The 72,089-nt window shown below is 41.1% G+C and overlaps 5 protein-coding genes across 5 annotated transcripts; 4 read left to right on the top strand and 1 right to left on the bottom strand.

The window, feature by feature from the left end:
• Window positions 1-11,826: 11,826 nt before the first annotated feature.
• LOC308519551 (olfactory receptor 7D4-like) lies at window positions 11,827-12,765 on the top strand (the record flags this gene model as incomplete). The annotated part of the gene is made up of 1 exon (XM_081091573.1): window positions 11,827-12,765. The coding sequence occupies one exon, from the start codon at window positions 11,827-11,829 to the stop codon at window positions 12,763-12,765; it is 939 nt and encodes a 312-aa protein (XP_080947699.1).
• Window positions 12,766-22,405: 9,640 nt separating this feature from the next.
• LOC308519554 (olfactory receptor 7D4-like) lies at window positions 22,406-23,344 on the top strand (the record flags this gene model as incomplete). The annotated part of the gene is made up of 1 exon (XM_081091575.1): window positions 22,406-23,344. One exon carries the CDS (start codon window positions 22,406-22,408, stop codon window positions 23,342-23,344), a length of 939 nt encoding a protein of 312 aa, XP_080947701.1.
• Window positions 23,345-37,692: 14,348 nt separating this feature from the next.
• Window positions 37,693-38,635, top strand: LOC308520176 (olfactory receptor 7D4-like; the record flags this gene model as incomplete). The annotated part of the gene is given in 2 exon segments (XM_081092713.1): window positions 37,693-37,998; window positions 38,000-38,635. Coding segments are annotated over 2 exon segments (942 nt in total).
• Window positions 38,636-47,195: 8,560 nt separating this feature from the next.
• On the bottom strand, window positions 47,196-48,140 carry LOC308519547 (olfactory receptor 7E178-like; the record flags this gene model as incomplete). The annotated part of the gene is made up of 1 exon (XM_081091569.1): window positions 47,196-48,140. The coding sequence occupies one exon, from the start codon at window positions 48,138-48,140 to the stop codon at window positions 47,196-47,198; it is 945 nt and encodes a 314-aa protein (XP_080947695.1).
• A 15,206-nt stretch (window positions 48,141-63,346) lies between these two features.
• On the top strand, window positions 63,347-64,285 carry LOC308519558 (olfactory receptor 7D4-like; the record flags this gene model as incomplete). The annotated part of the gene is made up of 1 exon (XM_081091579.1): window positions 63,347-64,285. The coding sequence occupies one exon, from the start codon at window positions 63,347-63,349 to the stop codon at window positions 64,283-64,285; it is 939 nt and encodes a 312-aa protein (XP_080947705.1).
• Window positions 64,286-72,089: the final 7,804 nt, after the last annotated feature.

Genomic DNA, 72,089 nt, shown 5'->3' on the forward strand with positions numbered 1-72,089 from the left:
TCATTTGAATTTCTGTGGGGTCTGTTGTTATTTCGCCTCTGTCGTTTCTGATTTTGTTTATTTGGGTCCTCTCTCTTTGCTTCTTGGTGAGTCTGGCTAGAGGTTTGTCAATCTTGTTTATCCTTTCGAAGAACCAGCTCTTGGTTTCATTGATTTTCTGTATTATTTTTTTGGTCTCTATGTTATTTATTTCTGCTCTAATCTTTATTATCTCCTTCCTTCTGCTCACTCTGGGGTTTTCTTGTTGCTCTCTTTCTAATTCTTTGAGTTGTAGAGTTAGCTGATTTACTACCATTTTTTCTTGTTTTTTGAGATAGGCCTGTAGAGCTATAAACTTCCCTCTCAGGACTGCTTTCATTGTGTCCCATAGGTTTTGGATTGTTGTGTTTTCATTGTCATTAGTTTCCAGGATGTTTTGAATTTCTTCTTTGATTTCATTGGTAACCCAATCAATATTTAATAGCATGCTATTCAGCTTCCAGGTGTTTGAGTATTTTGGGTTGTTTTTATTGTAGTTTATTTCTAATATTATGCCATCGTGGTCTGCAAAGACGCTTTTTATGATTTCAATCTTCTTGAATTTGGGGATACTTTGCTTGTGACCCAATATATGGTCTATTTTTGAATATGTGTCATGAGCACTTGAGTAGAATGTATATTCCGTGGCACTGGGGTGAAGTGTTCTGAAGATGTCTATTAAGTCCATCTGATCTAGTGAGTCATTTAGTATTGCTGTATCTTTGCTGATTGTTTGTCTAGAGGACTTATCCAGTGATGACAGTGGTGTATTAAAGTCCCCTACTATGATTGTATTGTTGTCGATCTCTCCTTTGATATCTTCCAGAAGATTTTTTATGTATTTGGGTGCTCCTGCATTGGGTGCATATATGTTTATCAGGGTTATATCTTCTTGTTGTATTGATCCTTTTAGTATTATGAAGTGGCCTTCCGTATCTCTTGTTATGGCCTTCACTTTGAGGTCTATTTTGTCCGATATAAGTATTGCTACCCCAGCTTTCTTTTCTTTTCCATTAGCCTGAAAGATATTTTTCCATCCCTTCACTTTCAGTCTGTGTGAGTCCTTTCTAATGAGGTGGGTCTCTTGTAGACAGCAAATGTATGGGTCATGATTTTTTATCCATTCAGCCACTCGATATCTTTTGGTTGGAGCATTTAGCCCATTTACATTTAAAGTTATTATTGAAAGGTACTTGTTTGTAGCCATTTCTTTTTTGTGTGTGTGGCTGTTTTCTTTCTGGGATTTTTATTTCTTCTTTTCACACCAGTCCCTTTAGCATTTCTTGCATTGCTGGCTTGGTGGTGATAAACTCCCTTAGCCTTTTTTTGTCTGTGAAGCTTCTTATTTCCCCTTCAATTTTGAATGATAGCCTTGCTGGATAGAGTATTCTTGGATTCAGTCCTTTGCTTTGCATCACTTTGTAAATTTCCGTCCATTCTTTTCTGGCCTGATGTGTTTCTGTTGAGAAATCATTTGATAATCTAATGGGAGATCCCTTGTATGTAACTTTCCGTCTCTCTCTTGCAGCCTGTAAGATTCTCTCTTTGTCCTGAACGTTTGCCATGGTAATTATGATGTGTCTTGGTGTGGGTCTTTTCGGGTTCACCTTGTTTGGGACTCTCTGGGCTTGTGTGACTTTTTTCTTCCCCACCTCAGGGAAGTTTTCTGATATTATTTCTTCCAATAGGTTTTCTAATCCTTGTTCCTCTTTCTGTTGTTCTGGCACCCCTATTATTCATATATTGTTTCGTTTCATGTTGTCCCAAAGCTCCCTTAGGCTCTCCTCCTGTCTTTTAATTTTTTTCTCCAACTGAAGTACAGTTTGGGTGTGTTTTGCTTCCCTGTCTTCTAATTCACTAATTCGGTCTTCCGCTTCTCCTAGTCTACTGTTGATACTTTCAATGGTGTTCTTTATTGCAGCTATATCGCACTTCATTTCTTCTTGGGTCTTACTTAAGTTGTCGATTTTTTCATCTGTTTCTTCTTGCTTCTTGCAGAGGATGTCGATTTTTTCCTCCATCCGGTGTATGCACTCTAGGACCCTTATTCTGAATTCTTTTTCTGTCATGTTGTATGCCTCTGTATCACTTAGCTGCTTTTCTGGTGAGTCCTCCTTTTCTTTCCTTTGGGGATTTCTTTGTCTACCCATGTTTGATCTCACTGACTTATATAGATATTGAGTCGTTCAGTGGCTGCTCCCTAGGTGGCAGTGGCTCCTCGGGCTGTGGTTGCTCCTTGGGCGGTTGTGGTAGCAGCTGCTCCTCTGTTGTTAGCGGGTCTTCTGATGGGTGCTGTTCACAGCTGTTGTGGCTCTTCTGGCTGGTGGAGGGAGGCTTCACCCACAGCAGCTGTTCCTCAGACAGAGCGTGTGGAGATCAGGAGGCCACTGTTGCTTGGATCTGCTGCGTTGATTTAAAGGCACAAAATACAACACAACAAGGCACAACGTACCAGGCACTGAACACAAATGAATTACAGTATTAATAACCCCAAATAAAGATGGCCACCTGAGCTAAGAGAGTTGGGTGGTAAGGAAGAAAGAAGAGAAAAAGATAGAGAGAAAAACAGAAAAGAGAGGGGAAAAAAAGAAGAAAAAGAAAAAAAAAAGAAAAATAGAATAAAGTAGAAGAGGGGAGGAGACTATTCATATGAGGAGAAAACTCCGATAGAACCGCCACTAATCCCAACAAATTCCAGCAACGGATCCCTGGAGTGAATACAAACTACAAACAGCCAATAATATCAAGTGAGGCAAGGGAAAGCAGAAGCACAAAAATAACTGGCCGGGGGGGTGGGGGGGGGCAAGGAGGGGGAATGGGAGACAGAGAAAGAAAAAGAAAAAGCAGAACAACCTCACATACAATCCTTAAAGAAAAGAAAAGAAGAAAAAAACCCAATATACTCAACAATCGAGCAAGCAACAACAGAACAATAGAGAAAAGGAGAGAATAAAAAATTTGGATAGTGAAGAAAGATAAGGGAGAGGTGGATAAGGATTTAGAGCAGGTGATTGGAAAAGGGATATATAAGTAGGATGAAATTTAGACAGGGCGTATGAAGAATAGGGAAAATCTAAAGCAGGAATAGGGTAAGAGAAACAGGACAGCAAAAGGGGAAAGTGGGGAAGAGAGTTTTAGCATGGCAGCACAATTGAGGTAGAGGAAAATGAATGGAGAACCTTAGTCCCAAAATAAAATAAAGAGAAAATAAAATGACACTTTAAAAAAAAATGGTAAAATGGCAGCAGTAATAATACTGGTTAAAAATAAAAATGTAGCAATTAAAAGGGTAAAATCAGGTGATCAAAAAAGAAAATAAATGGTTTCTTAGTTAAAAGGTGAAACAATAATTAAAAAATATAATTAAAAAAAAATAAAAAAAAAATGGGCTGTAATGAAGGTGCTTCAGATCTTCTGCTCCTCTTTTTGGCACACCAGGTATTCAGGAGAATGTTGAATTTCCCTCTGATACACTGTTCCTCTGTGTTGTAAGCCACAGTCCTGATTTTAAGGCAGGCTACATGGCAGTGCGTCGGGATTGACCTCCGAGGGTATAGGACCTCTCTGACCAGGTGTTCTCTATTGTACCGGAAGCTGGTTTGGGAATGTCCTCCGCCCAGAGCTGGTTTTCCAGTAGTCACTCCCCGCTCTGTTTCCCAGGCTCCCCCAAAACAGCCTTCCCTTACAAGCTCTGTGACTGACCCCAACTGGGTAGTCCCTTGCACTGGGTTCAACAACCAAACGCACAGATTTAAGAGCCTGGGAAGTTGTGCGAACTCGCAAGGCTTCACCTTCCAAATCTGCGCGAAGTCTCTGCGCGCGCTCTGGCTCCCGGCACCGAGTAGCCGGCAAACTGGCGCAATCTGAGGCTGCCCGCCTGTGTCCCGTCCAACTGTGGGCTTATTTATAGCGTTCCCCTCTGCCAGCAGCCCTGGGGGTGCCCTTCCACACTCGTGGGTCACGCTGGCTCCAACGGCCGCGGTCTTTGTGGGGCGCAGAGCCCCCACCCCCCTGCGCGCGTTCCACTCTCCAACCTAAACTGCAAACCGCACCTTTGGGGAAAGTCTAACCTTTCTGTGGGGAGAAGCAGAGTTCCTCTGAGTTCACGTAGTCGCGCTGCTTGAGAGCCTTTATTGCTGGGATAGTAGCTGGTCTCTGGATGCCAGCGACAGTCACCCAAGATGGCACGGTCTCCGCGGCTGTGCCGGCGCACCTGGAGAGGTTTCAACCTCAGCCTCTAACCGTTCCCTTTATCTAGGATTTCTCTGTCTTTCCTGGCTGCAGACTGTCTCAGCTGAATCTCTTCTGCTTATTCAGGCTGTATGCTACCTGTTTCAGCTGCCTGCCCTTATCTGCTCCGGGACAAGGCACCAACACGTCTGTCTAAACCTCAGCCATTTTCTTCCTCCCCAGCTCTACAATCTTTAATGACCTTAAAAATACCCTTTGACCCTTTTAAAGTTAATTACCACGATCACATTCGCCTTAGGAAATCCGTGGCTACTTTCTGTCTTAACACATTTGTGTTTTCTACATATTTTATATAAATTGAATCATAAAAATATGTGGCCTTTTGTATCTGGCTTCTTCTATTTGGTGAATTCTTGGGGTCATTCATGTAGAAGTATGTGTCAATATTTTATTTCTTTTATTGCAGAATAGGCTTCTATTGTATGTTTATACCTCATTTTGCTTCTCCATTTATAGTTCATGAACATTTAGATATTCCCAGTTTGGAGATATTAGTAATGCTGCTGTGAACATTGAACATTTTCTTTTGTCTTGGGTAGATCTCTTGGAGTGCAATTACTGGGTCATATGGTAAATATATGTTTAACTTTTTATGACACTACCAGGTACCTTTATTTATTTATTTTTCTAAAAAAAAACTTTTTATTGATTTCTGAAAGAGAGGAAGAAAGAGGGATAGAGAGTTAGAAACATTAATGAGAGAGAAACATCAATCAGCTGCCTATCGGGGATGTACAGGAACCAAGGTACATGCCCTTGACTGGAATCGAACCTGGGACCTTTCAGTCTGCAGGCCGACACTCTATCCACTGAGCCAAACCGGTTTTGGCAATCATAGTACCTTTTAAAGTGGCTACACCAGTTTAAATTCTCATGATGAATTCATGAAGGTTTCATATTTTCCACATCTTCACAATACTTAGTATGCATGAAAAACTGCTAATAGGAGAATATGCTTGAGCATTGAATAAAAATGAGAAGTGTAACTTGCAGATATGTTTAGGTAACATTCAAGTTACATTCAACAGTATGACAATAAGGAGATATATGGAACTATCGCTGAGTTACTAGAAATAAGTTAGATCAGTGGTTCTCAACCTGTGGGTCGCGACCCCTTTGGGGGTAGAACGACCCTTTCACAGGGGTCGCCTAAGACCATCAGAAAACACATATATAATTACATATTCTTTTTCTGATTAATCACTATGCTTATTATGTTCAATTTGTAACAATGAAATTGTGGGTCACCACAACATGAGGAACTGTATTAAAGGGTTGCGGCATTAGGAAGGTTGAGAACCACTGGTTTAGATACATAGATGGACATCAGACCATTGAGGTCATTAGAGTTTTTTCATTTGTTTATACAACAAATGACATTATTGCTTCTTTCCCAACCCTAAGGTCTTCTTCTCCATGCAAAGATTCTCTTGACTAGAGGTTGCTGTTTTAGGTTCATTCTCTGTGAAACTGAGGAAAACCAGGGTTTTCCCCTCATGCCCGGGTTCTTATTCCGGCATCTAGAAGGGTTCAGGAATCTGGAGAAGGCCGCGCGTAAATGACATAGGAATCCGGGGACTAATAAAGAGTCCGGAGACGAAATATAATTTTGAAAGGCATTGAGGGTCAGAGGAGCTTAGCTAAAGGAGCAAAGATCCAAGCTTTTAAGTCTAAGGTCTTAGGTTCTCCCCATTCCCAAGACCCCATGCTTTTTATTAACACAACTTGTCCTGAGGCGAGTCAGAGATATACACTTCAAAGGGTACAGAAACATTGTCAGAAAGGGAGAATTAGCCTATGGCTGTTCAGGAGTTTGGCCAGTAGGAGGCAATAATATGTAGATTAAGATGCCTTGTACCTGTCTGGCAGCCACAATCAATAATCCCTTTTCAGAACTGGGGAAATGCCTTTAGCCATTCCCAACAGCTGACTACATGTGTCACTCAACCCTGTTGAGTCCCCAAGTCTCACCAACCTTTTGATGAAACTCTTGAAATTATGACATGCTGGAATTGGTTCCCGGCACCCTCACTCCATTTTTATCTGCATTTTCCATTTTTGGATCTTCTTGGTCATGGTAGATGAGTAGTTTTGATCCAGGAGTGGTTTTGCTTTTAGGAAAATGTAATGCACATTTGGGTGTCAGTTGTGACCTTAAGACCACCTACAGAAGCAGAAGCTATAGATTGTCCCACTGATCCTCCTCTTATTCGTTACCTCATTCACCTTCTCCCCTATAACAGACTAATAGAAATCACGGAAGAGGTTCTCCCAAAATTTATACCAAAAAAGAGTTGATTCAAGCAAAAACAAAAGAATCAAATATAAATAAATTGGAGCACATCCAACCCAAAATCTTCTGCATAGCAATGGACGCCTTCAACCAAATGAACAGGCAAACTTCAGAATAGGAGAAAATATTTGCAAATCATATATCTTATGAGAGGTTAATATCCAAACTATGTTAACAACTCACACAACTGGATAGCACAATCCTAAGGATCTAATTGAAAAATGGGAAGAGGATTTGAGTAGACATTTTTCTGAAGATGACATACAGATGAACAACAGGTACATGAAAATATGATCGGGTCAAGGTGGGGGCAGAGTAGGTGCAAGGTACACTCACCCCCTCCCAGCAACAAACTGGAATTACAACTAAAATATAAAACAATCAACCTGAATAACCAACTGAAGTGTAGCTGCTCAGAAGTCTGATAACCAAAGGTTTAGGGGAACAAGCTCCATCCTGACTGGGGAAAAAGAGTGGAGACAGGAAAATGGCTGTCCTCACACTCATGGGCAGAGGCTGAGATTCGGGAGCGAATTCTCAGCTGCAAAGGTTCCTGCTGAGGATCATGGGGATCTCAACCCCATGCCAGGCTCTGCAGCCCAGAGAGCCAGAGCCGGGAAGAGGTGCACACGAAACACCTGGCTGTGAAAATCAGCGCCCACATTTGGTTGGTCCTTTCAACAGAACCAAACTATTGAACAGCTCTGCTTCTCTTCTGAAAGCACCTCTTTGCCTGGGTGACACTGTGGACACCAAGTGACTCATGAGCCCTCAAAGGTTTTTCAAGGGAAGAACATCACAGATAGTTGGTTTCTGACTTTGGTTCCTGAAGCCATTCAACATTCCTTAGGAGACACCTTGTCACTTTTCAGTCAAATCAAAGGAAGAAGTGTTTCTCCTTGGAGGAAATAAATTTATCTCCCACCTTTGGTGCTTATGCAGACACAGCATCAGAGAAAAGTTTTTCCTTTTTTTTTTTTTTATCTTTGCGCCCCATGGGATCTGAATTGTTTGGAGAGTGCAGACAATAGAACAATTTACTTAATGAATAGCTAAGAGAATTCAACCCTTGAGGTGCTAAAAACTTTAAACATGTTCCCTTTTCCTCTTTCCTTAATTCCCTGATCACAGCCAAATAAAAACTCAATTGGGCTTCCCAGGGACAGACATTGGAGAACAGAAAGCTTCAGTGATATTCTTCAGAGAAGGTCATTGTATTCCAGAGAGCACTGGTGGGATGAGAAGGAAATGAGACAAAGTGGGTGCTGGGCTTTACCTCTGGAGTACTTAGACTGGGACAGTCCTGTATTATATAGTTTACGACAATGAAGTCCCTGTACTTTGAAGGTACTTCAGTTTCCCCTGAAACCTGTCTTGTACAGTCCTTGTTCTCATTTCTTTTCCCTGCTTTGGAGTCCAGGGCCTCTCCTCAGTAAAAATTATTTTCCGAAGATCTCCACCTCTTTTCTACCCTTCCCCATAACTGTAAGCTCTTCTTGATTTCCGTGTTCAACAATTTATTCATTAACTACTCACCAGAGATCGACTATGCCTGAGGTATTGTCTATTTTGTTATTAATATGATTGGGTGTCTTTATTGCATTCCCTGTCTATTTTGCAGCAGATTAGACTTACTGATAAAACTTAATAGTTCTATATCGTTGTTATTGTTGTATCCCCTCAGTGTCCATAATATTATCTACAAATTACATAATTATTTCTGTCATTCAGCTTTCAGGCTAATTTCCTTGCCTCAATTTTCCACTCTCCTTAAATGTTCAGCAAAATATCAAGTAATTGAATTTGGAATTGGCTGTATTGGTCTGTTTGTGAACATAACAAAAATATTTTAGTGAGTTGATGTATAATATCATGTTCTCTGCTGCTTTCAAACAAGTGTTCTTTATTGAATTAAGAAATTGCCATTGGTTTCTTCATTTAGCAAAAGGAAACCAACTATATGATGAGCTTGGAGATTTCTTTTTTGTGTTGTAGGTGATGCTTTTGGTCTCAATCTGTATTACACATCAAACATTTGTATATGTTGAGCACCTACTAAGTGCCGGGCACCTAATAAGTGCCTGGAATGACAATGGTGAGCAAAAACAGTTACAACTTATAACCCACAAATGAACATAAAGTGACCAACATGAGAGGCACTTTAAAGAATAGTACAGGATGCTCCAGCTGTGGGCCTCACACACTCTGCCCTCCCTGACCCCAATTATCTGTTTGCTATCTCATTGGTCTCTCAAATCCCTTCTGTTACCAAGGTCACCGACCCAAGTGCAACTGGAAATTCGGTTCTCTTAGTCCAAAATGCTTGTGCTTTTTGAATTTCTCCTAATTCACTATTATCCATCCTTCCTCTCATAGTTCAAGTATTCGTATTTTAGGGAAGCCTTTTCTACCCAACTCTACAGAGTCAATGGATCCTCAGTAATATTTTTTCTCTCCTTATTTAATCTGCATCTGACATTAGTAATAGTGGAACATGTTTATCATTGAAAATAGAAACATTTTCTTTCTTTTTAAATTAAAAATATTGGGCCCTAACCGGTTTGGCTCAGTGGATAGAGCGTCGGCCACAGGACTGAAAGGTCCCAGGTTTGATTCCAGTCAGTAGCATGTGCCTTGGTTGCGGGCACATCCCCAGTGGGGGGTGTGCAGGAGGGAGCTGATTGATGTTTTTCTCTCATTGATGTTTCTAACTCTCTATTTCACTCCCTTCCTCTCTGTAAAAAATCAATAAAATATATTATAAAAATATTGGGATAATATTGGTTAATAACAATGCATAAGTTTTAGGTGTAAAACTTATAATACACCATGTGTATATCATATTGTGTGCTAACGACTCAATGTCTTGTTTCCATCCATCACCAAATATTTCACTCCATTTTATTTCCTTTATCTCCCCCCCGCCCCCCAATCTCCACCTCCTCTGGTGACCACCATACTGCTATCTATGAATATGAGTTTGATTTATTTGTTCATTTGTTGATTTCTGTTTTATATTCAACATAAGAGTAAAGTCACATGGTTCTTGTTGATTTACATCTGATTTATTTCACTTAGCATGATGCTCTCAAGATCCATCCATGTTGGCACAAATGGCAGTATTTCATAGTTTTAATGTCTGAGAAGTATATGCACCTCATGTTCTTTACCCAATCATCTGTTCCATGTCTTGGTTATTGTGAATAATGCTGTAATAAGCATAAATCTACATACATATATCTTTATCAATAAATGTTTTTCAACTTTTTCAGTTGGATACTCTGAAAAGGAATTTTTGGGTGATAAGGTAACCTATTCTTCACAGTTTTTATAAATCTCTTTACTGTTTTGCATAGAGGCTGCACCAATTTTCTTTCCCACAAACCTTCACTTTTCTCCACATCGTCTCAAAAACTTATTTCTTTTCTTATTGATAACAGCCATTCTAACAGGTATGAGGTGGTATCACATTTGGACTTTATTTGCATTTCCCCTATAGCTAGTGCAGTTGAGCATTTTTTCATATATCTGTTGGCTATCTGTATGTCTTCTTGGGAAAAGTATCTGTTCAGGTCCGCAGCCCATTTTTTAATTACACTGTTTGTTTGTTGTTGTTCAGTTGGATGAGTTCTTATATACTGTGAATATTAGCCCCTTTATCAGAGGTATTATTTGCAAATATCTTCTCCCATTTGACTAATTGCCTTTTTATTTTCAAATCTTAAATTTGCCTTTCAATTTTTAGGATAATTTCCTTTATAGACACTTTGAATAATTTTAAATGAATCCTATTTTTTTACGTTTATGCCACTGATTTTAATGCAACACGTCTCCACTTGAGAGCATTTAAACATGCACACATGCCCTCGCACATGCTTTCTATTTTATTAAAATGGTAGTGTGTTTTTGTTTTCCCCTAGTATCAATGTAGTCTATATGTATCTTCCTCTTCTTGGAAGATTCTACTTGGCATGAAGTCTCTGAAAGAGGAAGCCATCGGGATCTTCATTAATTAGAAGCGCTGCATGACAATAAAAGATAAAGGTAACAAACCAGTTGAGTTTATAATGATGACTGCCAAACTTTAAGAGAAATACTAATACTGATCACCATGCAAGACAGATTTATTGTGATGTTAAGAACAGAAATTCCCTTTTGTCATACGTCCACTTTATGTCACAGAAACTACAATAGAAAAATTATATGCAACATCTCATTTAATTACTCACCCATCTTACATTGCAGGGAATATTTACTACTCCCCTGGTGTAAGTGAGGTATATGCAGGTAAGAGGGATTAAATAACTTTGTCGAGGTCACACATGTGTAACATGGTAGACTAAATTGTACCCCAGGAAATCTGACTCAACATCCAACTTTCTAAATCACAGCTCTATACTGTATTTAGACAGTTACATATCGAAAACAATTGTAATGAAAGATTAAATTAAAATGATAACAATTACTGTATTTAGAGAGAACATATGAAAATTAAAGGCATTTTTGAACCACACAGAGTGGTAAGAGCAATAACCTTTTTTTTTTGAAAAAAATGCAATAAGGCACATGGAGAATTAACTGTGACATCAATATAAAGCATCAGGTCACACAGAATTAAGTATGTTTGAGTTGAAAATACATGTTTTAGTTCCCAATATTAAATGAAAGAAACATGGAGGTTATCAAAGAAAAAGCCTTAAATGTGTTTATGTATTTCAAAAGGTTCATATTAAAGAAGAAATTGGTTAATGTCTATAAATTCAGATAAGTGAATTAGACCCACTCTGTAGAGCATTAAAAACAGAGAGAAAGTTTCTGTTAACTTAGTGAAAGTCTGAATAATTACTACAATTTAAAATAAAACTGGGGCCCTAACTGGTTAGTCTCAGTAGATAGAGCATCTGCCTGCGGACTGAAGGGTCCCAGGTTTGATGCTGGTCAAGGGCATGTACCTTGGTCGCAGGCACATCCCCAGTAGGGCGTGTGCAAGAGGTAGCTGATCGATGTTTCTCTCTCATCGATGTTTCTAACTCTCTATCCTTCATTCTTCCTCTCTGTGAAAAATCAATAAAATATATTTTTAAAAAATAAAATAAAATTGGGTTACCACTTAAATGAGTGAATCACTGTCATTGGAATGACTACTAGATCATGAATGATGTCCACACAAAGGTGAAATCAAAAGTTGCTGACTCCCTTAGATGCCTTTTGGCTGTTTACTGAATGTTGCTTTTGCCTCCTTCTTCATAAGATAAACCAGCTGCATGGAAGCAGAAAACCACACAGAAGTGTCACAATTCCTGCTCCTGGGTTTCTCAGATGACCCTAAACTGCAGCCCCTCCTCTGTGGAGTGTTCCTGTGCATGTACCTGCTCACTGTGCTTGGAAACCTGCTCATCATTATGGCCATCAGCTCTGACTCCCACCTCCACACGCCCATGTATTTCTTTCTCGCCAACCTGTCCTTTGTTGACATCTGTTTCACCTCCACCACGGTCCCAAAGATGCTGGTGAATGTCCAGGCACAGAGCAAAAACATCTCCTACATCGGATGCCTCATTCAGGTGTATTTTTTTATGACTTTTGGTGGAATGGACAACTTCCTCCTGACTGTAATGGCCTATGACCGGTATGTGGCCATCTGCCACCCCCTGTACTACACAGTCGTCATGAACCCACGCTTCTGTGGCATTCTGGTTCTGATATCTTGGTTCATCATGTTCTGGGACTCTCTGCTTCATACTCTTCTAATAAGGCAACTGACCTTCTGTGTCGGCACTGAAATCCCACATTTTTTTTGTGAACTGGCTCAGATCCTCAAGGTGGCCTGCTCTGACACCCTTATCAATAACATCGTCTTGTATGTGGCTACCGCCCTCCTGGGTGTGCTTCCTCTCACAGGAATTCTGTTTTCTTACTCTAAGATTGTCTCCTCTTTAATGAGAATATCCTCTGCAGGAGGGAAATATAAAGCATTTTCCACCTGTGGCTCTCACCTGTCTGTGGTCTCATTGTTCTATGGGACAAGCCTAGGGGTCTATCTCAGTTCTGCTCTGACCCATTCTTCCCTACAAAACTCAGTTGCCTCAGTCATGTACACCCTGGTCACCCCCATGCTGAACCCCTTTATCTACAGCCTGAGGAACAAGGATGTGAAGGGGGCTCTGAGGAGACTCCTCAACCTACCAGCATCTTGTCTGTGATAGAGCTCTGGCCTCAGAAGAACTAAGTGTACATTGTGTGCCCAAAGGTAAATGTTGCAAATTTAAATATCTGGTTCTTTTTCACTCCTAAAAGACATGTTTGTTTTATCTAGTTCCAAAACATGTGTGATTTTGCTTCTGTTTGTATTTGTATTAGTTTCATCTTAGCTACTCCCTGAAAAATTCCTTTTTTACTTTTCTTCCCTCTATTCTGTCTACAATGTTTCATGGTTCATCAACATTTTTCAGCTATTTTTAAGATTTCTAATTTTATGCCACAGCAGGTTTAGATCAGTGGGTAGAGGGTCAACCTGGGGACTGAATAATCCCAGGGTTGAATCCTGTCAAAGTGCCGGGGTCCAACCCCAGCAGGTCCAGGGGTTCCCAAAGGCGTAGACGGAGTCGGCGAAGAAGGAAGGACACGGAGACAGTGTTCAGTTGATCAGCAGCCTAGCCAGGATCTCCAGCCAGGATCTCCAGCCAAGTTCTGGTCTGGATCTCCAGAGAGGTTCTGCTTAGGATCTCCAGCCAGGTTCTGTGTCCATGTTCTCTTGTAGGTTCTCCAGACAGGTTCTCCAGGTTCTCCATCCAGGTTCAGTCACCAGGTTCTAGTCAGGTTCTCTTGCCAATTTCTGTAGTCAGGTTCAGTCCAGGATCTTTTGCCATGTTCTCTCGCTAGGTTCTGTCTCTAGGTTCTGAGGCCAGTTTCTGTCCAGGATCTTTTGCCATGTTCTCTCCAGCGAAGTTCTTCTGTCTCTAGAGAACGTTCTGTGTAGGTTCTGTGCCTCCTGGTTCTGTCTTTCTCTCTGTCTCTTGCTGTCTTGTTACATCTGTATTTATACCAGTTGATTCCAATCCTATCAATCTCTATTCCAAAGGTTAAGGCGTTTCTTATCTCCATTCCAGGGAGTAAAGATTATGTAGCTTAAGCATGATTATTCGTAGTTAAAGTGATTAATTACCCGCCTGGCACTTAGTTAAGAGGTTTTATTCCCTCCCTAACTTCAGGGGAAAATCCCTACCTGGGGAAACAACCTTTCTCAGAGACCTTGGTTAAAACACATAGTGCCAAGAAGGTGAGCAAACATATTAAGAACAGTATGCCATATATGCCAGGTCCCTTGAAACAGCAATCATGGACCGGCTCCCGGCATCAAAGGCATATGCCCAGGCTGTGGGCTTGATCCCAGGAGGGGGGCGTACAGGAGGAAGCCAATCAATGATTCTCTCTCATCATTGATGTTTCCATCTCTCTCTCCCTCGCCCTTCCACTCTCTGAAATCAATAAAATGTATATTTTTAAAAAGAATTATTAGTTTAAATTTAAAGCACTTATCATATCAGCTACTGATTTAGTTTCCCAAAAAGTTGTCCTCATATGTTGCCGATCTTCACCTTAGTTGGGTTATATGCTTATGTTTCCAAATCAAATTATATGAAAATCATACAGTAATCAGGACAACATGCTTATGATATCAGGACTCGACTTGTTTCTTCATATGGATGCCTTAATTTCATCTTAAAAATATTTATTTAGATATTTGCTCTCATTCACTTCACTTTTCAAAAAAATAGACTGCAAAGAAATTGGACTACAGCCTGGCAAGCTGACTTTGCTATCCTACCTTACATAGGAACTGTGATGTGGTTTTCAAGTTCAGAGTAGGAATCTAGATTTGAAAGATGGTTTCGACAGATGCCCTATAGGAATTTACCCGCTGGAAAACTGAAAAGTGTCATTATTTATTATCCTTCCTTCCATCCATCTTCCTTCATTTCATTTTTAATTTGACTAATATTTCCCATTATTGCAATTTTGAGAGACCTCTAAGACCCCAAACTGTATAATAATGAGTACAATACAATAAGAGTTGCTTTCTCATGTGATTTCATTTTATTCTGTAACTCTGCGGGGTGCCTCAGGAAGAAGAGTTACACTTATGTGGAACATGTTTGGAACTTGATTCTTTGAGGGAAGAATGTTGACAGAATTGAGTCTGCAAGGAAGCATGGAGGAGTACATGCTGTCAACGTTTCCCCCACATTCCCCGAGATCCTCTCACCATTTCCATTGCATGACTGGCAACATCCAGTACCAGCTGGAACCTACTTTGCCCAATATGTGGTAGCAGAACTGACAGGGAATTATGTCCTATCAGAGACAGCTCTTGATGGAGAGGTGTAGAGGATAGCATGTCTTTCCTCCTTTATCTGGAATAATGCTGAGGTTTATGTTTTTTACCATTTACCGGAATTTCCCCTGGAGATGAAATCTCTGCTTATTCACAGTGGTAGGTGCCATATGCAAGCTTCATTTGATAATTTGATATATTTTCTTTTGTGTATCAATTCCCCTCTCTCTCATCTATGTTCCGGGCTCCTTCCAATAAAGTGTTAGCACATTAATTCTTGTCTCAGCATCTGCTTTCTGCGTGAACAGAAGTCAACACAGGGGATAATCTGTGATCAATTAAGATAATATCGTGAAAGAAATTAGGGACTTTGGAGAAAAAACAGAAACTAATTGTTGGGGATACCGGAAGGACTGTAAAATTACTCAAAAGCCAAAATTTGTTATAGAGGAAAGACTTGATGAGACTTAAATTCATCTTGATTTAAGTTAATCCAATGTGTATATATTGACTAATTTACAAGTTGAGGGAGGAACTAGAGAGATACAAATGATTGCATTGTGGAGTGGTGAGTATAAGAATGTTGGTATGTAACAGGTCCTGTTAAAAGAAAAGTTTTTAACTCACATTGAATAATTCCAGGAATAACTCTTTAAAATTTATGTTTTAATATTTTTATTGAGATATAGTTTACACACATAAAATTCTTCAATTGATGTAGTAAGTTCAATTATCTTGGTAAATTTGTAGAGTTATATAATCATTAACAAAATCCAGCTCTACAGTCTTTAATCACCCTAAAAATACCCTTTGACCCGTTTAAAGTTAATTACCACGATCACGTTCGCCTTAGGAAATCCCTGGCAACTTTCTGTCTTAATACATTTGAGTTTTCTGCATATTTTATATAAATTGAATCATAAAAATATGTGGCCTTTTGTATCTGGCTTCTTCTATTTGGTGAATTCTTGGGGTCATTCATGTAGAAGTATGTGTCAATATTTTATTTCTTTTATTGCAGAATAGGCTTCTATTGTATGTTTATACCTCATTTTGCTTCTCCATTTACAGTTCATGAACATTTAGATATTCCCAGTTTGGAGATATTAATAATGCTGCTGTGAACACTGAACATTTTCATTTGTCTTGGGTAGATCTCTTGGAGTGCAATTACTGGGTCATATGGTAAATATATGTTTAACTTTTTATGACACTACCAGGTACCTTTATTTATTTATTTTTCTTTAAAAAAAACTTTTTATTGATTTCTTAAAGAGAGGAAGAAAGAGGGATAGAGAGTTAGAAACATCAATGAGAGAGAAACATTAATCAGCTGCCTATTGGGGATGTACACCCAACCCAGGTACATGCCCTTGACTGGAATCGAACCTGGGACCTTTCAGTCCGCAGGCCGACGCTCTATCCACTGAGCCAAACCGGTTTTGGCAATCATAGTACCTTTTAAAGTGGCTACACCAGTTTAAATTCTCATGATGAATTCATGAGGGTTTCATATTTTCCACATCTTCACAATACTTAGTATGCATGAAAAACTGCTAATAGGAGAATATGCTTGAGCATTGAATAAAAATGAGAAGAAGTGTAACTTGCAGATATGTTAGGTAACATTCAAGAGACATTCAACAGTACGACAATAAGGAGACATATGGAGCTATGGCTGAGTTACCAGAAATAGGTTAGATACATAGATGGACATCAGACCATTGAGGTCATTAGAGTTTTTTCATTTGTTTATACAACAAATGACATTATTGCTTCTTTCCCAGCCCTAAGGCCTTCTTCTCCATGCAAAGACTCTCTTGACTAGAGGTTGCTGTTTAGGTTCATTTTCTCTGAACCTGAGGAAAACCAGTGTTTTCCCCTCATGCCGGGGTTCTTATTCCAGCATCTAGAATGGTTCGGGAACCTGGAGAAGGCCGTGCGTAGATGACATAGGAATCCGGGGACTAATAAAGTGTCCGGAGACGAAATATAATTTTGAAAGGCATTGAGGGTCAGAGGAGCTTAGCTAAAGGAGCTAAGATCCAAGCTCTTAATTCTAAGGTCTTAGGTTCTCCCATCCCCAAGAACCCATGCTTTTTATTAACACAACTTGTCCTGAGGTGAAGCAGAGATACACACTTCAAAGGGTACACAGAAATATTGTCAGAAAGGGAGAATTAGCCTTCGGCTGTTCAGGTGTTTGGCCAGTAGGAGGCAATAATATGTAGATTAAGATGCCCTGTGCCTTTCTGGCAGCCACAATCAATAATCCCTTTTCAGAACTGGGGAAACGCCTTTAGCCATTCCCAACAACTGACTACATGTGTCACTCAACCCTGTTGGGTCCCCAAGTCTCATGAACCTTTCGTAGAAACTCTTGAAATTTTGACATGCTGGAATTGGTTCCCGGCACCCTCACTCCATTTTTATCTGCATTTTCCATTTTTGGATCTTCTCGATCATGGTAGATGAGTAGTTTTGATCCAGGAGTGGTTTTCTTTTAGGAAAATATAATGCACATTTGGGTGTCAGTTGTGACCTTAAGACCACCTGCAGAAGCAGAAGCTATAGATTGTCCCACTGATCCTCCTCTTATTAGTGCACCTCATTCACCTTCTCCCCCTATAACAGACTAATAGAAATCACGGAAGAGGTTCTCCCAAAATTTATACCAAAAAAGAGTTGATTCAAGAAAAAAAAAATTAATCAAATTTAAATAAACTGGAGCACATCCAATCATAAATCTTTTGAATAGTAATGGACACCTTCAAGCAAATGAACAGAAAAACTTCAGAATAAGAGAAAATATTTGCAAATCATATATCTTATGAGAGGGTAATATCCAAAATATGTTAACAACTCATACAACTTGATAGCACAATCCAAACGATCTAATTGAAAAATGGGCAGAGGATTTGAGTAGACATTTTTCTGAAGATGACATACAGATGAACAACAGGTACATGAAAATATGATCGGGTCAAGGTGGGGGCAGAGTAGGTGCAAGGTACACTCACCCACTCCCAGGACCGAACTGGAATTACAACTAAAATATAACACAATCAACCTGAATAACCAACTGAAGTGTAGCTGCTCAGAAGTCTGATAACCAAAGGTTTAGGGGAACAAGCTCCATCCTGACTGGGGAAAAAGAGTGGAGACAGGAAAATGGCTGTCCTCACACTCATGGGCAGAGGCTGAGATTCGGGAGCGAATTCTCAGCTGCAAAGGTTCCTGCTGAGGATCATGGGGATCTCAACCCCATGCCAGGCTCTGCAGCCCAGAGAGCCAGAGCCGGGAAGAGGTGCACACGAAACACCTGGCTGTGAAAATCAGCGCCCACATTTGGTTGGTCCTTTCAACAGAACCAAACTATTGAACAGCTCTGCTTCTCTTCTGAAAGCACCTCTTTGCCTGGGTGACACTGTGGACACCAAGTGACTCATGAGCCCTCAAAGGTTTTTCAAGGGAAGAACATCACAGATAGTTGGTTTCTGACTTTGGTTCCTGAAGCCATTCAACATTCCTTAGGAGACACCTTGTCACTTTTCAGTCAAATCAAAGGAAGAAGTGTTTCTCCTTGGAGGAAATGAATTTATCTCCCACCTTTGGTGCTTATGCAGACACAGCATCAGAGAAAAGCTTTTCCTTTTTTTTTTTTTTTTTTTATCTTTGCGCCCCATGGGATCTGAATTGTTTGGAGAGCGCAGACAATAGAACAATTTACTTAATGAGGAGCTATGAGAATTCAACCCTTGAGGTGCTAGAAACTTTAAACATGTTCCCTTTTCCTCTTTCCTTAATTCCCTGATCACAGCCAAATAAAAACGCATTGGGCTTCCCAGGGACAGACATTGGAGAACAGAGCTTCAGTGATATTCTTCAGAGAAGGTCATTGTATTCCAGAGAGGGCTGGTGGGATGAGAAGGAAATGAGACAAAGTGGGTGCTGGGCTTTACCTCTGGAGTACTTAGACTGGGACAGTCCTGTATTATATAGTTTACGACAATGAAGTCCCTGTACTTTGAAGGTACTTCAGTTTCCCCTGAAACCTGTCTTGTTCAGTCTTTGTTCTCATTTTTTCTCCCTCTCTTTGGAGTCCAGAGCCTCTCCTCAATAATAATTATTTTCCGAAGAATCTCCACCTCTTTTCTACTCTTTCCCATAACTGTAGGCTCTTCTTGATTTCCCTGTTCAACAACTTATTCATTAACTACTCACCGGAGATCGACTATGCCTGAGGTATTGTCTATATTTTATTAATATGATTGTGTGTCTTTATTGCATTCCCTATCTATTTTGCAGCAGATTTGACTTACTGATAAAACTTAATAGTTCTATATCATCGTTATTGTTGTTTCACCTCAGTGTCCACAATATTATCTACATATTATATAATTTTTTCTGTCATTCAGCTTTTAGGCTAATTTCCTTGCCTCAATTTTTCACTCTCTTTAAATGTTCAGCAAAATATCAAATAATTGAATTTGGAATTGGCTGTATTGGTCTGTTTGTGAACTTAACAAAAATATTTTAGTGAGTTAATGTATAATATCATGTTATATGCCGCTTTCAAACAACTGTTCTTTATTGAATTAAGAAATTGCCATTGGTTTCTTCATTTAGCAAAAGGAAACCAACCATATGATGAGCTTGGAGAGTTCTTTTTTGTGTTGTAGGTGATGCTGTTGGTCTCAATCTGTATTACACATCAAACATTTGTATATGTTGAGCACCTACAAAGTGGCAGGCACCTGATAAGACCCAGGAATGACAATGGGGAGCAAAAACAGTTACAACGTATAACCCACAAATGAACATAAAGTTACCAACATGAGAGGCACTTTAAAGAATAGTACAGGATGCTCCAGCTGTGGGCCTCACACACTCTGCCCTCCCTGACCCCAATGATCTGTTTGCTCTCTCACTGGTCTCTCAAATCCCTTCTGTTAGCAAGCTCACCGACACAAGTGCAACTGGAAAATTGGTTCTCTTATTCCCAAATTCTTGTGCTGTTTGAATTTCTCCTCATTCACAATTATACATCCTAACTCTCATAGTTCAAGTATTCGTATTTTAGGGAAGCCTTTTCTACCCATCTCCACAGACTTAATGGACCCTCAGTAATATTTTTTTCTCTCCATATTTAATCTGCATCCTCTAGACATTAGTAATAGTGGAACATCTTTATCATTGAATATAGATACATTTACTTACTTTTTAAATTAAAAATATTGGGATACTATTGGTTAATAACAATGCATAAGTTTATGTGTAAAACTTATAATATATCATCTGTATATTATTTTGTGTGCTCACCACTCAATGTCTAGTTTCCATCCACCACCAAATATTTGGCTCCATTTTACTTCCTTTATTTCCCACCCATCCCCAATCTCCTCCTGCTTTGGTAACCACCATACTGCTATCTATGAATATGATTTAGATTTATTTGTTCATTTATTGATTTCTGTTTTATATTCAACATATGAGTAAAGTCACATGGTTCTTGTCGATTTCCATCTGATTTATTTCACTTAGCAAGATGCTCTCAAGATCCATGCATGTTGGCAGAAATGGCACTATTTCATAGTTTTAATGTCTGAGAAGTATATGCACCTCATGTTCTTTACCCAATCATCTCTCAAGGGAAACTAAGGTTGTTCCATGTCTTGGTTATTGTGAATAATGCTGCAATGAGCATAAAGCTACATACGTATATCTTTATCATAAATGTTTTTCAACTTTTTCAGTAGGATAGTTTGAAAAGGAATTCCTGGGTGATAAGGTAACCTATTCTTTACAGTTTTTATAAATCTCTATACTGTTTTGCATAGAGGCTGTACCAATTTTCCTTCCCACAAACTTCACTTTTCTCCACAGTGTCTCAAAAACTTATTTATTTTCTTATTGATAACAGCCATTCTAACAGGTATGAGGTGGTATCACATTTGGACTTTATTTGCATTTCCCCTATAGCTAGTGCAGTTGAGCATTTTTTCATATATCTGTTGGCTATCTGTATGTCTTCTTGGGAAAAGTATCTGTTCAGGTCCGCAGCCCATTTTTTAATTACAGTTTGTTGTTCAGTTGTATGAGTTCTTATATACTGTGAATATTAGCCCCTTTATCAGAGGTATTATTTGCAAATATCTTCTCCCATTAGACTAGTTGCCTTTTATTTTCAAATCTTAAATTTGCCTTTCAATTTTTAGGATAATTTCCTTTATAGACACTTTGAATAATTTTAAATGAATCCTATTTTTTTACGTTTATGCCACTGATTTTAATGCAACACGTATCCACTTGAGAGCATTTAAACATGCACACATGCCCTCGCACATGCTTTCTATTTTATTAAAATGGTAGTGTGATTTGTTCGCCCCAGGTATCAATGTAGTCTATATGTATCTTCCTCTTCTTGGAAGATTCTACTTGGCATGAAGTCTCTGAAAGAGAAAGCCATATGGTTCTTCATTAATTAGAAGCGCTGCATGGCAATAAAAAATGAAGGTAACAAACCAGTTAAGTTTATGATGATGACTGCCAAACTTTAAGAGAAATACTAGTACTGATCACCATGCAAGACAGATTTATTGTGATGTTAAGAACAGAAATTCCCTTTTGTCATACGTCCACTTTATGTCACAGAAACTATAATAGAAAAATTATATGCATCATCTCATTTAATTACTCACCCATCTTACATTGCAGGGAATATTTACTACTCCCCTGGTGTAAGTGAGGTATATGCAGGTTAGAGGGATCAAATAACTTTGTCAATGTCACACATGTGTAACATGGTAGACTAAATTATACCCCAGGAAATCTGACTCAAGATCCAACTTTCTAAATCACAGGTCTATACTGTATTTAGACAGAGTTACATATCGAAAACAATTGTAATGAAAGATTAAATTAAAATGATAACAATTACTGTATTTACAGAGAACATACAAAAATTAAAGGCATTTTTGAACCACACAAAGTGGTAAGAGCAGTAACCATATTTTTTGAAAAAAATGCAATAAGGCACATGGAGAATTAACTGTGACATCAATGCAAAGCATCAGGTCACACAGAATTAAGGATGTTTGAGTTGAAACGACATGTTCTAATTACTATTATGAAATGAAAGAAACATGGAGATTATCAAAGAAAAGGCCTTAAATGTCCTTATGTATTTGAAAGGTTCATATTAAAGAAGAAATTGGCTAATCTCCATAAATTCAGATAAGTTGCCTTTTTATTTAGAACCAGTCTGTAGAGCATAAAAAGAGAGACAAAATTTCTGTTAACTTAATGAGAGTCTGCATAACTACTACAATTTAAAATAAAATTGGGTTTCCACTTAAATGAGGGAATCACTGTCATTGGAATGACTACTAGATCATGAATGATGTCCACACAAAGTTGGAATCAAAAGTTGATGACTCCCTTGGATGCCTTTTGGCTGTTTACTGAATGTTGCTTTTGTCTCCTTCTTCATAAGAAAAACCAGCTGCATGGAAGCAGAAAACCACACAGAAGTGTCACAATTCCTGCTCCTGGGTTTCTCAGATGACCCTAAACTGCAGCCCCTCCTCTGTGGAGTGTTCCTGTGCATGTACCTGTTCACTGTGCTTGGAAACCTGCTCATCATTGTGGCCATCAGCTCTGACGCCCACCTCCACACGCCCATGTATTTCTTTCTCGCCAACCTGTCCTTTGTTGACATCTGTTTCACCTCCACCACGGTCCCAAAGATGCTGGTGAATGTCCAGGCACAGAGCAAAAACATCTCCTACATTGGGTGCCTCATTCAGGTGTATTTTTTTATGATTTTTGCTGGAATGGACAACTTCCTCCTGACTGTAATGGCCTATGACCGGTATGTGGCCATCTGCCACCCCCTGTACTACACAGTCGTCATGAACCCACGCTTCTGTGGCATTCTGGTTCTGATATCTTGGTTCATCATTTTCTGGTTCTCTCTGCTTCATACTCTTTTAATAAGGCGACTGACCTTCTGTGTCGGCACTGAAATCCCACATTTCTTCTGTGAACTGGCTCAGATCCTCAAGGTGGCTTGCTCTGACACCCTTATCAATAACATCGTCTTGTATGTGTCTGCTGCCTTCCTGGCTGTGCTTCCTTTCATAGGAATTCTATTTTCTTACTCTAAGATTGTCTCCTCTTTAATGAGAATATCCTCTGCAGGCGGGAAATATAAAGCATTTTCCACCTGTGGCTCTCACCTCTCTGTGGTCTCCTTGTTCTATGGGACAAGCCTGGGGGTCTACCTCAGTTCTGCTCTCACCTGTTCTTCTCTACAAAACTCAGTTGCCTCAGTCATGTACACTGTGGTCACCCCCATGCTGAACCCCTTCATCTACAGCCTGAGGAACAAGGATGTGAAGGGCGCCCTGAGAAGACTCCTCAACCTACCAGCATCTTTTCTGTGATGGATCACTGGCCTCAGAACTAAGTGTCATTGTGTATCCAAAGGTAAATGTTGCAAATTTAAATATCTGGTTCTTTTTTACTTGTAAAAGACAGGTTTGTTTTATCTAGTTCCAAAACCTGTGTGATTTTGTTTTTGTTTGTATTTGTATTAGTTTCTTCTTAGCTACTCCCTCAAAAATTCCTTTTTTACTTTTCTTCCCTCTATGCTGTCCACAATGTTTCATGTTTCATCAACATTCTTTCACCTATTCTTAAGATTTTTAATTTTAAGCCCCAGCAGGTTTCGCTCAGTGGATAAAGCATCAGCCTGCGGACTGAAGGATCCCAGGGTTGAACCCAGTCAAAGGCATATGCCCAGGCTGTGGGCTTGATCCCCGGAGGGGGCGTGCAGGAGACAGCCAATCAATGATTCTCTCTCACCACTGATGTTTCCATCTCTCTCTCCCTCGCCCTTCCACTCTCTGAAATCAATAAAATGTGTATTTTTTTAAAAGAATTATTAGTTTAAATTTAAAGCACTTATCATATCAAGTGCTGACTTAGTTTTCCAAAGTGTTGTCCTCATATGTTGCCTATCTTCACGTTAATTGGGTTGTAAGCCTATTTTTCCAGATCAAATTATATGAAAATCATACAGTAATCAGGACAACATGCTTATGATATCAGGACTCGACTTGTTTCTTCATATGGATGCCTTAATTTCATCTTAAAAACATTTCTTTCAGATATTTTCTCTCATTCACTTCACTTTTCAAAAGAAGAGACTGCAATGAAGTTAGACTACAGCCTGGCCAGCTGACTTTGCTATCCTACCTTACATAGGAACTGTGATGTGATTTTCAAGTTCAGAGTGTGAAGGAAAACCCCTATTCTGTAAAAATACTGTTTGGAATTCTCTGCTATTCTTTGGATGGCCTCTTATTCTGAAAAAGTAACTTTGCTTTCTAGCCTGCTTGAATGGTGGGGGAGATAAACTTAGCTATCTGACCTAGTAGGCCAGAGACTAGATATACCCAATGCCATGCCAGGTGCATTTTTTAATTGGATAGAACTGTATAGTTTTCAAGGCCGCCGCCAGCAAGCACACAAAGAGCTAGCTCTTCTATAAAAAGGGAAGTTCTGCTTGTAGCTGTGCTTAGATTTGGATTCATTTCCCTGAGCCCGCTGCGGTGAATAAAGTGTAACTCCAAACTCTCAGAGCATTGTTTGGTTCTGGTCCGGTTTTTTCTGTAACATAATTGGTTCCCTGACATTTCGGGAAGACCGGGGAACCACCCATCGTGGCCTCTTGGCCTCCGGTGTGGACTGGGTTTGAGGACCGGGGGTGCCGGATAGGCCCCTGGGAGGCACAGCTCTGCTGATTTAGCAGAATTGAACCGGGGGAACTCTGGGTACTCCAGGACCTCAGCCCAGGACCCGGCCGGCATCTGGAGAGCGTGGACGGACACTTCTGGACCTGTCTGCAGAATCTGTAAGGTAGGGGCCCCAATCCCCTACCGTCTGGTCCACTCGAAATGAGTGGAAGGGGAGCTTGATCACCTCCCGGGGAGCCATAGAGCTTCCCCAGGTTTTGGGAATCCCTCAGGAATCTGGAATCTGTCAGGAATTGGGAATCCCTCAGGAATTGGGAATCTGTTTTGCATTTGGAATTTGTTAGAATTTGGAATTTATTTGGAATTTGGAATTTATTTGAACTTGGGAATTTGTTTAGCATTTGGGAATTTGTTTAAGCTCTGAGTGAACAGCTGTTTGTTTGTGTGGGACTAGCCAATTTGCTACCGAGAAGGGGGACTGGACGCAGTCTTAACTCCTCCGGTAGGTTCTCACCAAGACGTTGGTTGAGAATTCTGTTCTGGGACATGGGTGCCAGGAGTGTCCCCACGCCCATCTGGGGAGTTGGGCATTGTTTTGTTTATCTGCTCGGCTCCAGTCTGTGCTAGTCTACTGAGAGTGTGAATACGAGTGTTTGGCTGCTTATTAACTCGTCTGTGTAAAGTGAAAGCTACTTTGATTTATTTTGCATTTCTGTTAATTCATCTGGCTGAACATTTGGACTGGACCCGCGGTGGGCTGCAAGAATCTCTAGCAGTTCTCAGAGTCTTTTGCTCGCCATTACAGAAGGAATCAGCCCACATCACTAACAAAAACTTCTGTCTATCAGTTGCTCTTACCTGGGTTGTAAATTCGCTGTATTAAATTGAAATTTTGAAATGCTAGGGTAGATTTAAAGGCTAAAATAAAGTCTGACTCGGTTCCAAGATTGCTTGTAAAAAAGCAAGAGAGAAGTCTTTTCAAGTTAACTATTTGCTTAGTAAATTAACAGTAGTAAATTTCAAAGAACTTATTATTTATGGTCTTCTTATCTCTTTGGTGGAAGAGGAAGGGCTTACAGCTCTGCAGGACAGATTTACTGGCCCTGACCCTAAGGCTGAAGTTATTATTAACTGTCTATAGACCCCATTAACCCCTGATTGTGTGTCTTGTGTGGTCTGTTGTCTTTGTCTTTGTGATTATGTGTTTTATTTGACTTGCCGTTTTCAGTTATTTATTAAAATCCTCATAGGGGATATAACCTGGTCTTTCCCTCCCTCCCTTATCCTGATTCTGAAAGCATATGTAACTGAATTTCAGATGGTCTCCAGGCTCTCTGTCTGCAAAAAAATCTCCCTATGTACCCATTATCTTTCCAGGCCGAGTAAGAGTCATGCTTCCCCACAGGTCGCAGCCTCCGGGAGGGAGGACTCTATAGAAGCAGTCTATAGTTTTCTTCGAAACTCCCACTGTTTAAAAAGAGACAAACAGCTGGACTGGGGGACAGTGGAATTGGTCGGAGAGATCAAAAGTAGGGGGGGAAGTCTGTGAGGGAAAGAAACGGGCTTGGGCTGAGACAAAGAAAGGGGGTGTTAGCCGTTATGTTACTGGCTGCAGACTGCTAGCAGGTGCATTATCAACAAACTCCAAGGTCACAAGTTTTCTGTGAGCACCAGTACTGAATGTTCACTTTTAGTAATCATTAAAAGATTAGGGTTTCTAAGAATAAAAAAATTCTAATATATGAAAAACAACTAAACTCCCAGAAAAAAAAGCGGAGGAGAAACAGACCTGAAATCCGCAGCAACCCTGGTGATTTAGAAGTTTAGAACTGTTTGCTAGGCAGACTCAGGCCCTGAAAGCCAGGTCAAAGAAGGGGGGGCTGGATGCCTGAGCTGCCTGCTGCCCTGAAAGAAGAAGCATCAGCGAGAGAAGTAGGGAAAGCTGTGGATAGAGCTAACGAAAGCTCCCTGTTTGCAAATGTACTGAAAGGGTGAAAGGGTTCTGTACCTGTTGCTGCTGGAAGAGGAGGGGCTAATATCCCCTTCCAGTGCACTCCCTTGGAAGAGGCCTGGTTGCTACTCTGCCACAAAGGGGACTGGTGGAAAGTCAAGGATAGCAGGGCCCTATAACTAATAAACAGGGTTAACAAAAGGGCAAAGAAAAGAGTACTCTCCCTGGAACTGGGAGCCATCAGGACTTTGAAATTCTCCAAGAGAGGAGGAGTCTGATTCAGAGACTGGCCGAAACCTCCTTGGGTTAGGAGAACTGGAGGCTGCATATTGAACTTATAGACTGCAGTTTGCTGGGCAGATGTCCGAGCCCAGTTGTGTAGAGGTTAGCTGCCTCTGTGCAGCAAACAACTTTCTCCTGTGCCAGAATACATTTTATAGAGATTGTTCAGACTGTGTTTGCGGCTAGAGAGGAGAAAAATGACCGCCGCACACAAGCCCTGACTGTGGCTTGCAGAGAACTGAGCAAGATGACTCCCCTGCTACATTCCCAGGTGCTGGTTGCAGCCAAGAGCATGGATCACCCTGTATGGCAGTAGAGCAATGCCCTACATGATGGACTTGGCTGATGCCTTCTTCTCATGGACATGGCTCCAGAGAGTCCAGGACAGTTTTGTTTTGTGTAGGAAGAGTCAACAGTGAACTTTAGTTGCCCTCCCTCAAATGTATTTGTATAGCCCTACCATGTGTCATGTTGGTAGCATGAGATTTGGCTCCTGAAGTGGCCATGCTGCCAATATTATGTTTCATTGTATTAATATGTTGTATTAACCTTTGATTCTCTTGCAGGTTTGAATGTAGCTGTCAGCAGTTGCTGTAGATCTGTGTTGGTCTACAGTCCTTGGTAGTCTTTGGGAGTAACTGGCAAGTGTTCAGTTTCCCATACTAAAGGCCATTGTTATGGCCATATATTAACTGTCCTGGAAAGGGACTATGTGGGTGAACCCCAAAAGTAAAGGATGTCTAGCTGCCAAGAGGGCAGGTGCCCAACTGGGCAAAGAAGAATACCCATCAGGTTTTGGTCTCTATTAAGAGACAGTTAACAGTTGGCAGCCTGTATACTGCCTGGCAGGCCTGTGTGACCATGCCCATGTCAGGGGTGGTACAAACCTCAACTGTAGGAAACTGGGGAAGGCCTGTTTGGAACAGAAGGAAGTAGTAAAGGGGTAAATAGTAGCCCTCTGTTACAGGAATTACAGACCCTGTGAGGTCCTGTGACATGTGAGACCCTGTAAGGAAATAGAGCTCCTTTAGTCCATTCTGAGAAAACAAGTCAAGTGAGGGGAGCCCTACTACAGGGGGAGCTATAACTATCTATTTGAATATAGACATATTGTAAATTTCTTCTTGCCATTTGAAGACAGTTATATTACTCATGAAAAGGGACTGGCAAGGAAAATCAGGAAATCTTGGAGCATATCAGGTCAGTATGTTTTTCTCCTTATATAATTCCTCTGAAATTTGGCAATGCTTAATAAATCATAGCAATACATTTCTTTGCATATATTCAATAAGACTAGTTCCTAATAGTGATTTTATTAACGGAAAACTTTGACTGGAGTATCATGTTTTAAAGAGACCTATCTGGACTCTGAAGACTTGAAGCCAATAAGAGTGCCACGGGAAAAGCCTGGTATCCTTCTTGGGAGCCCTGAAGATGGCTGGCGCTGGAGCGTCAGGCCCATGCCCTACCATCACTGGCAGTTGGTCAGAGTAGAAGGGGAGCAATAGGATGCCTCTGCATCCCTGCGGAACCCCCACACACTCTGGGCTGCAACGAGTAGGAAGGCTACTGAGATGGGCCTTAAAGCCTAGAGCGTGGGCTCAGGTGGAGTTGCTACAGGTGAGGGATTCACCTAACTCAGCAGATACTGCAGGCAGGCCTGATGGCAGCTGGATGGCTTGGCTTCCTGGCCCTACGGGGCACATTAAGATTCAACCATGAAATTCCAGCAAAGGTAGTCAGTTACCATTCTTGTTTTATTTATGCAAACATCAGGCCAAATTGAATACAGTAGATAAATTAGTCTTGATTTGGCTTTTTAATAACCATAGAGGAATTTTAAGGAGAAAAATCCTATTTCAATAGAGGTTATTAAAACTGAAATGTTTTCTTTCCCTTCCACCGGACCATTTGTTACAGTTTGTCCCTGCCAGGTCACAAGCCCAGCTCCTTCTGTGCCCAGGACAGCAAGGAGCCTGACTGGAAGGTGACCTCTGACCAGACACACCTGCTGCAGATCACCCTCAAGAAGACAATGGACCTGGCTAATCAACCTGCTCCAAAGGATTCAGAGAGCACCCTGCTGAATTCTTCCTTACACTTCGTTTCTTATCTTCTCTTAAAGGCAAAATGCTCTAGTATTTCTGGATAATCATTGTTTTTTATCTTTCTAGCAATTCTCATTTTATCTTTTTATGGGTACTGCAGGAACCCGAGGCTAGTCCCAGAAGGAGAACTCTTCTGCCCTTTCTGGAATACAGAAGCACCATAAAATTACTGCTTCCTACATAAAAAAGAAACAAGATGAATAAAACAGGAGTTATCTGAGACCTGGGCTGCAAGGGGGTGGGGGGGTTGGGGGGATCTGGAAATAGCTCCTTCCATTGACAGGACAACTGTTAATGCTACTCATGGCCATAATCCTAGGACCATGTCTTCTAATTCTGTTACTCGCTTTAAACTTCAAATGGTCCTACAAGCCAGAAGAATTCCCTACTAACCTCTCCAAGAGGAAGAAACAGGATGTTAACCCCTTGCACATCGCCCTTTTTCAGCAGGAAGTAGTAAAAGATCAGTCAACGCCCCTGTTCACCTTAACATCCCATGGTTGTTGTACCACAAGGCTAAAAAGCTTGTGGAACAAGCGGGGGGAATGTGAAGGAAAACCCCTATTCTGTAAAAATACTGTTTGGAATTCTCTGCTATTCTTTGGATGGCCTCTTATTCTGAAAAAGTAACTTTGCTTTCTAGCCTGCTTGAATGGTGGGGGAGATAAACTTAGCTATCTGACATTGTAGGCCAGAGACTAGATATACCCAATGCCATGCCAGGTGCATTTTTTAATTGGATAGAACTGTATAGTTTTCAAGGCCGCCGCCAGCAAGCACACAAAGGGCTGGCTCTTCTATAAAAAGGGAAGTTCTGCTTGTAGCTGTGCATAGATTTAGATTCATTTCCCTGAGCCCGCTGCGGTGAATAAAGTGTAACTCCAAACTCTCAGAGCGTTGTTTGGTTCTTGTCCGGTTTTTTCAGTAACAACAGTAGGAATCTAGATTTGAAAGATGGTTTCGTCACATGCCCTATAGGAATTTACCCCCTTGAAAACTGAGAAGTGTCATTCTTTATTATCCTTCCTTCCATCCATCTTCCTTCATTTCTGTTTTTATTTGACCTAAATTTTCCCATTATTGCAATTTTGAGACAGACCTCTAAGATCCCAAACTGTATAATAATGAGTACAATACAATAAGAGTTGCTTTCTCATGTGATTTCATTTTATTCTGGAACTCTGTGGGGGTGCCTCAGGAAGAAGAGTTACACTTATGTGGAACATGTTTGGAACTTAATTCTTTAGGGGAAGAATGTTGACAGAATTGAGTCTGCAAGGAAGCATGGAGGAGTACATGCTGTCAACGTTTCCCCCACATTCCCCGAGATCCTCTCACCATTTCCATTGCATGACTGGCAACATACAGTACCAGCTGGAACCTACTTTGCCCAGTATGTGGTGGCAGAACTGACAGGGAATTATGTCCTATCAGAGACAGCTCTTGATGGAGAGGTGTAGAGGATAGCATGTCTTTCCTCCTTTACCTGGAATAATGCTGAGGTGTATGTTTTTTTTTACCATTTACTAGAATTTCCCCTGGTGATGAAATCTCTGCTTACTTACAGTGGTAGGTGTTATATGCAAGCTTCATTTGATAATTTGATATATTTTCTTTTGTGTATCAGTTCCCCCTCTCTCTCATCTATCTTCCTGGCTCCTTCCAATAAAATGTTTGCCGTAAATCCTTGACTCAGCATCTGCTTTCTGCGTGAACAAAAATCAACACAGGGGATAATAATGTGATCAATTAAGATAATATCATGAAAGGAATTAGGGACTTTGGAGAAACAACAGAAACTAATTGTTGGGGATACAGGAAGGACTGTAAAGTTACTTAAAAGCCATAATTTGTTATATATAGAGGAAAGACTTACTTGATGAGACTTAAATTCATCTTGATTTAATTTAATCCAATGTGTATTTGTTGTCTACTTTACAAATTGAGGAAGGAACTAGAGAGATACAAATGTTTGCATTGTGGAGTGGTAAGCATAAGAATGTTGCTGTGTAGCAACTCCTGTTAAAAGAAAAGTTTTTAACTCACATTGAATAATTCCAGGAATAACTCTTTAAAATTTATGTTTTAATATTTTTATTGAGATATAGTTTACACACATAAAATTCTTCAATTGATGTAGTAAGTTCAATTATCTTGGTAAATTTGTAGAGTTATATAATAATTAACAAAATTCAGTTTTACAATCTTTAATCACCTTAAAAATACCCTTTGACCCGTTTAAAGTTAATTACCACGATCATGTTCGTCTTAGGAAATACCTGGCTACTTTCTGTCTTAATACATTTGTGTTTTCTACATATTTTATATAAATTGAATCATAAAAATATGTGGCCTTTTGTATCTGGCTTCTTCTATTTGGTGAATTCTTGGGGTCATTCATGTAGAAGTATGTGTCAATATTTTATTTCTTTTATTGCAGAATAGGCTTCTATTGTATGTTTATACCTCATTTTGCTTCTCCATTTACAGTTCATGAACATTTAGATATTCCCAGTTTGGAGATATTAGTAATGCTGCTGTGAACATTGGACATTTTCATTTGTCTTAAGTAGATACCTTGGAGTGCAATTACTGGGTCATACGGTAAATATATGTTTAACATTTATGAGGCTACCATGGTTCCTTTTAAAGTGGAAACACCAGTTTAAATTCTCATGATGAATTCATGAAGGTTTCATATTTTCCACATCTTCACAATACTTAGTGTTCATGAAAAACTGCTAATAGGAGAATATGCTTGAGCATTGAATAAAAATGAGAAGAAGTGTAACTTGCAGATATGTTTAGGTAACATTCAAGAGACATTCAACAGTGTGACAAAAAGGAGATATATGGAGCTATGGCTGAGTTACTAGAAAGAGGTTAGATACATAGATGGACATCAGACCATTGAGGTCATTATAATTTTTTCATTTGTTTATACAACAAAGGACATTATTGCTTCTTCCCCAGCCCTAATGCCTTCTTCTCCATGCAAAGACTCTCTTGACTAGAGGTTGCTGTTTTAGGTTCATTCTCTCTGAACCTGAGGAAAACCAGGGTATTTCCCTCATGCCCGGGTTCTTATTCCGGCATCTAGAAGGGTTCAGGAATCTGGAGAAGGCCATAAGTAGGTGACCTAGGAATCTGGGGACTTATAAAGAGTCCGGAGACAAAATATAATTTTGAAAGGCATTGAGGGTCAGAGGAGCTTAGCTAAAGGAGCTAAGATCCAAGATCTTAAGTCTAAGGTCTTAGGTTCTCCCCATCCCCAGGACCACATGCTTTTTATTAACACAACTTGTCCTGAGGCGAGGCAGAGATACACACTTCAAAGGGTATACAGAAGCATTGTCAGAACAGGGGAATTAGTCTATGGCTATTCGGGAGTTTGGCCAATAGGAGGCAATAACATGTAGATTAAGATGTCCTGTAACTGTCTGGCAGCCACAATCAATAATCCCTTTTCAGGTGTGGGGAAACGCCTTTAGCCATTCCTAACAGCTGACTACATGTGTGCCTCAACCCTGTTGAGTCCCCAAGTCCACCAATCTTTTGATGAAACTTTTGAAATTATGACATGCTGGAATTGGTTCCCGGCACCCTCACTCCATTTTTATCTGCATTTTCCATTTTTGGATCTTCTAGATCATGGTAGATGAGTAGTTTTCATCCAGGAGTTGTTCTGCTTCATGAAAATATAATGGACATTTGGGTGTCAGTTGTGACCTTAAGACGACCTACAGACGCAGAAGCTATAGATTGTCCCAATGATCCTCCTCTTATTCGTGCACCTCATTCACCTTCTCCCCTTGTAAAAGACTAATAAAAATCACAGAAGAGGTTCTTCCATAATTTATACGAAAAATAGTTGATTCAAGCAAAAACAAAAGAATCAAATATACATAAATTGGAGCAAATCCAACCCAAAATCTTCTGGATAGCAATGGACGCCTTCAACCAAATGAACAGGGGAAACTTCAGAATAGGAGAAAATATTTGCAAATCATATATCTTATGAGAGGTTAATATCCAAACTATGTTCACAACTTATACAACTTGATAGCACAATCCAAAGGATCTAATTGAAAAATGGGCAGTAATTTGAATAGACATTTTTCTGAAGATGACATACAGATGGACAACAGGTACATGAAAATATGATCGGGTCAAGGTGGGGGCAGAGTAGGTACAAGGTACACTCACCCCTTCCCAGGACCAAACTGGAATTACTACTAAAATATAAAACAATCAACTTGAATAACCAACTGAAGTGTAGCTGCTCAGAAGTCTGATAACCAAAGGTTTAGGGGAACAAGCTCCATCCTGACTGGGGAAAAAGAGTGGAGACAGGAAAATGGCTGTCCTCACACTCGTGGGCAGAGGCTCAGATTCGGGAGGGAATTCTCAGCTGCAAAGGTTCCTGCTGAGGATCATGGGGATCTCAACCCCATGCCAGGCTCTGCAGCCCAGAGATCCAGAGCCAGGAAGAGGGGCACACATAACACCTGGCTGTGAAAATCAGCGCCCGCATTTGGTTGGTCCTTTCAACAGAACCAAACTATTGAACAGCTCTGCTTCTCTTTTGAAAGGACCTCTTTGCCTTGGTGACACTGTGGACACCAAGTGACTCATGAGACCTCATAGGTTTTTCAGGGAAGAAAATCACAGATAGTTGGTTTCTGACTTTGGTTCGCGAAGCAATTAAACATCCCTTAGGAGACACCTTGTCACTTCTCAGTCAAATCAAAGGAAGAAGTGTTTCCCCTTGTAGGAAATAAATTTACCTCCCACCTTTGGTGCTTATGCAGACACAGCATCAGAGAAATGTTTTCCTTTTTTTTTTTTTATCTTTGTGCCTAATGGGATCTGAATTGTTTGGAGAGTGCAGACAATAGAACAATTTACTTAATGAGAAGCTATGAGAACAACCCTTGAGGTGCTAGAAACTTTAAACATGTTCCCTTTGGCTCTTTCCTTAATTCCCTGATCACAGCCAAATAAAAACTCAATTGGGCTTCCCAGGGACAGACATTGGAGAACAGAGCTTCAGTGATATTCTTCAGAGAAGGTCATTGTATTCCAGAGAGCGCTGGTGGGATGAGAAGGAAATGAGACAAAGTGGGTGCTGGGCTTCACCTCTGGATTACTTAGACTGGGACAGTCCTGTATTATATAGTTTACGACAATGAAGTCCCTGTACTTTGAAGGTACTTCAGTTTCCCCTGAAACCTCTCTTGTACAGTCTTTGTTCTCATTTCTTCTCCCTCTCTTTGGAGTCCAGAGCCTCTCCTCAATAATAATTATTTTCCGAAGATCTCCACCTCCTTTCTACCCTTTCACATAACTGTAAGCTCTTCTTGATTTCCGTGTTCAACAATTTATTCATTAACTACTCACCGGAGATCGACTATGCCTGAGGTATTGTCTATTTTGTTATTAATATGATTGTGTGTCTTTATTGCATTCCCTATCTATTTTGCAGCAGATTTGACTTACTGATAAAACTTAATTGTTCTATATCATTGTTATTGTTGTTTCACCTCAGTGTCCACAATATTATCTACAAATTATATAATTATTTCTGTCATTCAGCTTTCAGGCTAATTTCCTTGCCTCAATTTTCCACTCTCCTTAAATGTTCAGCAAAATATCAAATGATTGAATTTGGAATTGGCTGTATTGGTCTGTTTGTGAACTTAACAAAAATATTTTAGTGAGTTGATGTATAATATCATGTTATCTGCTGCTTTCAAACAACTGTTCTTTATTGAATTAAGAAATTGCCATTGGTTTCTTCATTTAGCAAAAGGAAACCAACCATACGATGAGCTTGGAGAGTTCTTTTCTGTGTTGTAGGTGATGCTGTTGGTCTCAATCTGTATTACACATCAAACATTTGTATATGTTGAGCACCTACTATGTGCCGGGCACCTGATAAGACCCTGGAATGACAATGGGGAACAAAAACAGTTACAACTTATAACCCACAAATGAACATAAAGTGACCAACATGGGAGGCACTTTAAAGAATAGTACAGGATGCTCCAGCTGTGGGCCTCACACACTCTGCCCTCCCTGACCCCAATTATCTGTTTGCTATCTCACTGGTCTCTCAAATCCCTTCTGTTAGCAAGGTCACCGACCCAAGTGCAACTGGAAATTCGGTTCTCTTAGTCCCAAATGCTTGTGCTCTTTGAATTTCTCCTCATTCATATTATCCATCCTTCCTCTCATAGTTCAAGTATTTGTATTTTAGGGAAGCCTTTTCTACCCATCTCCACAGACTCAATGGATCCTCAGTAATATTTTTTCTCTCCTTATTTAATCTGCATCCTCAAGACATTAGTAATAGTGGAACACCTTTATCATTAAAAATAGATACATTTACTTACATTTTAAATTAAAAATATTGGGATACTATTGGTTAATAATAATGCATAAGCTTAGGTGTAAAACTTCTAATACATCATCTGTATATTATTTTGTGTGTTCACCAATCAATGTCTAGTTTCCATCCATCACCAAATATTTGACTCCATTTTACTTCCTTTATTCCCCCCCGCCAGGAATCTCCTCCTCCTCTGGTAACCACCATACTGCTATCTATGAATATGATTTTGATTTATTTGTTCATTTATTGATTTCTGTTTTATATTCAACATATGAGTAAAGTCACATGGTTCTTGTTGATTTCCATCTGATTTATTTCACTTAGCAGGATGCTCTCAAGATCCATGCATGTTGACACAAATGGCAGTATTTCATAGTTTTAATGTCTGAGAAGTATATGCACCTCATGTTCTTTACCCAATCATCACTCAAGGGACACTAAGGTTGTTCCATGTCTTGGTTATTGTGAATAATGCTGCAATGAGCATAAAGCTACATACATATATCTTTATCAATAAATGTTTTTCAACTTTTTCAGTTGGATACTCTGAAAAGGAAATCCAGGTTGATTAAATAACCTATTCTTTATCATTTTTATAAATCTCTTTACTGTTTTGCATAGAAGCTGCACCAATTTTCCTTCCCACAAACCTTCACTTTTCTCCACATCGTCTCAAAAACTTATTTCTTTTCTTATTGATAACAGCCATTCTAACAGGTATGAGGTGGTATCACATTTGGACTTTATTTGCATTTCCCCTATAGCTAGTGCAGTTGAGCATTTTTTCACATATCTATTGGCTATCTTTATGTCTTCTTGGGAAAAGTATCTGTTCAGGTCCGCAGCCCATTTTTTAATTACACTGTTTGTTTGTTGTTGTTCAGTTGTATGAGTTCTTATACACTTTGAATATTATCCCTTTATCAGAGGTATTATTTGAAAATATCTTCTCCCATTTGACTAGTAGCCTTTTTATTTTCAAATCTTAAATTTGCCTTTCAATTTTTAGGATAATTTCCTTTATAGACACTTTGAATAATTTTAAATGAATCCTATTTTTTTACGTTTATGCCACTGATTTTAATGCAACACGTCTCCACTTGAGAGCATTTAAACATGCAAACATGCCCTCGCACATGCTTTCTATTTTATTAAAATGGTAGTGTGTTTTTGTTTTCCCCTAGTATCAATGTAGTCTATATGTATCTTCCTCTTCTTGGAAGATTCTACTTGGCATGAAGTCTCTGAAAGAGGAAGCCATCGGGATCTTCATTAATTAGAAGCGCTGCATGACAATAAAAGATAAAGGTAACAAACCAGTTAAGTTTATGATGATGACTGCCAAACTTTAAGAGAAATACTAATACTGATCACCATGCAAGACAGATTTATTGTGATGTTAAGAACAGAAATTCCCTTTTGTCATACGTCCACTTTATGTCACAGAAACTACAATAGAAAAATTATATGCAACATCTCATTTAATTACTCACCCATCTTACATTGCAGGGAATATTTACTACTCCCCTGGTGTAAGTGAGGTATATGCAGGTAAGAGGGATTAAATAACTTTGTCGAGGTCACACATGTGTAACATGGTAGACTAAATTGTACCCCAGGAAATCTGACTCAACATCCAACTTTCTAAATCACAGCTCTATACTGTATTTAGACAGTTACATATCGAAAACAATTGTAATGAAAGATTAAATTAAAATGATAACAATTACTGTATTTAGAGAGAACATATGAAAATTAAAGGCATTTTTGAACCACACAGAGTGGTAAGAGCAATAACCATTTTTTTTGAAAAAAAATGCAATAAGGCACATGGAGAATTAACTATGACATCAATACAAAGCATCAGATCACACAGAATTAAGAATGTTTGAGTTGAAATGACATGTTCTAATTACTATTATGAAATGAAAGAAACATGGAGATTATCAAAGAAAAGGACTTAAATGTCTTTATGTATTTGAAAGCTTCATATTAAAGAAGAAATTGGCTAATGTCCATAAATTCAGATAAGTTGCCTTTTTATTTAGAACCAGTCTGTAGACCATAAAAAGAGAGACAAAGTTTCTGTTAACTTAATGAGAGTCTGAATAATTACTACAATTTAAAATAAAATTGGGTTTCCACTTAAATGAGTGAATCACTGTCATTGGAATGACTACTAGACCATGAATGATGTCCACACAAAGGTGAAATCAAAAGTTGATGACTCCCTTGGATGCCTTTTGGCTGTTTACTGAATGTTGCTTTTATCTCCTTCTTCTTAAGTAAAACCAGCTGCATGGAAGCAGAAAACCACACAGAAGTGTCACAATTCCTGCTCCTGGGTTTCTCAGATGACCCTAAACTGCAGCCCCTCCTCTGTGGAGTGTTCCTGTGCATGTACCTGTTCACTGTCCTTGGAAACCTGCTCATCATTGTGGCCATCAGCTCTGACTCCCACCTCCACACGCCCATGTATTTCTTTCTCGCCAACCTGTCCTTTGTTGACATCTGTTTCACCTCCACCACGGTCCCAAAGATGCTGGTGAATGTCCAGGCACAGAGCAAAAACATCTCCTATATTGGGTGCTTCATTCAGGTGTATTTTTTTTATAATTTTTGGTGGAATGGACACCTTACTCCTGACTGTGATGGCCTATGACCGGTATGTGGCCATCTGCCACCCCCTGTACTACACAGTCATCATGAACCCATGCTTCTGTGGCATTCTGGTTTTGATATCTTGGTTCATCATGTTCTGGGTCTCCCTGCTTCATACTCTTCTTATGAGGCAACTGACCTTCTGTGTTGGTACTGATATCCCACATTTCTTCTGTGAACTTGCTGAGATTCTCAAGGTGGCCTGCTCTGACACTCTCATCAATAACATCGTCTTGTATGTGGCTACAGCTCTCCTGGGTGTGCTTCCTCTTACAGGAATTCTGTTTTCTTACTCTAGGATTGTCTCCTCTTTAATGAGAGTATCCTCTGCAGGAGGGAAATATAAAGCATTTTCCACCTGTGGCTCTCATTTGTCTGTGGTCTCCTTGTTCTATGGGACAAGCCTGGGGGTCTACTTCAGTTCTGCTCTGACCCATTCTTCCCTACAAAACTCAGTAGCCTCAGTCATGTACATCCTGGTCACCCCCATGCTGAACCCCTTCATCTATAGCCTGAGGAACAAGGATGTTAAAGGGGCCCTGAGAAGGCTCCTAAAACTAGCAGCATCTTGTCTGAGATAGTGCTCTGGCCTTAGAACTAAGTGTACATTGTGTGCCCAAAGGTAAATGTTGCAAATTTAAATACCTAGCTCTTTTTCACTCCTCAACAATAAGCTTGATTTCTCCTATTTTCAAAGCATGTGCAATTTTACATTTGTTTGTTTTTGTATTAGTTTCTTTTCAACAACTCCCTTGTGAATTCCTTTTTTACTTTTCTTCACTATATGGTGTGCACAATGTCCATGTTTAGTCAGCATTCCTGCAGCAATTCTTAAACTTAAAGCACTTATCATATCAAGCGCTGACTTAGTTTCCCAAAAAGTTGTCTTCATATGTTGCTGATCTTCACCTTAATTGGGTTGTTTGCTTGTTTTTTTCCAGAAGGAAATATATTAAAATCATACGGTAATCAGAACAACCTGCTTATGATATCAGGACTCTACTTTTTTCTTCACATGAATGACTTAATTTCATTTTGAAAACATTTCTTTGAGATTATTTTCTCACTTCACTTTTCAAAAAAAAACACAAAAAAAAAAACGAGGCTGAGATTGAGTTGGACTACAACCTAGAAAACTGACTTCACTATCCTACCTTACACAGGAACTGTGATGTGATTTTCAAGTTCAGAGTAGGAATCTAGATTTGAAAGATGTTGTCTTCAGATGACATATAGGTATTTCCTGCCTCAAAAACTGAGATGTGTCATACTTTGTGATTATTCTTCCCATCCATCATCCTTCCTTTTCTTTTTTATATGACTTATATTTTCCTTTATTACAATTTTGAGATACATGCTATAAGATCCAAAATCAAGTAATAATGAACACAGTAAAATAAGAGTTGTTTTCTCACGGGATTTAATTTATTTCTGGAACTTTCTTGTGGTGCCTCAGGAATATTACTTACAGATATATGGAACATGCTTAGAACCTAATTCACTTTGGGGGGAAAATGTTGATAGAATTGAGTTGGCAAGGAAGCATGGAGGAGTACGTGCTGCCAACAGTCCCCCCACATTCCCTGGGATTCTCTCACCATCTCTATTGCATGACTTCCAACATCCAGCACCAGCCAGCTGGAACTTACTTTTTCAATATATGGTAGCAGAAGTGACAGGGAAATGTGTCCTGTCAGAGAAAGCTCTTTTTAGAATACATTTTTTAAATTGATTTCAGAGAAGAAGGGATGGGAAGAGAGTGATAGAAACATAAATGATGGAAGAGCATCATTGATTGGCTGACTCGTGCAGGCCCCCTGCCAGGGATCAAGCAGGAAAATCAGACATGTGCTCTGGAGCTCCATCTAACTTTTAAAAACTACCAAACTGCCCCAGCTGGCATGGCTCAGTGGCTGATCATTGACCAATGAACCAGGAGGTCACAGTTCCATTCCCTATTGGGGCACATGCCTGGGTTGCGGGCTTGTTCCCCAGTAGGGTGCCTGCAGGAAGCAGACAATCAATGATTCTCTCTCCTCATTGATATTTCTATCTCTCTCTCTTTCCATCTCCCATCCTCTCTGAAATCAATAAAAATATATTAAAAAAAATAAACTGCCAAATTATTTTCCAAAGTGGCTGAACCAATTTATATGCCCACCAGGAATGTGTGAAGATTTCAGTTTTTCCACATCTTTGCCAACACTTGGTATTAAGGAAAACATTCTACTAAGAGAATATGCTTGGAATGTTGAATAATAGAGTATGAGTAGAAATTTAATGAAGAATAGATTTGGGTCATATTCAAGAGACATTCAAGAGTGAGGCATATCAGAAAATATATGGAACTTGTAGGTCAGTTATTAAAAATAAGGTTGGAGCCCTAACCTGTTTGGCTCAGTGAATAGAGCATCAGCCTGCAAACTCAAGGGTCCCGGGTTCGATTCCGGTCAAAGGCATGTACCTTAGTTGCGGGCACATCCCCAGTAGGGAGTGTGCAAGAGGCGACTGATTGATGTTTCTGTCTCATCGATGTTTCTAACTCTCTATCCCTCTCCCTTCCTCTCTGTAAAAAATCAATAAAATATATTTTTTTAAAAAAAGGTTGGATACATAGATGGGAGGCAGACTGTTAATAGTATAATTTGACCTACTAAGGATTTTATAAGCAAACTAGAGGTCCAGTGCACTAAATTCATGCACTGGTAGGGTCCCTAGCAGCTGCCAGCTGCTGGCCAGGTACTCCCTCCCTTTCCCTTGACCTCCTGCTGCCAACCAGGGCCTCCCTCCCTTCCCTTGGCCGGCCCTGCCCCCTGGTAGAACTCCCAGAAGAACTCCCTGTTGAGGGGACAATTTGCATACTACACTTTTATGATATAGATTTAGCACCAGGGCTATGTTGTCATTGTTAACATAAAAACATTCAAACCTGTAAAGAATTTTTGTGAGTTTTTTTGAGCCAAACTGTTGAAAATTGCTGGGAAACAGGATCTCAACAGATTAAGATAATGCTCCGGAGAATGGTGGGTTACATCTGTATTTATACATTGCAATCAAAGGAAGGAATGTAGGTGGGTTACATGTAATCCATTGGTGATAGACTAGAGAGGTGGGAGAAAGTGAAGTAGGGAAACCCCCGGGATTGGATAAAAAGCAAAATGATAGACACATACTTAGGTGAGTGCAGGAACAATTAACATGATAATTTGTGTTATTTGTCCTGGCGCCCAGGCACATTAGGTTGTGCAAAGGGGTCCAGAAAAAGGGAAGTTACAAGTTACCCAGACATTTCAAGGGTATGTTATTATAGATGCAAAGAGACAGATAGACTGTTAAGGTAAAGGTTGACCTTGTCAGTGTAGATACCGGCCTAGAATGTAACTACCCACCATAACTGCTTTTAGTTAGTTTAGTTTCAGACCATCCTTGTGGTTACTTTAGGTCTCTGAGTTTGCAAGACCACCATGCAGGCCTTCCCTGAACTTGTCAGGTTAGCATGTGGCCCCTTTTGTCCACATCATCTTTAGTATAATGTGAGGACTTTATCATTTCCCTGACTGGGAGAAATTTGAGGTATAGGAAACAATAAGGAGGCTACTGAAATAGTCTTGGAGAGAGATGATAAGGAGCTGATCTAAGCCAGTGGCAATGAGATGCATACATTTTTTTAGAGAGGTGTATTGGTTTCCTATTGGTGCTATAACAAATTGCCATAAGTCTAGTGGCTTAAAAGGATTTACAACCCTAGAGATCAGAAGTCTAACATGTATCAGCAGGGCTGCTTTCCTCCTGGGAACTCTGGAGAAAAATCTCTTTCCTTGCCTTTTCCAAATTCTAGAAATCTCTTGCATTCATTAGCTTGTGATGCCTTCCTCCATCTTTAAACTCAACAGTAGAACATCATCAAATCTCTCCCTAGTCCCTCTAACTTCCTCTGATACAGACCCTTGTAATTACATTGAGCCCATCCAGATAATTCATGATACTTTCCCGATCAGAAGATCCTTAACTAAATCACATTTGTGAAGTGCCTATTGCCATCCAAGCTAACATATTCACAGGTTCCAGAGCTTAATGCATGAAAATCTTTGGGAGGTTATTCAACCTATGACAGGACATGTGTGTGAAATAAAATTTCCCAACATTTGACCCATAAGTATTGAGCTGAGAAGGTGGAAAAGCTCTCTTGCTGATTTTCTTTGAGCATGACCATCTCCTGATACTGGCTCACATGGAGACGAGGCCGCACTGGACAGGTGAGCTTTAGTGGCAAGTGACAGAGAATCTCCTGATTCATCTGAACCTAGCGGAGCAGAGGCTCAGCTGTGCACTGGCACAACTGCACACAGGGGCTCAAACACCATGAGGGTTTCCTTTCAGATTACCAGCTTTATTTTCTCAGACTGGTTACCTCTACATAAAAAGAGACTGGGAAACAGGTGCTCTCACTACTCACATCTGGTAACTTCACTACTTAATAGAGACTAGATGTATTTAAGCTCCTTTGTGTTAAAAAAAAAAAATACTTAGAAAACGATTCTAATTGACACAGGCATGTCTTCTTTGCACATTGAGTAATATACTGTGGTGAGGAGACAATGTTACTGGTAGACCCTTCAGAACCACATTTGATTACTCAACTTACCAAACCTATATTTACTGATTATTTACTATGTGTCCGTCATTATTTTAGGCTCAACTGCCACAGGATTAAGAGAATCAGGGGTATGGGAAAGGGCAGGCTGTCATATTAAAACCAGTGGTCTTCATAAACCTCACTGAGAAAGTTATATTTGTGAAGATGGTAAATAATGTTAGGTGAGTGCACATCTGGGGAAACAGTGCCCCAGGCAGAGGGTGAGGTTAATACCAAGACCCTGAGGTGGGAGGTTGCCTGGAGGCAATGTGGCTGCAGCAGAGCCAGTGAGGGGAGCAGAGCAGCTCAGAGGAGGACAGGCATCAGGGGTCATCCTGTGAGGCTTTTTCTGCCTCTGAAGGGCTTTTGCCTTCGTTACTCTGAGTGACTGGGGAGTCACTGCAGGGATTTGAGCAGACACATAAGATGGTCTGACTTAGGATTTTATAAAATCATATGGCTGCTGGGTTGAGCATGGATGGTAGGGTGAGGCAGACTGCTTGGACCGGCTTATGCTATCCAGGTGTGATATCTGTTGTTAGGACCAGGGTAGGGATAGTAGTGTAAGGGTTGGGGGTGGTCAGTTGTGCTACATTTTGAAGGAGGAGCCACCAGAATTTGTTGTCAGTCAGGGTGTGAGAGAGGGGAAAAGCCGAGAATGTCTCCAGGGTGTGGGGTTTGATCAACTGGAAGAATGGAATTGCACCCACTGAGACAGGGAGGTCTGTGAGTGGAGCAAATTGGGAAGGAAAGAGAACATTAGGAGTTGACATTTTGAAATGTCCAAATGGAGACATTTTGAATGGATAAATACTATATTATTTTACTTACATAAGGTACCAAGAGCAGTAAAATTCATAGACAGAAAGTAGACTGGAGTTTGCCAGGGTTCTGAAAGAGTGAAAGAATGGGAACTTAGTGCTCAATGGGTACAGAGTTTCCGTTTGGGAAGATGAAAAACATTCTTGAGACACATGGTGGTGATGGTTACATAACACTGCCAATGTTCTTAATGCCAAGGGTCTAAATTGTACACTTAAAAATTGTTAAAATGCTACTGTAAGAAAGTAAAATACTTGGTTTCTGAGGCTGTCTTCCTTTCAGCCTGCATTTCCCCCATGGTCTTCAGGCTAATAGCTGCTGCTATAGATATGCTAATTCATTAGAGGAATTCTGCTTGAGACTTGAGTTTTTGGAAGAATAGTCCCTTGCCAGAAAGTGCCTCTCCGAAAGAGATGGGGAAATTTGTGCCAAATAGTGAATGTTTATCAAACATCAGCAGGACTCAACAGAGAGATTTAGAGATTCTATTCTCTCTCAGTCAGATCCCTGCAGGCTCCCAGAGATGCCTGCTGCCATCAATCACCTCCTCTCCCCATTTTCCCTTCCCTGATTTAAAAGAAGCCTCAACTTGGGGCTGAGGGAGGATGGATTTGAGGAACCCCTAAAGCCCCCATCTTCTCAATTGGGCACCATCTTGATCAATAAACCTTTCCTAACTCCAAACTCAGTCATTTTGAATATTGGCCTTTTGAAGTGTTGGTCACATTAACTTTTAAACTGGTAACAGTACATTTTATGATATGCTAAAGGACCAGTGCATGAATTCGTGCACAGCCGGGGGGGGCGGGGTCCCTAGGCCAGGCCAGTGATCACGGCTGGGCTGATGTGGGGAGCCAGCCCTTGGCTTCCTGGGAAAAGAGTTGTGTCTGCTGCCACCCACCCCTGGTTCCTAGTCCCAACCCCGAGTGGGGTCAGAAGAGGAGGCAACAGTTCCTGGGCCAGGTGGGGCAGGAACAGATGCCAGACATTGATGCCGCCAGCCGGCCATGGGAGGTTGGCTGTGGGAGCACACTGACCACCAGGGGGCAGCTTCTGCATTGAGCATCTGTCCCCTGGTGGTCAATGTGCATCATAGCTACCTGTCAACTGGTTGTTCCAGTTGTTCTGGCCGCTCAGTCATAACGGTGCTTAGGCTTTTATATATATAGATAAGTTTAGCCACAATAAACATGTTAAGTAGAACAAAATGATGAAGCCCTTTAAATTTCTCTAGTGATAGCATTGATTGGATATTTGTGGCGGGGCTGATCAACCATACCTGATAATTTATGCTAATGAGGTGATCAAAGAAGGAGATTGATCATGCCAAAAAAGACTAACCAGGGAAATCAAGAGGTAGGGCTTTAGGCCAAATAATGTCAGCCCAGTGGGGAGGAAAGCTGGAAACTGTGTTCAACCAAATGGGCAATAATTCATTTTATCACATCTAGGTAACAAACAAAGCCTCATTAAACCCTGGACACTGGAGCTCAGGGGTGCTACCTGGTTGGCAAGACTCTGAGTATTGTGTCACAGTGTGTCAGACTTCATGGGGAGAGGACAAGAAGCTTTCATATGGGATGCTTCAGTATTCCCTATGTCTATCTTCTTTTCACTAGTCCTAATTTGTATTCATTTTTGTTTTGTTTTGTTTTATGAAGTTTTTTTCTTTATTGATTCAGGTATTACATATGTGTCCTTATCCCCCTATTGCTCCTCCCACACACACACACACACACTCATGCCCTCACCCCCCTGGTGTCTGTGTCCATTGGTTAGGCTTAGATGTATGCATACAAGTCCTTTGGTTGAACTCTCTTCTTTACCCTCGCCCTCCCCTACCTTCCCTCTGAGGTTTGATGGTCTGATCAATGCTTCTCTGACTCTGGATCTGTTTTTGTTCATCAGTTTATGTTGTTCATGATATTCCACAAATGAGGGAAATCATGTGATATTTATCTTTCTCTACTGTAATCAAACTGTAGACATACATACAACACTGCCCTAAGTTCTGTGGCTCATGCTGGTAATTCTTCAACCTGAGGAAATTTCCTCATTCTGAGTCACCCGAGCAAATTATTGAATGTGAGGGAGACCCTGAGTTTGTGGCTTACTGGTCTAAAGTGAGGGTGGCCTTGGGGACTTCTGAACTTGTGGCTTGTGTCTTAAGTCAAAACAGTCTTGCAGGGACTATTCCCTCACACGCTGTGCTTATGCAAACTCTTTGTAACAAGGAAGGGCATTGGATGAAGTCAAGCCAAGTTGAAGCCCTTCAAAGGCCTCCTAAAATCACCAGGAAGGTCTGGGTTGAGGATGATCCTTTAGAGTTGGCTGGTATTGGTGACCAGATGCCAAATGTCATGGCATGTGAGATGCTTCAGAAGGAGGCATGACCTTGGTTACCGTGGCTCTCTGCAGCTGAGGCCGGTCCCTATGGGGGCTGATGCTGAGGGCTAAGTGACACACCCAACAGTTGGAACAACATGTCCCTCATAACTAAAAGGATATCTTTTAATTTTATTGTGGTAAAATAACATAACATAAATTTACCATCTTAACCATTTTTGTTGTTGTTGTTGTTGTTAATCCTCACCAGAGGATATTTTTCCATTGATCTTTTAGTGGAAGAGAGAGGGAAAGACAGAGAGAAACATTGATGTGAGAGAAACACATTGATTGGTTGCCTACTGCAACCAATGAGCCCTAACCAGGGCCTCGGGCCAGGGAGGAGCCTGCAACCAAGGTACAAGCTGGTGATGAGAATCGAACTGGGACCCTTTGGTCTGCAGGCCGATGTTCTATCCACTGGGAAAACCCAGCTACTGCCCATTTTAACTATTTTAAGTGTTGAATTCATCAGTTAAGTACATTCACAGTGCTGAGAAACCATCACCAGCATGCATCTCCAGAACTCTTTTTTCATCTTGCGAAATTAAACTCTTTATTTTCCAATTAAACACTAACTCTCTATTCCCTCTTCCCCCAGGCTTTGGCAATCAAAATTCTACTTTATGTCTCTATGAATTTGACTACTTTAGGTGCCTCATATGAATGAAATTATACAGTATTTGTCCTTTCATGTTGGACTATGTAATTAATGGAGGAGATGTTACATAGACTGGAAAAAAAATATCAGAATAATTGGGAATCATACATTCAGTTATCCTAAGAAAGTCTCAGTGGAAAATGACTGATTCAAACTCAGTATTAATACCATCCCATTAAAATTTCAAAATACCTTTGTATGGATAAGACATTGAATGGTAACCTATTTTCTCAAAAATATGGCCAAGGTCATGAATCAGGAAAATCATGCATTAATAGAGAAGAATCATGGGGGAAGTATAAAAAGAATAAATAACAACGAAGAGGGAGCTATGATTTTTTTTTAAGAATAAAAACAAGACTGCTCCTGACCAAGAATCCTGGGTAATGCATAAGGAAAGTTAGAGGGATAGACTGAAGTATGAGGCATAATCCTAAAGGGGTTATGACATAAATTGGGAGTCCAAAATAATCTCCCAATTGCATTACAGCTGTTCTAAGAGGGAAAATTGTGTAAGCAGAGAGCCATATAGGTACCTATGCATTGTGTGACTGCAGATTCAGAATCTGGTTGCACATGTTTGATTTTGCTGCTTTTTCCAGTCTATGAATCAAAAATGATAGCACAGGTATAGGGATCAGACTATTCTTCTGATCATCCTCCATAGGGCCCTCTTGATGTCTCTGTTCCTCAGGCTGTAGATGAAGGGGTTCAGCATGGGGGTGACCACAGTGTACATCACTGAGGCCACCGCATTCCTCCTTGGGGAAGATGACACAGCGGAACTGAGGTACACACCAAGGCCTGTTCCATAAAATAAGCAAACAACTGACAAGTGAGAGCCGCAGGTGGAGAAGGCTTTATATTTTGAACCCGATGATGGGATTCTCAGAATGGAGGACACAATTCTATAGTAAGAGAAAAGGATCCCTGAGAGTGGGACACCACCAAAGATGGCTCCAATAAAGTAGATCAATATGTCATTGGTGGAGGTGTCAGAACAGGCAAGGTTGAAGAGTTGAGAAGGGTCACAAAAGAAATGAGGGATTTCCACATCTGCACAGAAGCTAAGTTGTGACACCATCAAGTACTGCAGCTGGGAGTCCAAAAGGCTGATGAAAAATGACAGCAGGACCAACAACCCACAGAGGCGAGGGCTCATGATGACCAGGTAGTGTAGGGGATGACAAATGGCCACCAACCGGTCATAGGCCAGCACAACCAGGAGTAGACTGTCCAAACATCCAAAAAAAAAAATAAAGGTAACCTGAGTCAGGCAGCCTGCATAGGTGATGGATTTGCTGTGTGTCTGGAGGTTCACCAGCATCTTGGGAACTGTGGTGGTGCTGAAACTGATGTCAGCCAAGGACAAATTGGAAAGGAAGAAGTACATAGGTGTGTGGAGGTGGGAGTCAGACATGACAGCCAGGATAATGAGTAGGTTCCCAAGCATGGTCACCAGGTACATGGACAGGAACAGGCCAAACAGAAGAGGCTGCACTTCTGGATCATCTGAGAGTCCCAGGAGGAAGAATTCTGAGCCACATGTCCGATTCTGTGGTTCTATGCATATAGGACACATTTTGAAAAAGAAGAGAGCGCTAAATAAATGAAATAAGTGTAGAGGCGCCCATATTTTGGATTCAAGCAATTCACAAATACAGTATTTACACTTGAGGACCATATACCCTCCTCGCTCATTGCCTTCAGCAACATGACTACGTTGTTAACTCTTTTTAGAACTCTTTCCTTATTGATGTCTGGGCTATTCATCTGTTTCTATAGACAAACACTTTAGAGTCACTGGGTCAAAGAATATTAGAGAAGAAAGGACATGTTGAGGTAACAAGTCCATGAGTGCATCAAAATATCAGCCCTCAACTTTTGAAGAAAAAGATATGAAATGAGATATATTATTTTATAAGACAAATATTATACTTGAAAGAAACTAGGAAGCAGTTGAATGTACTTTATCTCACCCAAATGCAGTATAAGAAGTTTCCTTATTTTAAAATATAGCCTAGAAAGAGCTAAAACCACATTAACTCTATTCTAACCTAAAATAAAATGTACATAATGAGATAGCATTTTGACATGGCAAATATCTTTAAGGGTTTTCATCTTTATTTGGTTTTTGACATCCGTCTTTCATGGATGGGTGGGTTGTCTGACGAAAGTCCCTCAAATATAACTCATATATAAATGTTTGGTCTTGGTAGACCACATATTTTGAAAAATATGTGTGTTTTTGTTTTGTTTTGTTTTCTTTAATATATTTTTACTGATTTCAGAGAGGGAGTGAGAAATAGAAACATCAATGATGAGATAGAATCATTGATTGGCTGCCTCCTGCACACCCCATACTAGGAATCAAGCCCACAAACCGGGCATGTGACCTTAACCAGAATCGAACTGGGGACCCTTCGGTGGGCAGGTCAACGCTCTATCCACTAAGCCAAACCAACTAGGGGAGAAAAATGTTTTTGTTAAGTGAACAAAATCATACAGCATCACTGATCCTGAGGATGATAGCAATTTACAATGCCTCAATGATTAAATAATAACTGACTTTCATGAATACTCTGTACTTACTTTTCTTTTTTGAAAGGTTATTTTCTATCAGTGATGGCCTTACGCTATGTACACATAAGCAGTTTTCTTGAAAACTTATCTAAATACTCTCATGCTACACATATTGCTCCCTGAGTTCTAATTTTTACCACAGCATTGCATTCCAGGTCTCTCTGTGAAATGCATACATCACTTTCAGCACTTTAAATGATGATTAGTATTACCTGATGGATAGTCATTTTCCTTTTCAATTTTTTATTATGCCAGGGCTAAGAAAATTCTTAAGTTCCTTGCCACATCAAACAAGTGAGGATTTTCTAAAGATATATTTAAAAACATATAATTGATAGAGTTGAAAAAATTGACATATGTGCCATTTTGCTATTAATTACCTATACTTGTTTTCCCAATAGTAGACTGAGACAAAATCAACTACATGCTCTGATTGCCAAGGTATAAAGTTAGAAAGTTCCCTGAAGTCTGACTAGCAAGTCTTCATGATAGAGCCCCAGGAAAATGCGCATCTTGTACAGGGAATTATGTTTTCATATTTCAGTTTTACAAAATATGCTGAGAAATGCATTGCTACTCGTAGGAAACCTATGATCCACAACATTAATGTATTAAAGGTCCCAGTAACCCACGTGGAACATTTTGCTAATTCACAGGTGAACTGAACAAATCCCAAGGAAAAGAACTGCTGATTGTGCCTTCATTTGCTCATCTGAGACTAAAGCCGGTTTGGAAAGAAACAATCATTGTGCTGCAGTGGAGGGAACAGAGCCTGGGGTGGGAATCAGGAGGCCTGTGTCTGAGTCCCACAGCTGTCACCACAACTGGGAAGTGTGGGTAAGTCCTGCCACCTGTCTGTGCTGGTATCTCTTACATAGAAATAGAGAACAACACCCGTCTCTGCGAAATGTGTGGCACCAAACAGAGGTTTGCCCTTATAGACATTCACTGATGTCTTTTAATCAGATTGGAAGAGTGGGCTTGTTGATGAAAATCAACCCCAGGAAAGGCTGAAGGACGACATTTTATTCTAAGATATGGTAGAGAGATGAAAGCCTATCATGTGCCAGGTAACTCACTCATGGAATGAGTGGACATCCTGAAATGTGTCTCAGTCCACACGATAGGATTTCCTTCCCTTTCTCTTTCCCTCTCTTTTTTAATTTTTTCATTTTTATGAAAATCTCCACCATTTATCTTTGTTTTGAAATCTGTGGATTCTATTAAATGGAAAATGATAGGTTTCTTAGAAAATCTGTACATAGATACGCACAAACACTGTTTTCTCCTCTGCTAGCCCCAGGAGAGGAGGCATTGCTGGAAGGAGGGAAAGTACAGGAGAGAAAGTCCTGGGGGTGAGGAAGCCTTATCACCCAAACTCTGTTTCTGAGACCCAAGGAAGCGTCTATTCAATATTTAGCAGAGATTGTTGTTGTCTCTGCTACACAGAATATAGGCCCTGGGGGATCAGAAAGAATGAGACTCAGATGGTTCCCTCCAGCTATTCAGATTCTACCCTTTTAAGGACAAAAATACCTGAAACGTTCCATACTGGTGCCTTCCCAGATGTTTGTCCCAACTCCCCTGTTTGTCCTAATGATGAAAAAAAAAATGCTCCTGACAGTCCCTTCTCCATGCATTGCCTCCACAGTACTCACTGGGCAGTTCTGTCCCTGCTGGAGTCTGACCAAGGAGTGGGAATCCACTGCCCCTGTCCTGCCTGGCAAGCAATGAAGGTTCAGCTTCCATCAAGTCTGGCAGGACGTCAGAGTTAGTCATGGGCTCCTGATGCAGTGGATGCGGGAGGAGAAGACTCAGATGAGAAGCCCCTGGACTGAGACGGGAACCTGAAGGGCTGGAGGCACAGCTGCTTATCTATTGCTGCTTGGCCCTGGGAGCTCAATGCACAGAGCTCATAATTAGTCAAATGGGTCCGTGTTACCCCAATCTCTGAGGACCTGCTGTTGTTAATAGAAGATGGAAAGAGAATGTAGTTTTTAAGGTTTGGGGCCTTCCTCTTCTCAGGAGAATGTTCCCCTGTACTTCTCACTTCCAAGTTGCAGGAATTTTATAAATTTAAACAATTTTTTTCAGTTGAAAAGCAGAAATGTGTGACTTGTATGTCTGCACATTCATTGAATTGACCATTCTATGGAGAGATAATTATGTTTTCTATACCAAGATTATGATATCATTTCTATTTTCTCATTTAATATTTATGCCCCTAAAGAGGAACTTCCTTTTTTTTCCTATAGTCTAGCTTTGGGGTTTGGGATTTTATGTATTGAGATGTGGTTTTTCTGTTGTTATTTGGAAAGACAATCAAAGTTCAATTTTTTCTGTGGAATTTATGCATATTGTTACATTAGACAATCATCTGTTTTGATATACCAAATTGACATTTTTCTTAGATCCTATCAGGGGTTTCACAGATGTCTGTGTTCTGAATGTAAGGCTATAGTCATATCATCTTTTCTTTTTCTATTTTTTAAATTGAATTTATTGGAGTGACATTAACAAAAACTATATAGGTCTGTGTACAATTCTTTTTTTAAAATATATTTTTATTGATTCAGAGAGGAAGGTAGAGGAAGAGAGAGAAACATCAATGATGAGAATCATTTGTCAGCTGCCTCTTGCATGCCCCCTACTGGGGATTGAGCCCACAACCCGGGCATGTGACCTTGACCAGAAAGCAACCCAGGACACTTCAGTCTGCAGGCCAATGCTCTATCCACTGAGCCAAACCAGCTAAGGCTCAGTGTACAATTCTATAATACATTATCTGTATATTAGAGGCCTGGTGCACAAAATTCATCATGGGTAGGGTTTCTAGGCCTGGCTGGCAATCAGGGCCATTGGGGCCTTGGGCTGCAGGCCACGGCCTATCTTCCCCGGCTGCTGGCTATTGGCCGGGCCTTCCTTCATTCCGCCCCGCCCCCTGGTGGTTAGCGCATGTCATAGCGAGTGACCGAACTCCTGGTCTCCTGGTTGAACTCGCAAAAGGACAATTTGCATATTAGGCTTTTATACATATACTAGAGGCCCGGTGCACAAAAATTTGTGCACTCGGGGGAGAAGGAGGGGTCCCTCAGCCCGGCCTGTGCCCTCTCGCAGTCTGGGACCCCTCGGGAGATAACGACCTGCTGGCTTAGGCCTGCTCCCGGGTGGCAGAGGGCAGGCCCAATCCCTAGGTGCAGCCCCTGGTCGGGCTCAGAACAGGGCCGATTGGGGAGTTGGGGCGCCAACCCGTCATGCACAGAGCAGGGCAGATTGGGAGGTTGCGATGCCACCCTCAGTCACGCTCAGGGTAGGGCCAATTGGGGGGTTGGGGCACCGTCCCCTGTCACACTCAAGGCAGGGGCGATGGGGAGGTTGCAGCGCCACCCCCTGTCGTGCACAGAGTAGGGCCAATAAGGGGGTTAGGGCACCGCCCTCTATCACCCACAGAGCAGGGCCAATCAGGCGGTTGGGGCACCGCCACTCTCACACTCAGGGCAGGGCCGATGGGGAGGTTATGGCTCTACCCTGTCACACAGAGAGCAGGGCCCGGGGGGGGGGGGGGGGGGCTGGGGACCTCCCCCCTGTCAGGCACAGAGCAGGGCTGCTCAGGGGGTTGGGGCCTGCCCCCTGTCACACACAGAGCTGCAGGGCGATCAGGGGGTTTGGGCGCTGCCCCCTGTCACGCTGATCCCGGTGCTGGGAGGCATATTACCCTTTTACTATATAGGGTAGAGGCCTGGTGCATGGGTGGGGCCTGCTGGTTTGCCCTGAACGGTGTCCTGGATCAGGGTGGGGGTCCCCACTGGGGTGCCTGGCCAGTCTGGGTGAGGGGCTGAGGGCTGTTTTCAGGCTGGGAGTGGCTGAAGTTCCCAACCGCTCCTTTTTTTCTTTTTTCTTTTTTTTTTTTTTTATTCTGGGCCAGCTTTACCTTGAGGCTTGGCTCCAGCTCTTAGGCCTCCGGCTGAAAGTAGGTTTCTGGCCTTTGCTTACAATGTTGCGAATCTGCTGGCTGAAGTCCGGCGGTATTTGTTACAAAGTTTCTTAAACTGCCCGCTCAGAGGCCTGCAGCCGCAGGCTGGGAACGTTGGTTTCCTCCGTCACTGAGGCAAGCAAGCCTCATGTTAGTTTCAAGCTGCCTGGCTGCCGGCCGCCATCTTGGCTGACAGTTAATTTGCATATCTCGCTGATTAGCCAATGAAAAGGGTAGCGGTCGTACGCCAATTACCATGTTTCTCTTTTATTAGTGTAGATGTAGACTGTATTATATGCTCACAATCCCAAGTCAAGTCTCCTTCCATCACCTTTTATCCTGAGACCCTTTACCCTCATCAACTGCCCCCCACACCCTTTTTCTTCTGATAATCACCATTCTGTTGTCTGTGTCTATGAGGGGTCTTTTAATGTTTAATCTCTTCACCTTTTTCACCCAGCCCCCCAAACCCTTGCCCTCTGACAGCTGTCAGTCTGTCATCTGAATCTACCAGTCTATTTCTATTTTGTTACTTAATTTTGTTCATTAGGTTCCACATATAAGTGAAATAATGTGGTAGTTTTATTTCCCTGCCTGGCCTATTTCACATAGCATAATACTCTCCAGGCTAAAAAGATCTATCTATATATAAAAAGGTAATATGCAAATTAGTCCAGGACGCCGTAACAGTCACGACCAGTCAGGAGGATGTGAGGCCGGGAGCAGAGACAAAGACAGAGACGGGGGGGCCTGCCCGAGCTGCCGCGCCAGCTCAGGCCGCCCCAGAATAGCCACAGGCAGGAGGGCCAGGGGGTGCCTGGGGCTGACCAAGCCGCCGCGCTGGCTTGGGCAACTCTGGAGCGGACACAGGCAGGGTGGTCTGTGGCGGCTAGCAATGCGGAAGTCAGGCCCAGGTCTCTGCCGCCCGCGGTGGCCCGCGGTGGCCCATGCTGTGAAAGTCAGGCCTGGGCCAGTGGCAGCCTGAGAAGTAGGCAGAGGACAGACCGCTGAGGATCTTATATACCATAGCAGAGAGCTTAGATTTCATTCCACAGAAGGAGGAAAAGTGAAGAATGTCAATCATGGGAGCATCCTGGTCTTGCTTTCATTTTAAGTGAACCATTCTGGTGGCTGTGGGAAGGATCAATTTAGACAGCTGCAGTGTTTTGGGGCCCAAGAAAAAGGGAGACTGATGTTGGGAACTAGAACTAGACAGAGGCAGTGGATCGGAGACATATTTATGAGGAAACCTGAAGGAACTATTTGGCTGACTACACAGGGATGAAAGCAAACAAAGCAAATGTTATTAGTCCAGGTTTTCCAGTTTAGGCAACTTTGTTGAATGGGTGACTCTAATAATTGGGAGAAGGTATCGAGGAAAAGGAACAGTGTAAGGGAGTTTGCTCAGTTCAGCAATAGCCAAGCAGTTAGGACAGAAGACAGACTTAGTGCTCTTTCTTTGCTGCAAAGTTTGTTTTTCTGCCTTCAGCCACCACCATGTAAGGCTAATGTGCCATCTTTAATCCTAATCTAGGATATTATCTATCTACTACACATTCCTATCACCTAAATTATCTTTCTTGCATGATCCCTTAAAAATACTTATCAAAGTCATTCAATGCACTGTGAGTATGGGGACTTTCAAGATGTGGAAACATTATGAGCCTATATAGATTGATAAAGATATATTGGGTGCTCAATTTTTAACAATAAAAATCAGATACTGAATGTGGTCATGCCAGAGGCATAATTTTAATGAGCCACTGTCTCTTTACTGAAGTGTCACACTTCAAAGGAGATCCTCTCAAATAATACAATGCATAACACTCATCTGGGTTGCTGTTAAAATGTAGAACCACGTTGAAAAACACTCCTTCTAGAGCTCATTTTGGTGGATAAATCTCCCTCCAAGTAAAGCAATCCTATATAATAAAAGTGAAATATGCAAATTGACCAAACAGTGAAACAACCAGTCAGTGGGGGGCAGGGCTGACAAGTAGGTTTCACCAGGCCAACCAAAGCACATGCCAGCAGGTAGAGGGAGGGGACGGTGATAGGAGGAGTTTGGCGGTGGCAACCAGTGGTGGCGGGGCAATGGGGGCTGGTGCCATCCCCAGATTGTCCACCTGGTTGCCTCCCGCAGAGGGAGGCCATGGGCGGCAACAGCAGCATGGAGATTCGGGGCAGGGCCGCCCAGCACTGTCCCCAGATAGGCCTGCTGGGGTTGCCTCCCACAGAGGGAGGCTACCAGTGGCCATGGCACAATTGGGGGAGGGGCTGGCTTCTCACTTCCTGCACCATCCCGAATGGCCCACCAGTCATCTCCCTCAGAGGAAGGCCAGACTGCGGCTTAGGCCCGCTCCCCGCTCCCTGCTCCCCTAAGCCTTCAGTAGAATATCCCCTGAGGGCTCCCAGACTGTGAGAGGGGGCAGGCTAGGCTGAGGGACCCACCTTCCATGCCCCCCCCCCAGTGCACGAATTTCTTGCACCAGGCCTCCAGTATATAATTTTAAAAAAATAAAACTTAAAAAAAAAAAATACTGTCCAGGTCCATCCATTCTGTCGTAAGAGGTATAACTTTCTTTCTTTCTTAAATCCTCACCAAGGGTGTTTTTATTGATTTTAGAGAGAGGACAGGAAAGAGTGAGAGAGACATTGATGTGAGATACAGTGATTGTTTGCCTTCTGCATGCACCCTGACCTTGAACCTACACCCTAGCTATGCACCCTGCCTGGGAATCAAATTTGCAACCTTTTGGTGTATGGGACAATGCTCCAACCAACTCAACCACCCAGCTACAGCAAATTTTCTTTCTTTCTTTTTCTTTTTTTTATGTTGAGGTGTGTTCGGCACTGCTACATCCCTTGGGGGATGTTGGACTGCTGGTTTAGGTCCGATCCACACATGCCAAAACTGCCAGTCTGACATCCCCTGATGGGTCTCAGATTGTGAGAGGGTGCAGGCCAAGCTGACAGACCCCACCCATGCACGAATCTGTGCATCAGGCCTCTAGTACAGAATAATATGGAATGTAAACTGTAATTGAAAAATGAAAAAATATGTAGGAACTAGCTAGGAAGAGTTGAGAAATAGTGGTATAATGGAGCAAGTTCTAAGAAAAAGAAGTATATTGCCACGTAAATAAGAATTTAATATTTATACATGTACACAAGTTGTTGCTGTACTTGCTTCCATAAACTTTGCACCTTACAATAATTCATATTACTGGTTGCATAATTACAGATTTAATATTCAAAATTACAAGCATTGTTGGCGTTGGTAGTATAGTGGTGAGCATAGCTGCCTTCCTAAATTACAAGCATTGTTTAGAGAAAAAAATATACATAATCTAGCTGAATTCCAATAGTCCTCTTTGTAAATTAGAATAACATTATTGAGTTTTTCTATACTGTTCATGTTATGAAATATATTTGCAAATAAAATTCAATGATGCCCTGACCAGTTTGGTTCAGTGATAGAGCGTCGGCCTGTGGACTGAGGGGTCGGTCCCAGGTTCAATGCCGATCAAGGGCATGTACCTTGGTTGCGGGCACATCCTCAGTAGGGGGTGTGCAGGAGGCAGCTGATCGATGTTTCTCTCTCATCCATGTTTCAAACTCTCTATCCCTCTCCCTTCCTCTCTGTAAAAAATCAATAAAATATTTTTAAAAAATTCAATGATAAAATTTAAAAGTGCTATATTGCATATTTGAAAGTTACTAGGAAAATAGATCTTAAAAGTTCTCATGACAAAGAAATTTTATCACTATGTATGGTAACAGATATGAACTAGACTTACTGTGGTGATTATTTTCCAATATATACAAATATTTACTCATTATGTTGTACACCTGAAACAAGCATAATATGATATATCTGATCATTTGTAAAGGCTGGATCCTCCCTTTTTTGGCAACAAGGGGAGATTTTCATATGCAGGAACTCCCACGCTGAACCCACATTCTAACCAGAATTTTTAAAAGCCACTTTCCTTGACATCTCATGCCATTTCAGACCAGTTTAGAAGGACTGCTATGCTCGCTACAGATATGGAGATCGTCATATGAGGATTGAAACCAAACCAAATTTTGGGTGGGAGTTCATCCTATCTTTGCAGCATGCCCACTGCACTTGATGCTGTGAGTGAGGTATGGAGACAATGGCCACCACCATCGGAGTCTTGCACTGGCTTGACTAATGAGGGTAACCATGCACTTGGAGTTACTGCCTGCTGCAGACTTGCATTTTAGACAGTGCTGCATTTGTTGGGACTTTCCAAATATTACTTATAGATATAACTGACCTAACTTAGAAATTTCAATAATTACTTGGCTATTAGAGACAAGAGGACGGAATTGGATCTTTCGTTAACGTGCTTCTGGATCTTGTTTCAACAGACAAAGCAGAAACACTCATTGATATGGAGAACAAACTGATGCTTGCAACATGAGAGGGGGCTTTTGGGGGCTGGGTGAAAAAGGTGATGGAATTAAGAAGTACAAATTGGTAGTTACAAAATATGGGAATGTAAAGAAGAGCTTATGGATTACAGTCAATAATCCTATATAATAAAAGGCTAATATGCAGATTGTCCCCTTGACAGGGAGTTCAACTGGGAGTTTGACCAGGGGGCAGGGCCGGCCAGCCAACCACCCATGGGCCCCCCCCCCCCCCCCTGGTCAGCCAGGCCTGATGGGCCCTGATCAGGGCAGGCCAGCCAGACCGCACCCATGCACGAATTCATGCACTGGGCCTTTAGTATTGTAATAATTATTTCTGATACCAGGTTGGTACTAAACTAATCAGGTGAATCACTTCATAAATTATATAAATGTCTAATCATTATGCTGTACATCTGAAACTAATATACAATAATATTGAATGTTAACTGTAATGGAAAATTTTTTAAAGATTTAATTTTAATAGTATATTTTATTTTGTTTTATTTAACCCAGTGTATCCAGATATTACCATCTTAACATGTATTCCATATAAAATTTATTAGTGGATGTTATACATTTTTTATTAAGTTCAGAATCTGATGTGTATTTTATAATACAGCACATGACAGTTTGTACTAGTCACATTTCAAGTGCTCAATAGCTACATGTAGCTGGTGGTCCTTGTATTGACAAAGCATTTCTAGAAATATAGTATGAACAAACATATAAAATCTAATTTAATCTAATCTAATTTTCTGCAAACAATATTTTATTTTCTTCAAATGCAGTTCTTTCAAAACTTATATTATCTTTTGAAAGTATTACAGATGTCCCTTTATTCCCCCCATTAGCCCACCTCCACCACAAGCCTTCACTGCACTATTGTCTGTGTCCATGGGTTATGCAAATACGCATATAAATTCTTTGGTTAATCTCTTCCTGACCCACCCCCCTGGGATTCATCAGTCTATTCCAATCTTCCATGTCTCTGGATCTACTTTGTTCATCAGTTTATTTTGTTCATTAGCTTCCACATGAGTGTGATCATGTGATACTTCTCTATTTCTGACTGGTTTTAAGAATTTTAAAAAATCTCCTGAGGCTAAAAAAAATAAAAATAAATGGTGTATTTAAATGTCCCTAGAAATGAACTAGAGCATGCTGTGCTCTGCCCAGATCCCCCTTCAGGGTTAAGGGCTTATGATGTAGGTGCAGGGAGGCAGCCATCTGACAGCATTCAGGCCTCTTTGCAAAGACCCATCAGTGAAAGGAAGCTGCCGCACCCAGGAGACCCCTCTCAGAGCTCTTGACCTTTGCATTCACCACTGTATGTGCACTGTGGTTGCTCCTGAGCTGCTCCCAACCACTCACTGAGAACAGCAGAAGCCAGTGCATGCCCATTGCCCTGGTCACACAATGACACTGATGACCAGGATCACTTACACCTCCCAGAATGGTGACTCAAAAATCAAACTATTTAACCAAACCCTGCTTTTCTCTAGAAAGGGCCTCTTCGCCTCTGCATCACTGTAAGCACCAAGGGATCCATGACACCTACAAACTTGTTCAGGGGAAGAACATCACAGACAGTGAGTTTCTGGGACAATTAAACATTCCCTGGGAGACAACTTGTCAGTTTTAAGTCAAATCAATGAAAGAAGTGTATCTCCTTGGAGGAAATAACTTTATCTCCCCCCTTGATGTTTCTTTGAACAGCATCAGAGAAAAAAAATCCATTCTTTTAGCTTTGCACCTCCTGGGATCTGAATTGTTTGGAGAGTGAAAAGACAATGGAACAATTTACTTAATGAGGAACTCTGAGAATTCAGCGCTTGAGATGCGGGAAACTTTAAATGTGTCCCTTTTGTCCATTTCCTTAATTCTCTGAACCCAGCCAAATAAAAACTCCATTGGGCTTGCCAGAGACAGACCTTGGAGAGCAGAAAGCTTCATTGATAACCTTCAGAAAAGGTCCTAGTTTCCAGTGAGGGCTGGTAGAATGAGAAGGAAATGAGACAAAGTGGGTACTGGACTTTAACTCTGGAATAATTAGACTGAGACAGTCCTGTAATATATAATTTATGACAATGAAGTCCCCGTACTTTAAAGGTACTTTTGTTTCCACTGAAACCTGTCTTTTCCAGCTTTTGGTCTGTTTCCTTCTCTTTCTTTTTAGGTTCAAGAGATGTCTACAGTGAGACTTGTTTCCCAGGTTATCTCGATCTTTTTTCCCAAGCTGTAGGCTCTTCTTGATTTCCATATGTTCAACAAGTCATTCATTAACCACTCACTGGAGATCTACTATGCATGAGGTATTGTCTATGTTGTTCCTAATGTGATTGGGTCTCTTTATTGTACTCCCTACCTAATTTGCAGCAGATCTAACTCAAATTGTATCACTTAATAGTTCTATATTGATGTTATTGTTGTTTCACCACAGTGTCCATAATTGTACTTGCAAATAATGTAATTTTTTCTGACTTTAGTACTCAGGCAAATTTTCTTTCCTCATTTTATCAATCTCTTTGGATGTTCAGCAGAATATCAAGGGCTTAAAATGGAATTTACTGTGTTGTTCTGTTCATGAATTTAACACCACTATTCTAGTGAGTTGATGTAGAATATTCTGTTGTCTGCAGTTTTAAAACAGCTGTTGTTAAGAAATTGCCATTGGTTTCCTCATTTAGCAAGAGGAAAACAATTAGATGATGAACTGGAAGATTCCTCTTTTGTGTTATGCCTGACACTTTGGTCTCAGATTTTATTATACATCTAACATTTGTGTATGTTGAACACCTGTGCCAGGCACCTGATAGGTTCCTGACATGACAACGATGAGCAAAAACAGTGGCAACTTCTACCAACAAATGAACTTAAACTTACCACCATGAGAGGCACTTTAAGGAATAGTACAGGACGCTCAGACTGTAGGACTCACACACTCTATCCCACCTGACACCAGTGACCTGTTCTCTATCTCACTGGTTTCTCAAATCCCTTCTGATACCAAGCTCACCAACCCAAGTACAACTGCAAATCCTCTTCTCTGAGTCCCAAGTGCTTACCCTTTTTTAATTTCTCCTGATTTCCAATTATCCATCCTCCCTCTCTCTGCTCAAATACTCATATTTCAGAAAAGTCTTTTCTGCGAACCTTCACAGACTGAATGGGTCCTCAGTGACTTACTTTTTTCTCCTTATGTAATTAGCATCCTCTAGTCATTAGTAATAGTGAAACATTTTATTGAGAACATAAGCATTTATATAAATTCTTTTTAAAATTAAATGTATTGGGATGACATTGGTTAATAATGCTGCTTAAGTCTAGATAATACATCATCTGAATAGTCTATTGTCTGCTCAACACCACCCAAAGTCTAGTCTCCTTCCATCACCATATATTTGACCCCTTTTAAACTTTCATCCTCCCCCTACACCCTTCTTCACTGATAACCCCCATACTACTGTCTATATTTATGAGTTTGCTTTGTTTGTTCACTTGTTGATTTCTGTTTTATATCCCACATATGAGGGAAATCATATGGTTCTTGTCCTTTACTATGTGACTTATTTCACTTAGCATGATACTCTCCAGATCCATCCATGCTGTCACAAATGGCAGTATTTTGTCTTTTTAATGGCTGAGTAGTTTTCAATAATAAGTATATACCATATCTTCACTATCCAGTGATCCATTGAAGAAAACTTAGGTTGTTTTCATATCTTGGTTATTATGAATAATGCTGCAATAAACATAAAGGTACTTAAATATATCTTTATGAATAAATGTTCTCAAATTTTTCAGGTGAATACCCAGAAAAGAAATTGCTGAGTGATAAAGTAATCTATTCTTCTTTTTTTTTTAATGAGCCTATATACTGTTTTACATAGAAGCTGCACCAATTTTCATTCCCTAAAGTGTTCCCCTTTCTCCACGTCCTCTCAAAATCTTATTATCATTTGTTATTGATAATAGCAATTCTAACAGACATGAGGTGATAGCTTGTGGATTTTATTTGCACTGTCCCTGGAGTTAGTGAACTTAAGCTTTGTTTCATATATCTCTTGGCTCTCTGCATGTCTTTTTGGGAAAATTGTCTGTTCAGGTCTCCTGCCCATTATTAAATTGAACTGCTTGGTTTTTTTGTTGTTGAGTTGAATGAGTTCTGTATATATTTTGGATATTAGCCCCTTTATTGGAAGTATTGCTTGCAAATATTTAACTTCTCCCATTTAACTGGTTGCCTTTTTATTTTCAAATCTTAAATTTGCCTTTCAATTTTTAGGGTGATTTCATAGATAGACACTTTGAATACTTTAACATAAATTATATCATTTTTTTCAATTAATCCCACTGAATTTAATACAGCACATCTCCACTTAATAGCATGTACACATAGGCACATGCCCTCACACATGCTGTCTATTTTATTATGATGGTAGTGTGCTTCTGTTTCCCCTACTATCTATGTAGTGCATATGCATCTTCCTCTTCTGAGAAGAATCCACTTGGCAGGCAGTATCTGGAGGAGGAAGTCAAAGGATCTTCATTAATTAGAAGTGTTGCATAGTGATAAAAAAAGATAATAGACCTGATATGTTTATAATGATGACTGACCCAGCTTAGTATATTTAGAAATACTAAAAGTGGTGACCATGCAAGGCAGATTTAGGGTGATGTTAAGAACAGAAATTCACTTTTATCAAGTGTACACTGTATGTCACAGAAACTACACTAGAAAAATTATATGCATCGTCTCATGTAATCATTCATCTATCCTACAATGTAAAAAATATTTACTACTCTCATTGTATAGGTGAGGTATCAGCAGCTAAAATAACTTAGTCAAGGTCACAGAGATGTAACATAGTACACCAAATTCTATTCCAGGAAGTTTGACTCAAGAGCCTACTTTATAAATTATAGCTCTATACTGTACTTTGGAAGAGTTATATATAAAAAATAATTTAGCTCTGGCTGGTTTGGCTCACTGGTTAGACCGGTGGCCTATGGACTGAAGGGTCAAGGGCATGTACCTCAGTTGCAGGGGTGCATGTGAGAACCAATAAATCAATGTAGCTTTCCCACATTGATGTTTCTCTCTCTCTCTCTCTGCCTCTCCTCTCCTTTCCACTCTCTCTAAAAATCAATGGGGGGGGGGGAGATATTCTTGGTGAAAATTAACAAAAAGAAAATAATTGAGGTAAAAGATGTAGATAAATAATGACAATAATATCTATAATTTATTGGGTTCTTATAGTAATTAAAGGCATTTTGGTACCTCAGAAAGATGGTATTAGCAGTAATCATATTTTTAGATGAACATACAATAAGGCACAAGAAGAGTGAATTGTAACATCAATATAAAGCATCAGGTCATAGACATAAGATTGAGATGAAAACACATGTTTAAATGATTATTATGAAATGAAAGAGGTAGGAAGGTTATCAAAGAAAATACCTTAAATGTCTTTAGTTATTTTGGAAGGCTGATATGAGAGAAGAAATTGATTTATATCCCAAAATTTAGATAAGAGAATTAGAACCAGTGAGTAGAATATAAACAAGAGATAGAAATATTACTGCTAAATTTTAAAAAACTCTGAATGATTACACAACTTAAAATTAAACTGGGTTAAATGAGTAAGTCACTGGCATTGGAATGACTACTAGATCATGAATGATGTCCACACAAAGGTGGAATCAAAAGTTGATGACTCCCTTGGATGCCTTTTGGCTGTTTACTGAATGTTGCTTTTGTCTCCTTCTTCATAAGAAAAACCAGCTGCATGGAAGCAGAAAACCACACAGAAGTGTCACAATTCCTGCTCCTGGGTCTCTCAGATGACCCTAAACTGCAGCCCCTCCTCTGTGGAGTGTTCCTGTGCATGTACCTGCTCACTGTGCTCGGAAACCTGCTCATCATTGCGGCCATCAGCTCTGACTCCCACCTCCACACGCCCATGTATTTCTTTCTCGCCAACCTGTCCTTTGTTGACATCTGTTTCACCTCCACCACGGTCCCAAAGGTGTTGGTGAATGTCCAGGCACAGAGCAAAAACATCTCCTACATTGGGTGCCTCATTCAGGTGTATTTTTTTTTAATGTTTGCTGGAATGGACAACTTCCTCCTGACTGTGATGGCCTATGACCGGTATGTGGCCATCTGCCACCCCCTGTACTACATGGTCATCATGAACCCACGCTTCTGTGGCATTCTGGTTCTGATATCTTGGTTCATCATGTTCTGGGTCTCTCTGCTTCATACTCTTCTAATAAGGCGACTGACCTTTTGTGTACGCACTGAAATCTCACATTTCTTCTGTGAACTGGCTCAGATCCTCAAGGTGGCCTGCTCTGATACCCTCATCAATAACATCTTCTTGTATGTGTCTGCTGCGCTACTGGGCATGTTTCCTTTCACGGGGATTCTGTTTTCTTACTCTAGGATTGTCTCCTCTTTAATGAGAATGTCCTCTGCAGGAGGGAAATATAAAGCATTTTCCACCTGTGGCTCTCACCTGTCTGTGGTCTCCTTGTTCTATGGGACAAGCCTAGGGGTCTACCTCAGTTCTGCTCTGACCCATTCTTCCCTACAAAACTCAGTTGCCTCAGTCATGTACACTCTGGTCACCCCCATGCTGAACCCCTTCATCTACAGCCTGAGGAACAAGGATGTGAAGGGGGCCCTGAGAAGGCTCCTCAACCTACCAGCATCTTGTCTGTGATAGAGCTCTGGCCTCAGAAGAACTAAGTGTACATTGTGTGCCCAAAGGTAAATGTTGCAAATTTAAATATCTGGTTCTTCTTTCTCCTAAATGATATGGTTTATTTCTTCTGTTTTCAAAGCACGTGTGATTTCGCTTTTGCTTATTTTTGTATTAGTTTCTTCTTATCAACTCCCTCAGAAATTCCTTTTTCACTTTTCTTCCCTGTATTCCATGTGTGGACAGCATTCCCCCAGCTGTTCTGAAGATTTTTTTACTTTAAATTTGAAGCACTTATCATATCAAGTGTTAACTTAGTTCCCCAAAATGTTGTCCTCATATGTTTGGGAGCTTCACCTTAACTGGATTGTATGTCTTTTTTTCCCAGAAGAATGGAATGAAAATTATACAATAATCAGAACAAGGTGCTTACAATATCAGGACTCTACCTGTTTCTTCACATAAATGATTTAATTTCATCTTAAAAATATTTCTTTGAGATATTTTCTCTCATTCACTTCACTTTTCAAAAGAAGGAACTGAGATTGAGTTGGACTACAACCAGGCTAGCTGACTTCGCTATCCTACCTATCACAAGAACAGTGATGTGATTTTCTACTTCAAAGTAGGGATCTAACTTTGAAAGATGGTTTCTTCAAAAGACTTACAGGAATTTACTGCCTCAAAAACTGAGAAGTGTCATTCTTTGTTATCCTTTCTTCCATCCATCTTCCTTCCTTTCCTTTTTTATTTGACTTATATTTCCCATTATTGCAATTTTGAGATACATGTTCTAAGATCCAAAAGCATGTAATATTGAGTATAATAAAATAAGATTTGTTTTCTCACATGATACAATTTGTTTCTGGGACTCTATTGTGGTGCATCAGGAATATTAGTTATAGATATGTGGAACCTAATTCATGTTTAGAACCTAATTCACTTGGGGGAACGAATGTTGATAGAATTGAGTCTGCAAGGAAGCATGGAGTGGTACATGCTATCAACATTCCTCCCACGTTCCCTGGGACCCTCTCACCATCTCTATTGCATGACTGCCAACATCCAGCACTAGCTGGAACCTACTTTGCCCAATAGGTAAGAGCAGAAGTGACAGGGAATTGGTTATATCAGAGACAGCTCTTTTATAAAAAAAAAAATCTATATTTTTATTGATTTCAGAGAGGAATGGAGAGGGAAGGAGAGGTAGAAACATCAATGATGAAAGAGAATCATGGATCAGCTGCCTCCTGCATGCACCCTACTGTGGATCAAGTCCACAACTTGGGCATGTGCCCTGACTGGAAATTGAACAATAACCTCCTGGTTCACAGGTCAATGCTCAACCTCTGTGCCACATCAGACAAGCCATAGACAGCTCTTAAAGGAGAGGTGTGGGGTTACCATATCTCTCATTCCTTAGTTGGGATAATGCTGAGATTTGGCTTTTGTACCCTTTCCCGGAATTTCTCCACAGGATGATCATTCAGCTCATTCACTCTTGTAACTGACATATTGCAAACTTTGTTGGATGTATGTTCCTCTCTTACTCACTGTCCTCTTTCCTATCCATGTTCCTTGCTCCCTCCAATAAAGTGCTTGCACATGAATACCTGGCTGAGCATCTCCTTCTGCAGGAATAAAAATAACACAGGTGATAATTGTTAAAATGGCACTGTAACAAAGTAAAACACTTGGTTTCTGAGGCTGTCTTCCTTTCAGCCTGCATTTCCCCCATGGTCATCAAGCTAATTAATAGCTCCTGCTATAGATATGCTAATTCAAGAGGAATTCTGCTTGAGACTTGAGTTTTTGGAAAAACAGCCAGAAGGTGCCTCTCCCAAGGAGGTGGGGAAATATGTGCAAAATAGTGAGTGTTTATCAAGCATCAGCAGGACTCAGCAGAGATATTTAGAGATTTCTTGCTCTTCCTCAGATCCCTGCATGTTCCTAAAGAAGTATGCTATCCTGAATCACCACTTGTCTCCCCTCCCACCCCCACTTTCCCTTCCCTGATTTAAAAGAAGCCTTACCTTGTGCTGGGGGAAGATGGATTTGAGAAACCTCTAAGGCTCCCATCTTCTCAATTGGGCACCTTCTTGATCAATAAAGCTTTCCTTACCCCAAATTCCGCCTTTGCCCTGCCCCCCAGCCATGATGGGAGAATCAGGCGCCTTTGCCGCCCTGGCCAGTGATAGCAGGAAGTAGGGGTGGAGCCAGCGATGGGAGCTGGGCACAGTCGAAGCTGGCAGTCCCAGGAGCTAGGGGTCCCTTGCCTGGGCCTAAAGCGAAGCCCACAATAGCTGCGCCCCCCCGCTGCCACTGCAGGTCCCCGCTGCCTGGGCCGGACGCCTAGGCCAGAGACGTTAGGCCTGGGCAGGGGCGGAGCCTGCAACCGTGGGGAGCTGGGGGTCCCCTGCCCAGGCCTGACACCTCTGCCGGAGGCCTCAGGCCTGGTCAAGGGGCCGATCTGGTGATTGGTGATCAGAGGGTGATGAGGGTCAACTCCTCTGGCCAAGGCATCAGGCCTGGGCGGGGGGCTGAGCCGGGGATTGGGGGGATATGATGGTCCCCTTGCCCAGGCCTGAAGCCTGGGTCAGAGGCATCAGGCTTGGGCGGGGGGTGGAGCAAGCGATCAGAGGGAGATGGGGGTCCCCTGCCCAGGCATGATTCCTGGGCCAGAGGCCTCAGGCCTGGGTGGGGGCCAGAGCCAGTGATCGGGGGGAGATGGGGGTCCCCTGTCCAAGCCTGACACCTCTGGCGGAGGCGTCAGGCCTGGGCAAGGGGCCGATCAGGCGATTGGAGGGTGATGGGGGTCAACGCCTGAGGACTCCCAGTATGTGAGAGGGGGCAGGCTGGGCTGAGGGACACTCTCCCCACCACCCCCACACCCAGTGCACGAATTTCGTGCACCGGGCCCCTAGTTATATAATAATAGAGAATGGTTGGGATTTTTTTAGGTAAAAATATTTAATGTTACTTTTCAACAGTCTACACCAGGATTTCTCAACCTCAACAATATTGAAATTTTGAATAATTTGAATAATTTGTCCAGGGGTCTGTCCTAGGTCCTGTGAAATGTTTCACAGATCCCAGGCCTCCACTGGAAGCCAGCACCAAGTTGTGATCATCAGAAATGTCTCTAGACGTTGCTAATTGTCCTAGGAGAGGACAAAATCAGCCTGGTTGAGGACCCCTAGAGTAAAACAATTCCATGGGTACCAGAGCTGACAGTGTTGGGATAGTAGGAAAAGCAACTCTCGGAGTTAAAGTGTCAGTTTAATCTTGGAAAGGTTGAGTTGAAGGGTCTACAGAACACCCCATTGATGTCATTATCTCAGAAGTCACATATACAGTATTGAGCTGGCATCCATCAGTCTATACTGCCATCAGTATAAATTAGCTAATTTTACAGGAAGAGGGAGAAGTTCCTGTTGAGAGTTTGAAGTTAGAAAGACAAGCTGATACCTGACTGAATCCTACCCCTGATCCTTTAGTTCTCAGTTATGGGGGCCCTACCTGATACAGTGGAGCAAAAGTAGTTTTACAGTTGTATGAGAAACACAGGGTTTATTCTTGTAATTATTATTTATTATGCTTTGCATTATTTTTCACACAAACAACTGAAACCCTACTTTTGTCCCAACCTGGCGGGTCTCACAGGGTGATCCGATCATAAATTCCTAACTGGGAAGGTCATGGTTGGAAGACATGTCCCAGGCCTATAACTCAGTGAAGTGACAGGTTTATCTCTGCCTATATGAGCCCTGTCCATTTTTCCTGTGCACCTAGGTTAACACACCTTTGAAATGCAAGAGGAATCTTCTTTTCTCAGATACCTCAAGGGAGCACACAATTTTGTTAACTATCCTATAAGCCAATTATAAAGAATTCCTGCCTTGCCTTCTCCTACCTTTATGAAACCCTCCTTACATTCCCTGCTTGATTCCAAGTATATAAAAGGAACTGCAAAACTCAATTCCCTGGAGCATTTTTGAGATCTTGATTCCCAGCAATTGTTGTCAGTTTCTCTCAGATAAATTCTTATAAAAATTCTCTACAGGTTTGGATGTTCTTACATTGACAACCATTGTAATTAAATAATTATGTGTATAATTATTTAATTAAGGACTGCCTCTTAATACCCGACTGGAGCTTTCAATCCCATCTCTTTCTAACATTTAAGGAATTTACACATTCACTTATCCTTTCATTCACTTATATATTCCAATGTCTGCAATGTATCATGTTCAATATTATGAGAATGACCCACATTCCCATTTCTGTCGATGAAAATGAAGCACACTCCTAGAACCACACGCCCTTTCAGTATTACGCCAAACTTTTGGAGAGTTGGTCAATACTTGTTACTTTAATTTCCACACTGCTCACTCTCCCTTCAACCAACTCATCTGGAGTCTTTCCACCTCTATCACAATTGCTCTCCCTGCAGTGACTTCTTGTGACCAACAAATCCTAAGGGATATTTCCATTCTCCAAAATGCTTGTTTTTTTTTTCAGTAGTGATGGTACTAATGGCTGAATTCTCTTTCTTAAAATAGGAACCTTTCCTGTGTACTTCATTTGTTACAGTAGATTTGGAGGGTCATTGCTATCTGGCTCTTTGCAAACTTCTAACTTTGAAATGAAATGCTGTGAAGGTAAGTCACGAGTAAGTACATTATCTGTTTTTAAAATATTTTAATTATAGTTGAGATAATGTACAACATAGGAAATATAGTCAATAATATTGTAATAACTATATGATAAATTATGGAGTGGGTCACTTTATAAATTATGTAAACTACACGATGCACCTGAAACTAATCTATCCTGATCTAATAAAAGAGTAATATGCAAACTGACCGTCACTCCAACACACAAGATGGCCACCCCCATGTGGTCAAAGATGTCCACCACAAGATGGCCGGAAAGGGAGGGCAGTTGTGGGTGATCAGGCCAGCAGGGGAGGGCAGTTGGGAGGAACCAGGCCTGAAAGGGGGGGTAGTTGGGGGAGATCAGGCTTGCAGGGGAGGGCAGTTAGGGTTGACCAGGCCTGCAGAGGAGGGCAGTTAGGGGCAATTGGGCTGGCAGGGGAGCAGTTAGACATCAATCAGGCTGGCAGGGGAGTGGTTAGGGCAGCTGTGGGCAAACTATGGCCCGCAGGCCGGATCTGGCCCGTTTGAAATGAATAAAACTAAAAAAAAACAAAAAAAAAACACCATACCCTTTTATGTAATGATGTTTACTTTGAATTTATATTAGTTCACACAAACACTCCATCCATGCTTTTGTTCTGGCCCTCCAGTCCAGTTTAAGAACCCATTGTGGCCCTCGAGTCAAAAAGTTTGCCCACCCTTGGGTTAGGGGGTGATCAGGCTGGCAGGCAGGAGAGCGGTTTGGAGTCAGCAGTACTTGATTGTGAGAGGGTTGTATGACTGCCCGTTTAGGCCTGATCCCACTGGAATTGGGCCTAAACAGGCAGTGGGATATCACTTAGGAATACCAGATTAGAGAGGGTGCAGGATGTGCTGAGGGACACACACACACACACACACCTGTGCACTAATTTCGTGCACTGGGCCTCTAGTATATATATAAAACCCTAATATGCAAATAGACCTAATGATGGAACAAGCGAACAACCAGTCACTATGACGTACGCTGACCATCAGGGGGTGCACGTAGAACATGGCTGGCATCAGCAGCAGGCAGCAGAGTGCGGAACATGGTGGGCATCGGCCGTGGCAGGATGGTAGAGCAGGTGAGTGGGGGTCATTGACAAGACCAAGGCAGGTGCCAGTCACTGTCACTGGGGTGAGCCTCTGGTAGTTACTGAATATTCTTTGCTCCCATATGCCACAGTTTCTGCCGGTCCTGCTCACACCAACTGTTGATGCTGGAGCTGCCACTAGCACCCGCTGCTGGCACCCAGCGCGGGTCCCGATCGCGCGGCACCATCAGCAGTGCAAGTGGCAGCTGCTGGCCCCGATTGCCCCTGAATGCTTCTCCACCTCTCCCTGCTCCTGAGGGGTGATCAGGGCAGCAGCTGCCTCTCCCACACACTGATGGCACCATCCCCAATCACACCCGCTGCTCACGCTGGCCCCAATCGCTCCACACTGTCAGCGGGTGCGAGCAGGGCTGGCGCTGTCAGGGTGTGAGAACAGCAACAGCAGAGCAGGCCTACAAGCAGACAGGGGACCAGGAGCCACAGTGGGAGGGGCTGGATGGGGGCATGGAGGATGGGCCAAGATCCACCCCTGTGCCCACTGCAGCCTTGCAGTCCACAGTTCCTTTCAAGGTGCACGAATTTGTGCACTGGCCTCTAGTATAAAAATAATACCAAATGCCAACTGTAATTAACAAATTTTAAAAGTCACTCACTGTTACCCCAAGTCCCATACCCTGACAGGCCATTAATCTATGCATTAATCTGTTTCTATGCATTTGCTAATTCTAGATATTTCAATTTTAAAAATACTCCTGCCTTATCTTTCAGTGGAGTTGGGTTCAATTTCTCTTCCTGATTACAATAGTCTTGACCCCTATTTCAGTAATCCTAAATAAAATCTTACTTATGTGTTTGACTATGTCTCATGCAAGTTTTCTTTGCCACAATCAATGGCTTTTCTAGAAATGTCTTTATAACAAATTTCTACCAAAGGTTTTTTGGCAGTAAACGTGAGTAATGCCTTCCTTGTTTATGCCAATAATATCACAATTCACAAAAATCATTGCTCTGGAAGAAGAGCAAAGCTCACTATCTTGAGAACTTCATCAATTTAACTTGGAACAAGCTAGTTGAGACAAAATAGTTGGTAGAAAGATGGTCTTTCATAACACTCAAAATATGTTAGTTCACTCAGAGAGCAATGATAATCAAAGAGGAATAGAGACTAACTTAGGTGAATGGTCAGACATCTTTAAGTGCTGATATTTAAGTGTAAAGTTGAGTAAGAAAGGGGAAGAACATTCCAGACATAGATAATTCATTTTAATGGTCCTCAGGTTGCAAAGAAGTCTGCTTGAAGAACTACAAGAAAGCCAATAAGAGAAACCAAGATGGCGGCATAGGTAAACACTGGAAATTGCTGCCTCGCACAACAACTTCAAAAATACAACTAAATGACAAAATGGACATCATCCAGAACCACTGGAAGGCTGGCTGAGTGGAAAGTCTACAACTAGAAAAAAAGAGAAAAGCACACTGAGACTCAGAGGAGGTGCGGAAGTAAAGTGCAGAGGTACAGAGGCGCACATGAAAAGGGCTGGCGACTGAGGACACAGTTGGGAGGGAGTCTCAAGCTCCTGACTGCTCTGAACTCCAGTTCCCACGAGTCTCTGGGAACCCAGACTCATACGGGGAGAAACTGGACTATCTGGCATCGGGCGGAACTAGAGGTGCCTCATATAAGTGGAATTATACTGTATTTGTCCTTTTGTCTTTTAGTTGTATTTTTGAAGTGGTTGTGTGAGGCAGCAATTTCAGGTGTTTACCTATGCCGCCTTCTTGGTTTCTCCTCTGAATACATATTTTTAAAGTATGATTCTATATCCATGAAGATTTTCTATGGGGAACTCCCTACTGCCCCAAATTTCAATATTTCATCTTCTTTCCTTGAATTTTCCCATCACTGAATCCAACACTGTGTTTGTAATTTGTAGAACATTGTTGACCATTTAAAAAATTACCTTGGAATTGTCTTTAAAATCTCCCCAAAATAATTTTATTAGTAAGAAGATATCCCAAGTTGACTTCCTTGCCAATCAGACTGTGAGACAGCAATTAGCGTGCAGGATGTTTAGCAGGCAGTGCTCCTGG

Source organism: Myotis nattereri, assembly GCF_964212035.1.
Source record: "Myotis nattereri genome assembly, chromosome: 5".
Taxonomy (NCBI): Eukaryota; Metazoa; Chordata; class Mammalia; order Chiroptera; family Vespertilionidae; genus Myotis; species Myotis nattereri.